This window comes from Eschscholzia californica, unplaced genomic scaffold (assembly GCF_041429995.1).
Source record: "Eschscholzia californica isolate CP2 unplaced genomic scaffold, dmEscCali1.0.p SCAF_3, whole genome shotgun sequence".
NCBI lineage: Eukaryota > Viridiplantae > Streptophyta > Magnoliopsida > Ranunculales > Papaveraceae > Eschscholzia > Eschscholzia californica.
In genome coordinates, this window is record NW_028238420.1 from 33,284,918 (window position 1) to 33,356,809 (window position 71,892).

The 71,892-nt window shown below is 36.6% G+C and overlaps 5 protein-coding genes and 2 pseudogenes across 9 annotated transcripts in view; 1 reads left to right on the forward strand and 6 right to left on the reverse strand.

Annotated features, from left to right (window-relative positions):
* Window positions 1–4,348: 4,348 nt before the first annotated feature.
* On the reverse strand, window positions 4,349–5,186 carry LOC147549680 (auxin-induced protein AUX22 pseudogene; annotated as a pseudogene). The gene has a single exon (XR_015237862.1). The product of XR_015237862.1 is annotated as an auxin-induced protein AUX22 pseudogene (transcript).
* A 1,277-nt stretch (window positions 5,187–6,463) lies between these two features.
* On the reverse strand, window positions 6,464–8,117 carry LOC147549681 (auxin-induced protein AUX22-like). Its single transcript, XM_086669423.1, has one exon. The coding sequence runs from the start codon at window positions 7,329–7,331 to the stop codon at window positions 6,789–6,791; it is 543 nt and encodes a 180-aa protein (XP_086525549.1). The 5' UTR covers window positions 7,332–8,117; the 3' UTR covers window positions 6,464–6,788.
* Window positions 8,118–23,872: 15,755 nt separating this feature from the next.
* On the reverse strand, window positions 23,873–24,846 carry LOC147549682 (auxin-induced protein AUX22 pseudogene; annotated as a pseudogene).
* A 6,030-nt stretch (window positions 24,847–30,876) lies between these two features.
* On the reverse strand, window positions 30,877–35,051 carry LOC147549683 (palmitoyl-acyl carrier protein thioesterase, chloroplastic-like). Of its 4 annotated transcripts, none has more exons than XM_086665940.1 (7): window positions 34,623–35,051; window positions 33,611–34,182; window positions 33,330–33,463; window positions 32,967–33,080; window positions 32,580–32,751; window positions 32,409–32,477; window positions 30,877–31,411 (listed from the first exon to the last, which is right to left on the reverse strand). In XM_086665940.1, exons 2-7 carry the CDS (start codon window positions 34,115–34,117, stop codon window positions 31,130–31,132), a joined length of 1,278 nt encoding a protein of 425 aa, XP_086522066.1. In that variant the 5' UTR covers window positions 34,118–34,182; window positions 34,623–35,051; the 3' UTR covers window positions 30,877–31,129. The 4 variants fall into 4 exon arrangements, with proteins under 4 accessions (XP_086522066.1, XP_086522068.1, XP_086522064.1 ...); XM_086665942.1 differs by having other exon boundaries at window positions 33,611–34,196; window positions 34,623–34,884; XM_086665938.1 differs by having other exon boundaries at window positions 32,409–32,751.
* A 17,943-nt stretch (window positions 35,052–52,994) lies between these two features.
* LOC147549684 (RING/U-box superfamily protein) lies at window positions 52,995–58,081 on the forward strand. Its single transcript, XM_086666983.1, has 5 exons — window positions 52,995–53,277; window positions 54,006–54,855; window positions 55,971–56,096; window positions 56,181–56,475; window positions 57,335–58,081. The coding sequence occupies exons 2-5, from the start codon at window positions 54,179–54,181 to the stop codon at window positions 57,587–57,589; spliced, it is 1,353 nt and encodes a 450-aa protein (XP_086523109.1). The 5' UTR covers window positions 52,995–53,277; window positions 54,006–54,178; the 3' UTR covers window positions 57,590–58,081.
* Window positions 58,082–58,998: 917 nt separating this feature from the next.
* Window positions 58,999–60,610, reverse strand: LOC147549685 (non-specific lipid transfer protein GPI-anchored 14-like). The gene is made up of 2 exons (XM_086670917.1): window positions 60,196–60,610; window positions 58,999–59,441 (listed from the first exon to the last, which is right to left on the reverse strand). The coding sequence occupies exons 1-2, from the start codon at window positions 60,530–60,532 to the stop codon at window positions 59,188–59,190; spliced, it is 591 nt and encodes a 196-aa protein (XP_086527043.1). The 5' UTR covers window positions 60,533–60,610; the 3' UTR covers window positions 58,999–59,187.
* Window positions 60,611–68,584: 7,974 nt separating this feature from the next.
* Window positions 68,585–71,892, reverse strand: part of EMB2753 (tetratricopeptide repeat (TPR)-containing protein) — a 14,801-nt gene continuing 11,493 nt past the window's right edge. Inside the window, exons 18-26 of the mRNA XM_086666875.1 lie at window positions 71,694–71,826; window positions 71,505–71,618; window positions 71,249–71,380; window positions 70,637–70,693; window positions 70,391–70,488; window positions 70,233–70,291; window positions 70,056–70,149; window positions 69,813–69,913; window positions 68,585–69,307 (exon numbers count right to left, since the gene is read on the reverse strand). Of these exons, the coding sequence (XP_086523001.1) occupies window positions 69,114–69,307; window positions 69,813–69,913; window positions 70,056–70,149; window positions 70,233–70,291; window positions 70,391–70,488; window positions 70,637–70,693; window positions 71,249–71,380; window positions 71,505–71,618; window positions 71,694–71,826 (982 nt within the window). The 3' untranslated portion in view covers window positions 68,585–69,113. The remainder of the gene's footprint in view (window positions 69,308–69,812; window positions 69,914–70,055; window positions 70,150–70,232; window positions 70,292–70,390; window positions 70,489–70,636; window positions 70,694–71,248; window positions 71,381–71,504; window positions 71,619–71,693; window positions 71,827–71,892) is intronic.

Genomic DNA, 71,892 nt, shown 5'->3' on the forward strand with positions numbered 1-71,892 from the left:
TGAGACACAATGAGAGGTAAATTAGGGTTCGGAAAGAAGAGGTAATGAAATGATTGAAACGGAAAGAGAAACTTAGGGTTTGAAATTTTTTTTTTTTAATTCCAGTTGATGGGTCGCCTGTGAGGTGTCCTCCCACCGTCGCCTGCGACCCTGCTCCGACCACTAAGAAAGAAAAGATAAATATGAAAGAATATTTGAAAGGAGGGTAAATAGGGAAAAACTTGTCAACTGTTAAAGTTGATTGATTTTGACTAACGGAGAAACTTAAAAAAGGGCTATATTGGAAGCTTTAGTGGGCTATTTTGGTGAGTTGATCATCTTTGGGGGGCCAAAATTGAATTAACCCTTTTTTTATTAATTTTGTAGTGGCAATTGGAATGATGTTAACTCCTATAATTCTTACTCTACCCTCTTTTGGCCATGAACTTCTTTTGAATTTTGGATTCGCTCAACGCTTCAGTTTTTAGAGGGGGTAAATGAAATAATAGTAACTTTCTTTGATTTATTACTATTTCGATTTCTAAATTAAAATGATTAAAATGGGCGAAAGACGGGAAATGAACCTGTGCATGGTGGATTTACAATCCAGTGCCTTGTGGCTACATCCGCCCATCTATTCCCTCCAAAACTAAACTATTAAAATGTTATTCTGAACATGAAGAAATAAAGAAGTCATTGCAAGTGCCGGAAATACTATGCCCACCAAAAATTGAGAGTTCTCATAGAATTGATACCTCGATTTAATATGTGTATCTTCTATAAGGATATCTTAACTGTTGTGCAAACATTTTCAAAAAGTTGACAAACTCGATGGATATGTTTATGATATTCTTTCTTTTCTGTCACTTTGGCATGTATAAAAATAATATTATGACATTTCATTTCGTACAACATTTCCAAATCGATCATTTCTCATATATCGCAATGGACGATTCCATGTTTATAGTCAGAAAGAAGAGTCACAAGAGGTTTTTCAAAGCAGAGAAGGTCGTTGAGCCCCCCCTTCTCCTCGGTCCACATAGAAAAAATGTAGGACTAGTGCCAACAGTTCATCACGAAAGAAATGACTCACCGAGTCGGATCATGTGAAAATTGTTGTGGATTAAATAATAAGAAATTTTTTAGGTTAAAACTAAATGTTTGTGAACAATGATGCCCTCATTTGAAAATTAGTAGTTCAAATAGAATGAAAACATGATTTCTGTGGACCCTCGTTTATTCAGTCCAGGCCCTCTATATCAGTCATATCAATTTTGCTAAGTTATTCAGTAAATCCTTTTGGATATCACCTTGTTCTAGTCGATCTTAGTATAGGTGTTTTTTCCTCACTACTTTAACTAGTCTCCGTGTTCCTCGAATGGATCCCTTAGTTGTTGAGAGGGTTGCCCAAAAGCGGTATATAAGGCGTACCTGGTAAAATTTACAAGTGAGCCAGATATAAAGATGGCGGTTGTTGTTTCCATAATTATATAATTTCAAGACCACAATGGATCTATGATAAGATCGTTTATTTACAACGGAATGGATACAAAGTCAACAACTACCACATGCAATAGTATATATGGCTACACAACCGTACTCTTCAGTTTTCTGTTGAGGTCTATCTTATAGAGGTACTCAACTTGGATAAGTGATCGGTTTCTAGGTTTTCGTCGTAAACCTAATTGGTTACTTCCAACTACGTAAAACGATGGTTCAAACGACACCCGAAAGTAGGGCATTTCCCATTGAGAGGATTGCCTAATGAGATCCTATAACTAATGATACAATGGGTCAGTTCCATTTGCTTTTTCTTTTGTTGATTTCTAATCTTTACCGTGGATTTGAATGGAACATGGAATAATGGAAATGTAGGAGGTATTTGTCGATTCATAACATAATTAGGGTTCAGGAGAAACTCGTTAAGTCAATTTGAAGATTCATTTTTAATTGCCTGATTTTAGTAGATCTGGATCTTATAAACAACGGTTTAATCAGACGATAATAAAGATAGAGCCTCATTCTACATGTCAATATCAATACCGACAAAAATGAAATTTATAGTAAGAGGAAAATTCCCCGAATTTAGAAATCTCTTTATGTATGGTTACCAAATGCCATGGAGGACCTACCCCTATTTTGGCTAGTAGCAGCGGACATTTTTCCTATACCTCAGCTTTTTCCTTTTTTCACAAGATCACTATAACTCTATCAGTGAATTCATTGAGTTCGTTGCCATAGAACTCAACAATTACACCGTCTTGTTCGACACTGTACTTTATTAAGCCCTTGTAAACAGAATCGGCGGAGAAAATGATAATGCCCATCTCACAAAAACCTTCTAAAAAGAAAAGTTAAACTTTTTATCTTGTGTTTAAGCACTTATTTTTTTTTTTATACAACATCATTTTTCGAATCCATCGAGTCTAGTAGACAAAAAACTTCTTACGATTTTAATACAATTACTTTAAATGCGTTTAGATAACATACTTTTTCGATTGGTAAGCATTCCTGGAGCCCGACTATTAGTTAACCATAGACATATTTTAGTTAATGGTCATATAGTAGATATACCAAGTTACCGCTGGAAACCAAGACATATTATTACAACGAGGGATGAACAAAAATGAAAAGCTCTGATTCAAAATTATCTTGATTCCTCTCTCCATGAGGAATTACCAAAACATTTAATTCTCCACTCATCCCAATATAAATGATTAGTCAATCAAATAATAGATAGCCAGTGGGTCGGTTTGCAAATAAATGAGTTTTGATTTGATCAAATAGCGTCTGTTAGATAGAAAAAGATTTGATAAATATTGATATATATCTGGATGGAGCATTAGAACGAAAGATCCGTTAGATAATGAACTATTGGTTCTAAGCCATCTCTGGTGATGAATCAACAATCAAACGTTTGAGGTTTAGGATGGTTTAATCTTCTTAGTTGCTACTTGAAAACGGATTTATGGGGTTCCCAGGTTGTTTTTCCTAAAGGAATCTAGAGACAGAAGTTCAAAATTCATGGTTTTGTTAAACGAATTTGCTGGGAGCTTCAGCTTGCTTCTTGTTTCTGTTAAAAATATTCTTGTTGCTGTTTGAAATTGACTTTTAGAGGTTACAACTTGTTTTTTGTCAATTTTTTTAAGAAGTAATTCTAGAGAGAGGAGCTTACAAGCCTTTGCAGACAGTTTGCAAATTTTGCACACAGTTTGCAAGCATTTGCAGGAAGTTTGAATCACTTTGCAAATAGTTTGCGAGGTTTTGCAAACGAATTTCAAAACTTTTGCAAATGCTTTCTGAGTCTCTGCAAGAGGTAGAAAAATATTTGCAAGCCTTTGAAAGAACTTGCAATAGCTTGCAAACGTTTGAAAGCAGGGAATCAAAAAATTGGTATTAAACATAGAAGAATCTTATATTTTCGCTCCCTATAGTGGCAAGATCAATTTCTTAGCAGAAATGACAGTGACAAAAATTGGTTTTAGGTTTAGAGAGAAAAACTGACATCCAATTTTCAAGCTTATTGCAAACTTATTGCAAATCTTTTGCAAACATATAACAACCTCTGCTACGAAGTATTGCGAACGGTTTGCAAGCCATTATAACCTTATTTACAAACCATTGTAACTCTGTCGCAAGGGACTGCAAATAGTTTCTGAAGCATTGCAAACAGTTGCAACTGCTGCTGCAAAGTATTGCAAAGGTTTACAGATCGTAAAAAAACCATCTGGAAAGCATTGCAAAGGGTTTGTGGACTATTATAATTGAAAGGATTAGGTCATCTCCCTTTTGGTTCTACCTTCAACATTAATGGATGAAAAAGTTTACTGTAAGGTTCTGAAACATTTTCAAACTCTTAAATGAAGAACAACAACCTAAAAGAGATTTTGAAGGTTTGAAGACCAAAATCTCACGTACATTAGTAAATCAAATGGAAGTGAGAATCAACAATCTCCTTAAGTATTTCTAGAGTTCGTTCAGTTTTAGAGAGAAAGAGTGAGGAAAATCGTGTTCGGTGGAAGGAAAGAGAAGGAGATTGACTCTCATGGTTAATTTTGTCATTTCACTATGTTAGATAATTTACAAAAATGCACTAGTAGTTGAAGATTAGAAAACATTAATTGATCCTTTTAACTAAGTAAAATTCTTACAGGGAAATTGGACCAAATTTCTGTATTCTTTTTCGTATTTTCATAATTAATTTGGTTATTGTTATGTTAATTTGGGTAAATCAACCAATTCAAACTCTATCGGAAATGATTATACACTCTCAGACTCTCTCATGCTTAAACTTGATGGTAACAACAGCAATCACGGTGTTGTGTGGCTTCCTAAAATTGTCCAAAAGAAAATTAAGAATTCACTGAAATGAGACTAAACTTGATTCACTTATGTACCTTAATTATATTTATGATATATGAAAGTAATCGAAGTATATCTTTTTTACTTACAAAAGTATTATATAAGAAGTTAAAGTATCAATTTTCAAATTAAAGGTAGGTAATTCTGGTTATGCTAATTGATTATAAGTTTCATGACGATCCCATCCCGTTCACGTCTAATCTTTTCATTATCCTTAACCTTTTGCAAGATTTAGTAAACATCGTCCATGGCACGTCTCCTACAAGCATCCAGTCTCCTTCTTTGTCTTCATAAATTGAAATAAATTCCGATTCACTTGAGGCCTCTGAGTCTTTCTTACTAATGCGGCCCGAACAACTAAAGAGCTTCTCCAAGGCTAAAACTAGATCAGAATACCTTTCATGAACATTAAGATCAATTTTTCTAAGGTAAGGTGCACCATCCATTGATACTTTTACATACAAGTTTTCTTGATTTAAGGTGTTCATCTTTTTTCTAAATGAGCAAATTGGTGGCCATCCAACAATTTGAGTATTATTATGATTTTTCTGATCATCCCCCATAGTTCTAGTTGATGTTGAGCTGTTTTCGTCGTCGTTAATTTCCGAAAATACCCTTTTCTTATCATTTTTCTTCATTGAAGGAGAAGCACTAGAAAGACCCAATCTCAATTCTGTGATTTCAAGATCCAAACCTCCTTCTTTTTCCATAACTTCTTTCCAAACTAGGTTTTGATTTTCAGAGGCTAATTTGGGTTTTGTGATGATAGATGTGTTTTGAATTCTAAGGATTGGAATGGGTAGTTTTTATACATAATGGAAAGGTGTTATGGGACAAGTTTGGGACATTTATGGATCAACTACTGGCTAATTGGTCTCTTTCTTAAGTGACAAAAGTGAGACACATCGAGTTACCCACTTAGTACTGTATTCAAAATTAGGTCAAATAAGTTGGCTATCAAACTTGATCCAACAGATGTAATTGAGTGTTGATTATTAGGTATGATATTAAAGATCTCGACCGTTGATTATGTTACTAAAATATAAAGGACATGTCCCAAATATAGATGGTTAGGGCGACAAGGGAGATAGGCGTTGTCTCTGGCACCTTCAGCGGATTACGTTGTCTATGTTGAAGGACTAAAGAATAAATAATTGGTGATATACAAATGATCGAATCTTAACTGTTAGATCCAAGAAAATCTTTTAGGTTTAACTCATTTCCAAAATTTCATGTGGATCAATTATTTATTTTATTTTATTAATGAGATTAATGAGGGTTGTTACCGATAAAAATTATGATTAAGATTTTGTTTGGCATCGTCTGATTAGACATAACCCATTTATAATACTCAAATATCTAATGTCGGTATTAGCATGTGATATATGCAAAAGTATTCTGGTTATTCACCGAAGCATTTTAATTTATTAAATAATGTTCAATAATTTCATATGGTTAAGTCGATAAGAACAAAAAGAGGGTAATCAAAGCTAGGTTGTGTTATATTATATAGATGACATTACTATAGAATCAATTGAGTTTCACACCCTGACACTTGATTTGATGCAAAGTGTGCATTAACTTGGCTGAATTTGTCCGACTACTTATTTGTGACGATTAGTATCTCTATATGTGTCTCAAATACTATTTGGGTATTACTGATATTCACATGAAAAGTTGTCCTAAATAAGAACTCCAATCATATTTCATGGTCTTTGACCATCCCTAATGAACCTTTTTTTGTCATGACATTTTGACATTGGGTAAGGTCTCCATTCATACATGAGAAATGTTAAGTGTAACGATTGAGATGTACTTTAGTCGCAAATAAGATGGATTCTAATCGCAAACGTTCAATCCAACTATTGATAAAAACTTGATAATTTTTGCTATGACTCAGAGAAAATCTTGTGTCCTTAAAAGACAAGATGCAATTTTTTTTTGGTATATAGAATTAAAACCAAGAATTGGTTTTGCCTTATTTAAATGAAACTCAAGAAAATCATGAACCAATTCCGTATAGATCCAACAAGAAAATTCGATATACTTAAATATTTGAACACATTTGATAGTATATATTGTAATTCGATCTGCTCATTTTGAGTTTCAATTTTTTCATAGATTTTGTATTGTTTGTATGATTACTTCTATACATCATTTTACAAAGGACTAGATCTAGATTTTGTAAGGAAATAACTAATTTCTTCACACCAATGAATGTGGAATTTCTTCACACCAATGAATGTGGTGATTGGTGGAGCTTCTTTGACTAATTTAGGACCTCATCTCACTTCCAATTAGACTATTACCAGTCTGAATCTCAGTGGATCGTAGCAGCAAGGTCACCGTGCCATCTGCCGCCTTTTGTAACGTTAATATCTTGTCATCATAAGTAAAGAGAGTTTTCTTGATTCCAGAATTCTCTTGTCCTCCATATATAAAAACTTTCACAACGACAATCCAAAACTTTTCGCTTCTGATCTTCTCATTATCCTTAACCTCTTGCAAGATTCAGTAAACATTGTCCATGGAACGTCACCGACAAGCATCCAATCTCCCTCTTTGTCTGCATAAATTGGAACGAACTCCGAGTAGTCGGCCGAGTCTTGCTGCCCAATACAGCTGCCACAACCGAAAAGTTTCTCCAAGGCAAATACAAGATCCGAATACCCTGTATGAGCGTTGAGATCGATTTTTCGTAGGTATGGTGCACCATCCATTGACACTTTTACAAACAATTTATCTTGAACAACATTTGTAGTATTCTTCTTCCTGTATGAACAAACTGGTGGCCATCCAACAATTTGATTCTTCTTATGACTTCTCCTGTCATCTTCAACTGTTATCGTCGATGTTGAGCTGTTTTCGTCGTCGTTAATTTCCGAAAAAACTCTTTTTCTATCATTTTTCTTCATTGAAGGACATGAACCAGGAAGACCCAAACTTAGCTCTGTCATGATCTCAAACCCTAGACTTGATTGTTTTGCCATTTGAGGTTCTTAAACTTAATAGAAATCTCTTTTTTTTTTCTTTTGGGGTTGTGTTTATGAGAGTTTTGGTTTGTGTAAGAGATGAGTGATATACATTTTAGGGATCCAAATGAGTAGTTTTATACACAAGAAAAGAAGGGGACAAAATGAGAACAAAACTAGGTCAAATAATATAAATTGGTCGGTTGTTCTTAAGTGTTAATTACTTAATAGTGTATTGAAATACATATATTAATTAAGTTGAATACCCGACAACTCCTATGGTTGTGGTGTCAAAATACTGTCGGTAGTAGAAATTAAACGACATAATTAATAGATCAAACGTGACTCATAAGTTTGTGTTTTTCACACGTATGGATGGCAATTTGAGTCGAAAAGAAAGATGACCAAAAATACTGTCTTTAATGAGACAGAAGCTTCTACGAATTGTTTTTCCATAGGCAAAAGGTGTATTTGGGTAGCCTAAGATGGGAAACAAAAGAAGTGGAAAGAGAAAAAGAAAAGAAGTGGAAAGAGAAAAAGGAAAACGATTATATATTTTTCACTATAAAACTCGTATTGAACATACTAACAAATATAACGAAATGCCGGAGTGACCCCATTCACACATTGGCGTCCAGCTAAACCGTGCTCAAGAGTAATCAATAAATCACAATGATGGTGTTAAGAGTAATCAATAAATCACAATAATGGTGTTCTTTTGACACGTAACAATCATAACTTGATTTTATGATACGATGAACCAGATGATTTTTTCTGTATTGTCAGCGTGCCTCGAACCCATGACGTAAAAAGTAGAAGACTAAACCTCCTATCGCTCAAACCAAGAATTGTTGAGGATGAACCAGATAATAAGAGCTAAACAAAGCTTTTATACCCTAATATATTAGATTTTGTCCTGGCACCATTTCTAAATATCAAGCTTCCACACATTTAACTTTTCTATTATAAGGAAAATTTAATGTTAGCAAAATTTCAAGTGTTGACTAACACTAAAGATCGAATTATGTTTTTATTCAGATAAATTCTACGGTGAAGAGCAACAGGCGAAAATGTGCCGCTTGAGTTAAAATTTCTTTAGATCTTGTGAGCTAGACATATCCAGCATTTTCGACCACTTCTTGCTACCTTCTAATATTAATATAATATAGTGGCTAGTCCCATCACACGAGGGGTATGAAGTTTTGTTGAGTATCACCATCAATTTTGGGGGACATAGCAGCACACTGACGGATGAGAAAATTAGGAAAGTGAAAGTGCCTGTCTTTTGGGCAATTTCACACTGGATTAGGTTGTCATTACTCATTTGATGACAATCAATTAAAAAAACACCATTAAACTATTAAAGATTTTAGATATAGGTAATATAGACATCATTGTTAGGGGTTTCATTATATAAATTAGTTATGACACTTTTGTGCCAGAGTTGCTCGTTTGCACTTTTTACTCGGTTAAGTATTCTTTTTTTATTTATTTTAAGAAGCATCCACCAAGAAAAAGGTAAGAAATACAATTTGTTATTATTTTAGAAAGAAAATATTATCCTAATTACATGTGTTGTTCGATCATGAGCTTATCGGTGGACTCTTCACTCAGTCCAATGGCTTATCTCCTACCCTCTCTCTCTCTCTCTCTCTCTCTCTCTCTCTCTCTCTCTCGTCTAGACTGATTTCTAATTACTGATTCATGGAAACTTAATGGTTCTTTCCTTCGACAGTAAGTGCTGACTAGATTGAGGTTTGATAAATCTCCTATCCTTCGTCAAGTAGTTCATCCGTATGGCTTAGACACCCATCCTTTTTTGAGAATCGATCGGTTGGCTGAAAGACGTCGATTTTATCCCATTGGTTGAATTATGGTGGCCTCCTTTTACTTCTAACAGTCGCCCGAGTTACAGCCTCTACGAGAACTTCAAGTATTGAAAGGTGTATTCAAAGAATGGAGTAGAGGTCTGACCGATGGTAAATATTTAGTAAAGATGGATATCTATAGGCAACTTTAAGAACTAAGTTTATGGGGTTGGTCCCAAATCCATCCTCTATGTTGTTTTAGAGGGTATTTTCAAGAAACATAACAGTTGGGTTCCAATGACTTTTTAGAAAATAGAAGTATATTTTTTTTTTAGAAAATAAACCATTTCTTAAACCGCCTTCAGATCTGTGTTTTGATTCCTCCGGCGAAGGGATGACCCTTCGCCGGATCCCCTTCTTCCTTTTCTGTTAGTTAGTTTTCCTCCATAAATAATTCTAGGATCATATATTTTTTTTTTTTTTAGATATCATCACCTGATATTATTAATAAATGAAAAAAAATTACAAATAGAAGGGGGGACTTAAAGCCTGACCCTGATAACGAGAGATCTCATAACGTACCTAAGAATCAAAGTCATCTAAACCTATACGAAGAAATACCATTTACATCTTTGTGGACATAAGATAGAATAAAATTAGGCGCAACACTCCACCAATTAGCAGTTGCCAATGAGCAACCTTCATTTGCTAGCCGGTCAGCAGCAGCATTTCCTTCTCTGTAAATATGTGAGACTCGGAACTCCATCTCTCTAATCCGATCTAAAGTATTTCTCCAATGGTTCTGCAGACACCAAGGAACTATGGAGGTGTTATTAAGTGCCTGCAGAACTAACATAGAATCACATTCCAGCCAAATCTTCTTCCAACTTCTTGTCCACGCCATATTTACAGCATGTACTACAGCCATCAACTCTGAGTAGACGGAGTTTTGAATACCCAAAGGTATTGCAAAACAACCTAATACAAAACCTCTGTTATTTCTAAATATCCCACCACAACCAGAAACCCCTGGATTACCTCTCGATGAACCATCTGTGTTGACTTTTACCCAGCTGGCTAGAGGCATGTGCCAATCAACTTGAATAATTTGAGGTGCTTTTCTTGGGCGACCTGTCACTTTAAAATAACGAAGAATAGTAATTTCTCTCATTGAATTTTGCATGGAACCGCTAACCAGTCGCCCAGACTCAAAAGTAAGACGACGAATGACCGAGATCGCTTTGGAGATATCCGGAATGGTATTGTCAAAGATGCAAGAGTTTCTGGTCTCCCAAATAGTCCAGAAAGCCGAGATTACTGTTGATAAATATAGGCCTTCAACCTGCTCTGAGAAGCCAGCTGTAAAGACTCCCTCAATTAATTCTGAGCCAGTTGAGTGTTTGATATTACGACCAAATACAGAACCGACCCAAGCCCAAAGCTTCGATGCAAATTTACATCCATAAAATAAATGAGATATACTCTCTCTCATCTGACCACAGAGGGAACATCGAGATGCTAAAGAGCAACCCATTTTCATAAGAATGTCTTCAGTCGGAAGGCGATTATGCATAACTCTCCATACTAAAAGCGATCGGCGAGGGGGTATATATTGTCGCCAGATTTTCTTACCCCACTCTACTGCTGAATGGCGAGGACGCATAAACTCATAAGCATCTTTAAAACTTAACTCACCTGAAGGTAACAAGTCCCAAACTAACTTGTCTTCATGTTGTGTTATAGGGATTACAATATCCTTAACTTGCCTCGCCAAGTCTGGAAAACGTAACTCCAACATATTCGGAATCGACCAATTACCGGACGTAATGAAAGACGAAACTGTAGCTTTAAGGCGACTATGAAGTGATTCAGGGATTCTTAACATTTCAACTATGGTGGAGTCGAGCCACCGGTCACACCAAAAATTGATTCATGTACCATTACCAATAATCCACCTTGAATGAAGAGAAATAATACCAATTTTATTCTTCAAACCTGGCCAAATTGAGGAACATTTATACGAAGTAAATCGCCCAGATGGACAAAATCGAGCTCTCATCCATTTGGCCCAATGAGCCGAAGTGGATGCCATTCGCCATGCTAATCTAAGCAAAGCCCCTTCATTCAACGTAAAAATGTTTCTAATACCAACACCCCCTTCTTCAATCGGAGCACAAAGTTTATGCCAAGCAACAGTTATTGACTTTGATTCTGAGATGTCACCGCTCCAAATAAAATTACGGATCCAAAGTTGTAGCTGAGATAGAATGCTGCGAGGCCAAGAATATACCGATAAAGAATATACCAACATGCTTAAAATAACGGAATTGACTAACTGGATCCGTCCCATCATCGATAGTGTTTTACCTTTCCAAGCACTAAGTTTGAGTTTCACTTTGTCTAGTAATGGTTGTAAATAAATTTTTCGAGGTTTCCCTTTGAATATGGGGATGCCCAAATAAGTGAAAGGAGAAGTGCCTTGTGGTATACCCAGAATAGAAGAGACAATGGGGATTCTGTGTCTAGCTGTAGACCCAATAAGGATAAAAGATTTTTCTTTACTAACCACTTGACCAGAGATCGCCGCATATTCCTCAAACAAAAGTATCAGGGCCTGTAGATTATATCGTATACCTCGACAAAAAACCATAAGATCATCAGCATAAACAATATGCGACGGAGCTGTACACCCTTTAGGTGAAGAAATTAGATTCAATTTACCATCATAAACTAGTTGAGTGATACCCCGAGATAAAACATCCTCTGCAATGCAAAACAAGAGAGGTGACAAAGGGTCCCCTTGGCGAACCCCTCTAGAACACTCAAAAAACCCTGCAGATGTCCCATTAATACTGACAGATAACTTTGCAGAATGCAGGATCGCTGATATCCAAGAAATGAAAATCTCTGCAAAACCAAACTGCCGAAGAACTGCAAGTATGAAAGACCATTCTAGCGTGTCAAAAGCTTTCTTATCAAACTTGATTGCCAGATTTCCACCATAGCTCCGCTGATTCAAAATATTAAAGCATTCAGATGTTAAGCAAGTGCAGTCTGATATTTGTCTTCCTTTCATAAAACCTCTTTGATTTTCTGAAACAATCTTAGGAGCGATTTGTCCCAATCGATCAGCTAATAATTTACATATAATCTTGTAATGAAAATTTGCTAGAGCAATAGGTCTGAAGAGTTCAATACGATCAACACAAGTAACCTTAGGAATCAAAATTAACAAATTAGAATTCATATTAGGAAGAATCCACCCTGTTTGAAAAAATTGGAGCACTGAGTGAAATACATCTGTTCCTACTATATCCCAGAAATGTTGAAAAAAGCAACCACCAAAACCATCTGGCCCCGGTGCACTCTGAGCATCCATACTAAACACTGTTTGACGAACTTCTTCTAGAGATGGTGGCATTGTCAGCATGTCATTATCTGAATCTTCTACCAAACGTGGTATAACTTTAGAGATCAAATCAGAAGTCCCTAGTGTAGCCTTTGTCGAATATAAATTTTGAAAGAATTTTACTGTATGATCATGAATATCAGACTCCGAAACTAAAATATTCTCACCATCTTTAAGCAAACTGATTTTATTGCGAGAACCTCTAATAATGGCTGATCTGTGAAAAAATGGAGTATTACGATCCCCTTCTGCTACCCACTTCACTCTCGATTTCTCCTTCCAAAATTTCATTGGAAGGTCTGAAAATTTCATTCCCACCCGGCATTCTTTATAAAAGTATCAACTTCAAGAGTAGCCAGACTCCATTAAGTTCTGTTGCTTCACATACTAAGAAGGCAGCCCAGGAGAATGCTTCTTTATATATTCAGATAGTTGTTGGTAGAACCAAGATCAATTCCATTGCTTTCTATGTATCAAACATTGGATGTGGGAGTGGTGGTTGGCGAATACTTGTAATGAAGAAGAAGGAATTGACTCGTTGAGACTTGCTGAGTTAATTATGTCTTCCGATGATGACGACGGTTTTTTCTATGGTGGTGGCAGTTTTCCGGTGTTGACGGCGGTTTATCGGCGACGGTTTCCGGAGACAATGGCGGTTTTCCGGCGAAAGCGACGGGGATTTAAATTATGTCGGTGATGGTGGCGGTCTTATCGGTGAAAAAAGGCGGTTTTCCGGCGGCATTGAAGGTTTACTGGCGATGGTTATTTTAGTTTTTTTCAGTTATTTTTGTCGGATCTTTAGGATCCTTTTGTCAGATCTTTAGGGTCTCTTTTCTCGGATCTTTAAGGATCCTTCGTGTCTGTGTCTAGTCCAATTTTTTTCCCTTTATGAGGTACTTTGCATTTAAAGGTATGTAACTCTCATGAAGTCTTCAGAGGAGAGAAATTACAAATTATCATCCATGTAACATCGTGATTTTATCACTTATTAATGGATATGTTTCCCTTGAATTCAAAAAAAAAGAACTAAGTTTATGAGAGTTAGAGCAAGTCCAATGGGGAGCGGTCCCGGACACCCCATCCTCCCCATTGGAGTGGAAGTGGTCCCGGGCGGAGGGCTGAGGGAAATAAGGGTCGGCCCCTTATTAGGGGCCGGTTGGGGCTCCCCAACGGTCACATTGGGGAGCAAATCCCACCGTTGGATCACATCCAACGGTGATCCAACGGTGGGATTATTTTATTTTATTTTCTTTTTTTTTTGTGAAAACAAAATAAAAATAACTCATTAATTTAAAAACTTAAAAAACTTAAAAATTCAAAATTCAAATTTAAGGGCCCGGGACCGCTCCCCATTGGAGCTGATTTTGAGGGTCTGAGCCCGGGCCCTTAAATTTGAATGAAAAGGTGAATTAAGAGCCCTCGGACCGGGACTCATTGGACTTGCTCTTAGGACCTTTATGGACTTGAGATCCGACAGAGAAAGGGGAGAAAAATACTAGTACATATTTTCATCAAACTGCAAATAAATCGGAGAGTTATTGATCGTCTCATAATTGAGAATAATGATGTCAAAAGTTAGGACGGTATTAAAGCGGCTATTAATGAATTTCTATAATGCTTGCTGGCATATCATCATAGACGTTTTTATGTACATCACATTCGAACTCACTTGGGCTGTATTTCTGGAATCTGGACTGAAGCCAGGAGGCATGCCTCGACATTTGTTACATTGATTCCTAAAATTGAGGCAGTCTAGTTGTAGTGTCTACAAAATCACTTCACGGACATTAGCAATGAGACTTAAAGAGGGTTATCCTCTAGTTTATTACTTTTCAGCAAGGCAAGTTTGTTCATGGTGGACAGATCTTAGATAATATCTTGATCGCCTCTGAAATTATTAATTCACACGATAGTTATAACACTCTGGGCCTGAGTCAGATGTAAAATATTTTAGGGTGCCTCTAAAGGCACCCCGTCATTTTGTTCTTAGGCCGACCTTCTCTTGGCATTCTCTGTGGGCCTCGGATTGGTACGAGTCTGTGTTATTCAAGTCCAACACAGACTAGACCTAATCTGCGTGTCCTCGGACTACCCCAATCCATAGGGGTGCTAAGAGTGAGGGCGGCCCATCTCTGTATTCCAGTAAATGGAGACGTCACTAGTTTATTTCAGCCTTCTTGTGGTGGAATACAACCGGGTAATAGTTTGTCTCTTTAGCTATTCGTTATGACAACTCAGGTTTGATCTTCTTTGGTATCAAGGTCTTGTGCCTCTCAGTTATTGAAGGGTCTGTGTTGGAAGGTCCACTCCACTCGGCCAAACCGAGTGGACTTGGTCCAAATAGGAATCCTACTACAACTAGGATTCCTTAGATATTAGGATTATAATTTAGATTAGTTTAGATAAGTTTTGATATCTTAAAACTCTATCATGTAAAACCTATATATACTCATACCAAGACATATTGTAATACAAGTTGTAGTGTTAATAAACAAGGTATTTACCTATCTCTCTCTCTCTCTCTCTCACACGATCAACAGCTCACCAATCTTCATCTCTCGGTTTCACCCGAGATCATCATCAATTATCCTCGGTTATAACCGAGAGCTCCATCCTTCTCTCTCGGTTATACCCGAGTATCCATATCATCACTCTCGGCTTCACCCGAGAGTTGTCACCTATCATCTCGGTTATAGCCGAGACCAACATCCATTCTCCCTCTCTCTCGGTTATCAACCGAGACGATCATCTTCTTCACCTCCACTCGGTTATACTCGAGTGTGTTCATCATTCAAAGATTTAACCTTTTCACATGGTATAAGAGCCTTCAATTTTTTTTTTCTCTTGAATCATGACTACTCCCGAAACTTCGGAAACTTCTCAAATCCACACTAATCTCAATAGTGGGCCGTTTGATGTTCACCATTCGGATTCTCCTACTACTATTCTTATTACACCACTTCTAACCGGTGATAATTACTCCTCATGGTCTCGAGGAATGTCAAAAGCTTTAAGAGCAAAAGGAAAACTAGGTTTCGTAGACGGAAGCATCGATAAACCCACCGATCCTAATGAATTAGAACAATGGGGACGATGCAACGATCTCGTTTCTAGTTGGCTTATTAATTCGGTAGACCCACCTCTTCGATCATCTATCTTATATGATGAGACGGCATCCGATATATGGAAGAATCTTTTTGATCGATTCCATCAAACCAATGCTCCTAAAATCTTTCAATTAAAGAGAGCTATTTCTTGTCTCAAACAAGAGAATTTAGACGTTTCTACGTATTTTACACATCTCAAGGCTCTTCAAGATGAACTCAATTCATTACTAATCACCGAGCCTTGTATATGTGGACATGGTCGCTCTTTGGTTGAAAGAACCAACCAAGATATAGCAAGAAGAGGTTCAACAAAATCTCGTTACTCCCATGAATGTTGACTCCAATACTGCTGCCCTTGCCGTTGGTTCCAACGATTACTCACATAACCGATTCAATGGTTCCGATAGACAACGTACTAAACGTCCTCGACCCTTTTGTGAAAATTGCAAAATTCATGGACATGATGTTTCCTCATGCTACAAATTACGTGGGTATCCACCCAATTATGGTCAACGTGGTAGGAACCGACCACGACAAGATGCCGTGACTGCCTCGGTTATGGACAGCAATGGTTCGGCCATGAACCATAACGGTTCGGGGGTGCCTACAGCGTCATCTTTCACTAATGAGCAATATCAAGGTATTTTAGCATTATTGGACCGAAATAGGCAATCAACCGACCACTCTAACGGCACCAACAAGGATCCCCTCATCAATCTCACAGGTAAGTACTCTTCTTCTTTTCATCCTCCATGGGTTATTGATTCGGGAGCCGCTAAACATATTTGTTCAAATCTTTCAAGATTTTCTTCTTATTCCCTTGCACCACCGGATTTATATGTCCGATTACCGGACGACTCCCGAGTCAAGGTTGATCATATTGGTACCATCTATTTTACGAATAGATTTTATTTACAGGATGTTCTTCACATCCCTTCTTTTCAATTTAATCTCGTATCTATATCTCAGATTTCTAAATCACTTCGTTGTACCGTGTTATTTGACCGTGATTTGTGTCTTTTTCAGGACCGAACAACGAGGACGGAGATTGGGCATGGTAGTCTTCATGACGACCTTTACTTCCTTCGCACGGAGCGTCCCATCCTTTCAGTTTCAAATTTAGTTCGAGATAATTCTAGTCATGAGTCTTTTGTTTTATGGCATTGCCGTCTTGGCCACCCATCTTTTTCACGTTTTCAATATTTTAATTCTAGACTTCCATGTATGAAATTTAATTTTTTATCAAATAAAGTACCGTGCGAATTATGTCCTCTTTCCAAACAAAGTCGCTTACCTTTTCCAAATAGTACTACTACTTCTTCAAGTATTTTTGACATAGTACATATGGATTTATGGGGTCCCTTTCCGGTTCCCTCCACCTCCGGGTGTCGTTATTTTTTAACCCTTGTTGACAATTTTTCACGTTGTACTTGGATATTTCTCATGAGTTCCAAATCGGACTCAAATACGTTAATTATGAATTTCTCTAATTACGTTCACACACAATTCAATTGCAACATTAAAACAATTCGATCGGATAACGGATCCGAATTTATGAACAATTCTCTACAACGTTGGTTCCTTGAAAAAGGAATTTCCCACCAACGTAGTTGTACCTATACACCTCAACAAAACGGAGTTGTTGAGCGCAAACTGATGAGACATGAAAATGTCCCATCTGAATCTCTTAACTTGGGTTAGTTAGTCTATTTCGAGCGGTTACTCTGATAATTTGTAAGTTTCTTTTGTTCAGGTGTTTTCTATGGAATTGAGCACAGAAAGTGGTTAAAAATGGGAGAGAGAGACACAAAAGGGTAGTTTGGTCATTTGCTGGTCCTGAAAATCTTAGCAAATATTGATACTCCAATGAGAAGTAGATTCGAAGACGAGCTCGTGGGCGAAAACGGAAGTAAATTCGGAGTCCGGGTGGACAAAGTAGGTCAAGTCAAAGATGGGGTTAAAGTCACTAGATCAAAGTAAGCGTAGGACACGTGTACAAAGCAGGCTACGTGCGGGTTCTCTTCTGTCACAAGTTCGGTGGATTTCGGGATTTCTAAGGTCTCTGCCTCCGTGTGACCTCACCCAATATAAAACAGTAAACCTGAGCGCATCAAGGGCAATCGAATGGATAGGAAACTTTGCACTCATGTGGCTATATCTAGAATCGCGTTGTAACATCTTATATTGCTTCGCAATGCAGGATATCATTCTAGTTTGACAGCTACACACGCTCACTGGGCGCCAGATTTGAGGAGTCCTATCTCCCTTCCTTTCTCTCTCTCGTCTCTATCATCATCATCTATTAAACAGGGCAATATTTTCTTTCCTCTGTCAACAGAGAGAGAAGGGATAGAAAATCAAAAACTGAATATGGAAATCAGAGGCAAATAAAGAAGAAATTTTTAGAGAAGGAAAGAGTTATATGGAAGGAAATAAATGTACAAAGAAGATAATGGAGAACAGAGAAGGAAAGCCGAGACAGAGAGATTGAGGAGATTTATAAATAGAAATACAGAGATGGAAAGAGTAGAAGGTTGGATTCGATGAATAAATTAAGAGAAGGAGATTTCTGAGTATATTTCAGAAATTTAATTTGATATTTAGAGAGAAACTAATTCTAGAGAGAGAAAATGATGAAGTGAGCTCTCGGTAATACTAAGATTCGGTTGAAGATTTTATTCGAACAGAGGAGTTGTGATTGTAATCTTCTTCTACTTCTATATACAAGTTCGAACTGAGAATGGAAAGAGAAGGATTCGGTTAGGTTGGTGATATATTTGATTGAGAAGGAGATATTGAAAGATTGGAAGAGATTGGATTGAGAGAGCTGGGTATTTCGAATTTGGAATGAAGATAGGAAAGATTTCAAGTAGAGATATCTAGAGAGGGAGAGAGATTGATTTGGTGGGCTTCATCTCTTATATAAGAAGACAGAAAACAGAGTGAAAGATCATCTCGGTTAGGGGGGTCAAATCATCCTCTCTTAAGCTCACTTAAATCAGAATTATTAGAGAGAGAGAAAGATTAGACAGAGAAACCACCATCACCTATCCGTCTTCTTCTTCTTTTTCTTCTGTTTGTAATCTTTTAGTGAGAGAAAGAGTATTAAGAGAGAAAGAATTGTAGAGAGAGAGAGGTGGTCCTGTCTGTATCTTCTTTTTCTTATATGTTCTTAGTAAGAGAGAGAGAGAGAGAGAGAGAGAGAGAGAGAGAGAGAGAGAGAGAGAGAGAGAATCAGAAAGAACAGAGAGTTTGTATGGAGAGAGTGAAAAAGAAATTCAGAGAACAAAGAGATTTATTCATCATCACTTTGTCATTCTTCTTTAAGTTTTTGACAGAGAAAGAGATTACATTTATCTCTTCATCTATGAGCCTTAATTGATATTTACAGAGAAGTGTGAAACCATCTTCATCATCAACAAATCTCCTATTTGGTTTACTCTATCCTATCTTTCTTGTTATTTTGATGATTTGAGATGAGACTGCATTTGATGATTATGAGTAGTTAGTCTTTTATCTAGGGTGTTTGATGGAATCCATTATGTTATCTACTTTCTAGGTGTGTTTAAATTCTGAGTCGAGTAATCTTTTGGTTGTTCATGTCCTATTTGCATTTTCTTTCTTGAAAATTGATTAGTTCTTCATTATTCATGCTTCTAGAGTTGATATTTCATGCTTAGACTAAATCTTTGATGGATTATACTTCTTGGTTGATGCATAATAGTTGGGCAATGAATACATAAGAAAGTTGTGCATACATTATTAGTTTTTCTCACTTTAACGAAGACATCTTCTAGACTTTAGACCATTCATGTTTTAAAGCCTGAGTAATAAAAGTACTCGTTGACTCATTAGTTCACCTTTAGAGTTGCTCCGTGGATAGATTCTGAATCCTTAGATCATTCCCCCATTTGAGTTCATTTTCATTTTCGTTTTTATTCGTTTTAATATTTTATATATTTTATTTTAAAACCAAAATCAAAACCATTTTCAAAATCTTATTATTTCCTAGTTTTAGAATAAATTTAACTAGTCTCTGAGGAACGAACCGGACTTACCGGAATTATCACTTGACGCCCGTATACTTGCGGGTGGTGACCTAGTTAGGAAACTTTTTAGGCCCATCACAAACACCGTCACATTCTTGAAGTGGCACGATCTTTACGTCTTCAAGCTCATCTCCCTCTTTCCTTTTGGGGAGAATGCGTTCTAACCGCCGTCTATCTCATTAACAAGTTACCTACACCTATCCTTCATGGAAAATCACCTCATGAAGTCCTCATGGGTTCTCCTCCGAATCTTTCACACTTACGTGTATTCGGATGTCTTTGTTATGCCCGAATCCCTTTGGTCAAAACTAAGATGGATGCTCGCTCCTCCGCCGGCATCTTCCTTGGTTATCCAAATGGACAAAAGGGTTATCAAATTTACGATATCTCCACACGACGTATTTATATTTCGTGTGATGTGACTTTCTTTGAAAATCGATTTCCGATGACATCTACACCGGCGGTAAAACCCTCTATCTCGCGTCCGCCACCCTTCATCTCCATCGACGACGACGAAACGTTTGTCTTTCCGGCAAACGACAACATTAAATCAATCTCACCGCTGGACAGCAGCGGATTCACTGATGAATCTGCTGTTCCTGTTCCCGCGGGTCTGGATCCAACGCAGGGGTGCCTTCAGACACCCCTGATGGACCGACTTCAGGCCCTACTCGCGATGGACCGTCTTCCCCATCAGGGGTGCCTTCAACAGACCGTGATGGACACCCCGGTTCTGGTGTGCCTCCAGAACCGTCTGTCTCACCACCGAGCAACGACTCCTCATTGTTGAATCCTTCACCCGACGACCGGAGCTCCGACTCTGTCGTCGCCGATTCCGGCCGACCAGTTCGGTGTCGCCGCCCACCTAGTCATCTAGATGACTATGTGTGTTCCAATACAAATACTATAAAATATCCTCTTGAAAACTATTTTTCCATAAATTCGTTTTCCAATTCTCATCAACAATTTCTCTCTTCGGTTTTATCAACTACCGAACCAACCTCTTTCACTCAAGCAATGAAGTCTCCTCATTGGAAAGAGGCCATGGCCAAGGAAATCTCAGCCTTGGAAGAAAACAAAACCTGGACAATCACCAGTTTACCACCCGGCAAAAAGCCCATCGGTTGCAAATGGGTGTATAAAATTAAATTCAAATCTGATGGATCTATAGTGCGATATAAAGCCCGCCATGTAGCCAAAGGCTACACCCAAATCGAGGGGTTGGACTATAATGACACTTTTGCTCCAGTTGCTAAATTAGTAACCGTTCGTGTCCTTCTTTCTCTTGCCGCCATTAAAGGGTGGAGTCTCCATCAATTGGATGTAAATAACGCCTTCCTTCAAGGCGACCTTAATGAAGAAGTTTACATGAAATTACCCCCCGGTTTTTCATCTCAGGGGGAGTCTAAAGTATGTCGTCTTCTTAAATCCCTTTATGGTCTCAAACAGGCCTCTCGTCAATGGTTTTCAAAATTTTCCTCCGTTCTTATCGAACGTGGTTTTTCTCAGTCTAAAAGTGACTATTCTCTTTTCACTTTTCGATCTCACTCCACTCAAATCTATGTCCTTGTCTACGTAGACGATATAATTATCACGGGAAATAATGATCATGCTATCTCCCAGTTAAAAATATTTCTAAATAAAGCCTTTTCACTAAAAGATCTGGGCCGTCTACAGTACTTCCTCGATATCGAAGTATCTCGCTCATCACAAGGCATTTTTCTATGTCAAAGGAAATATGCTCTTGATATTTTGAAAGATTCTGGACTCACCGCTTCACGTCCTTCTGAGTTTCCCATGGAACAGAAACTCCGTCTCAGTCCCACCGACGGTACACCTTTACCTGATCCGTCAGTTTACCGTCGTCTCATCGGCAGATTACTTTACTTAACGGTTACACGGCCGGACATCACCTTCGCCGTAAACAACCTCAGTCAATTCATGCAAACACCTAGCCAAGTACACTTAGACGCAGCTCATCGCGTACTACGATACTTGAAGGGTACTCTTGATAAAGGAGTCTTCTTATCCGCAGACAGCTCTCTCCATATTACAGGATACTGTGATTCAGATTGGGCTGGCTGCCCTTCAACCCGTAGATCCACTACTGGATACTTCACAATGTTAGGGTCCAGCCCTCTCTCCTGGAAATCAAAGAAGCAACCCACAGTTGCCAAATCTTTGGCAGAAGCAGAATATCGAGCTTTAGCCATCCTCACATGCGAATTACAATGGCTCAAGTATTTACTACTTGATTTTGGAATCGACCACTCTGACCCGATGACAGTTTACTGTGACAATCGGGCCGCTCTCCACATTGCTGATAATCCCGTCTTCCATGAACGTACAAAACACATTGAGATAGATTGCCACATCGTTCGTGAAAAGATTAAAGACAACGTCATTGCCACACGCTTCACCAGTACAGAAAATCAGTTAGCGGATATCTTCACTAAGCCACTTGGGGCAGAACCGTTCAAGAACATAATTGGCAAGTTAGGCGTTACTTCCATTCCCGCTCTAACTTGAGGGGGAGTGTTGGAAGGTCCACTCCACTCGGCCAAACCGAGTGGACTTGGTCCAAATAGGAATCCTACTACAACTAGGATTCCTTAGATATTAGGATTATAGTTTAGATTAGTTTAGATAAGTTTTGATATCTTAAAACTCTATCATGTAAAACCTATATATACTCATACCAAGACATATTGTAATACAAGTTGTAGTGTTAATAAACAAGGTATTTACCTATCTCTCTCTCTCTCTCACACGATCAACAGCTCACCAATCTTCATCTCTCGGTTTCACCCGAGATCATCATCAATTATCCTCGGTTATAACCGAGAGCTCCATCCTTCTCTCTCGGTTATACCCGAGCATCCATATCATCACTCTCGGCTTCACCCGAGAGTTGTCACCTATCCTCTCGGTTATAGCCGAGACCAACATCCATTCTCCCTCTCTCTCGGTTATCAACCGAGACGATCATCTTCTTCACCTCCACTCGGTTATACTCGAGTGTGTTCATCATTCAAAGGTTTAACCTTTTCACAGTCTGAGCTGATGGGTTTGAAGGTGAATTTCAATAAATCCTCCGTCATCTCTATAACCGAATTGGATACTGATACTGGATTTTTAATATGTTTGGTCAATGTCGGTATTGTTCTCTGCCTATCACCTATGTGGGCATGCCACTCCATTTGGACTGATAATAAAACTCTATGATAGCTTTCTCCAGCTCCATGGAAACTGTCTAGATCTAAGCAATCATCTGTTTCAGCAATGGTGACCACTGAAGGGGATGTTTGCAGTTGGAATTTCAATTTTTCTCGGCATTTCGGTAGCGCAGGTGCCAATACTCATAGAGGAATATCGGGGACCCACTGGTCTTGTACATAGAAACGGATTCACTTATTGGGCGCGTAAACACCAACGAGGGCTATTCAATTCAGTCGGTTCAACCTATAATTTGTTGCAAGGCATTGATGAAAGAGAAATTTGGTCAAAACTCCGTATAAATTTTTTGTTTATGTGAAAAATGATCAGTCAACTTTTTTTAGGCTTCAACTCCCTAAGTACATTTTTGATTTGCACTAACTTGCAACAATTTTGCAGCACCTTGCGACAACTTTGCAACACCTTCCAACAACTTTACAACATCTTACAATAGCTTTGCACAAGCTTTGCAGCATCTTGTGACAGTTTTTCAACACCTTGCGACACCTTTGCAAAAAATATATTTTTTTAACCACATGAAATACAAATATTTGAATTTTTAACTAAAAGAATATATTTTTTTGATTTTTAACTAAATCCAGTCGGTCAATAAATCTTTCAATTATAGGATAGAGGGGAAGTCGATTGGACACGTACATGCTCGCTCCTCGACAGTAAGGTCTCTTTGGAATTATTTTACGTTGTTTTTACAAGGGTTACGAATTAATAGTTGATGTTGCGATTCATTCGTGGTTGAAAAGCTGATAATTGGAGTATGATGTATGAATTTCAGTTTAGTGTTACCATTTACGATCTGATGGACTATATGGAAGGAGAGAAATAATTGAGCTTTTTGGGGCACATAGACAAACTTCCTTCAATGATTGCGAAGCGCAATTGATCAAATAAAGTAAAATAAAAGAGAAATAAAAATAAAAAGAATTGTTAATTAGTTTGACGCTCTCCGTTCTTGATAGATATATTTTTCCTTTTTACCCTTCAAATATTTTTCTATACATCAACAAAACAAACTTTTAACAAAGGTAACCGTATTTAGATTGAATAAAGAAATAAGTAAATAATAACAAAATAACTAATTAATTCCTAAGTTCCATCAATGTTATCATGGTGATAGGGTGTGGCTTCCTTGACTGATGGTGAAGCTCAAGTTTTCCCTCCCACATATCATTAGCATCTCAATTCATTAATTTTCCGACAGCTTGTTACATCTGCATCATTTATGACACCTTTTTTTTAGATCTGTAATTTACTGTGTTTTGTTAGAAATTTCAGTAGGCTAATCCAAATGATTTGGCCTCTGATCTTCTCATTATTCTTAACCTCTTGCACGATCCAGTAAACATAGTCCATGGCACATCACCAACAAGCATCCAATCCCCTTCCTTGTCTGCATAAATCGGAATAAAATCTGAGTCGTCGTTTGATGAGTCTTGCTTTCCGATGCGACCAGAACAATCAAAGAGCTTCTCCAAGGCAAGGACAAGATCCAAAAACGTATTATGAACATTAAGATCGATTTTTCGTAGGTATGCTGCACCATCCATGGAAACCTTTACGTACATATGGTCCATTTTATTTTGATGAACAACATTTGGGGCGTTCTTCCTTCTGTAAGAACAAACTGGTGGCCACCCAACAACTTGAGTCTTGTTACGATGTTTCGGCTCATCGTCTGTAGTCATTGTTGATGTCGAGCTGTTTTCGTTATCGTTTATTTGAGAAAATACCCTTTTCTTATCATTTTTCTTCATGGAAGGACAAGCACTAGGAAGACCCAACTTCAACTCTGTCATGATATCAATCCCTAGACCATGTTTTGCCATTTCTCTATTGAAACTAGGGGTTGAGAATTTGAGATAGAGAAATTTGAATTTCTTTTAGGGTTTGTGATGATGAATGTTATGAGGTTTGAAGATAAACAGCTAGGTTTTATATATATATATATAAAGGGAGGAAAGAAGGAACATGGTGGTGGGTGCCATTACAGGTGCTATAGTGATTATTGGTCTGTGGTTTGAGTGACAAAATGAGTGGTGTATTATGGAGAGGTTGGATACAAAGACAGATCCCATACGGCTGTTGGACGATTCGATTCTTGGCCTGGTTGGCCTTAGTCCGGACCACCTAATATTTGTATCCCAAACACTACATGTGGCTTTACATGGTCAATGGGCCCATTCATTAAATTTTCCTTTTGAATAACTAAACAACTTAGCATGAGAATTTTGGTGTTTAAAGTCCTAAAAGAGGGAAAATAATTAGCTATGTATTCACTCATAAACCAATATGTACCCTAAGTCTAAAGTCGAAAAAGAGGGGAAATAATTAGCTCTATATTCACTCATAAACCAATACGTACCCTAAGTGCGAAATTCACTCATAAACCAATACGTACCCTAAGTGCGAAATAAAACTTGAAATAAGAATTAAGTCTAAAAATATATTTTTGTACTTTAAGTCTGAAACCATTTTCTTCCTCCCAAACCCTTATAAATATACGGTAGCTCCTTAGAAACCTTAAGGGTCCGTTTGATACGTTAGAAAAGCTGAGTAAGAAAATCCTATTTTTTCTAATGGGTAAGAAAGTCAACTTTTGTAAGTAAGAAATAATGTTTGTAGCTGTTTGATAGAGTTGTGGGAAATTCGGAGTGCCTTTAGAAAGTAATTTAAAAAGCATTAGTTTTTTGGGTCATCCAACCCATAACAATATATACTCTTGTTTTATTAACCAAGTAACTAGAGGTGCCTTTAAAATTCGAGACCATCTTCTCTAAAAACCCTAATCATCCCTTATCTATCAAGAAGTCAGTACAAAAAACCATCTTCTCCAAGAACCCTAATCATCCCTTATCTATCAAGAAGTCAGTACTAAAAACCAATTTGTTCCCATGTTCTTCTCAAATCCTAATAGATAAAATTTCTAGTGAACTCAAACTGATCGATTGCAAATATAACAAGGTTTATAACATTAATTCTGCAGATAAATAGAAGAAATTAAGAAACATAAATACATGTAGAGAAGGTGGGAATTGAAGGGGAAAGATCTAACCATTCTTTCATGGTTCTGAAGTTTTCCTACTACTTTTTTAGCCACTATTCAGTACCAAAAGGTTTTAGAGTTTTGTGAAGATGAAATTTCTAGGTTTCTTTGGTTCTTATAGGAAGAGGTGAAAAAACCATCGGTTCTTCAACAAGATTGCTTTTTATTTCTGGTTCCTTCGTTTATTTTTTCTCCAACTCTTCACTGAATTTTAAGAATCAACCTTGGATTCAAACCCATCATCATCGTCAACATCCCAACCTTAATTCATCATCTTCAAGCTTGAATCACCATCATTATCCTTCTATCAACATGCGAGCTGTAGTGAGAGAGAAAAACGAAGAGAAGCGAGAGTTAGAGAGGAAGTTACGAAAGGCGAGAGAGAAGTCACGGGAGGAGGAAAGAGAGCGTGTTTATGTGAGTGGAAAATGGGTTTTCCCAACTATTTTGTGGGAAAAGAAATTAGCCCTTTTGCCAACTCTTTTTTCTAATGAGAAATCGATTTTCTTACTCACTTGGCTCTACCAAACAGAAAAAATTTCACTTTCTCGAGAAAACGACTTTCTCAGCCACCTTTTCTCACTATCAAACGGACCCTTAAGGTTTCTTAGAGATGTGTTTATGTTGAGTTAAGAAAACCAAATTCATTTTGTTCCACCCAAACCTCTTTCTTTTTCCATTTTCATATCAAAAGCACTGAGACTCAAATTCCATTTAAACCCGAACCACAAAAACCGAAAATCAGAGGACTCTTTCTCTTCATTAAGGTTCGTCTATGTCAATCTTTTCTTAAGTTTGTTCTTTAACAATGACTTATTCTTTAGTATTTTTTATTTATTTGAATGGTCAGCATGCTTCGAACCCTTTACCTCTAAGATGGATGATTATACCTCTTACCACTCCAACCAAGAGTTGTGGGCAATTTTCAGTATATTTTTTTTTTATTGAGCTTTGGTTCATTGTTCTTTGGATAATGGTTTAATTTTCAACACTGGTAATTGTTCTACTTCTTCTTTTGGTTTTCTTGTCATCTCCAATAATGCTTTTGATTTATCTTTTACTTTTCGATTCAACTAAACCTTCTATCAAAAGTTCAACATCAATCTTTTTCCTAAAAAAAAATTCACAAATACTCTTCAATCATTCCACTCCCTATAATCTGGTTTTCATGATTAGGAAAATTTGTTCGGAAAAGAATATATTTCTGCAAAAAATTTGTATATTTTCCTAGCATTTACTTGATTATAACATTATATTCACATTTTGTAGTTTTCAGGTTTACTCAGACTACGTTGCATAGAAAAAGTAATCATTTCTTTTTCTTTTTTTTTTTTTGTTGAGAAATGTAATCATTTCTTTGTATTGTCGTTTTCGTATAGTTCCATGAATTACAAACCCTTTTTTGAACACTAATGTATTTTACAATATTACACGTCAAATTGTGGGTCGTGTGTGATTTTGTACATGGACAAACTTGTGGTCGAATCCAACTCTAAACAGCTTACACGAGATGTTTGCCAAAGATTGAACAATACAAGCGTAAAGGGAGAGGGTTGACTTAAGTTGGTGGCTACTTAGATGAATCAAAAGATAAAGGGTTATTTCCCTAATGGCCCCCAACTTTGTGACCAGCTTCCCGCCTGGCCCCTACTTTACGAGAAATACCCATATGGCCCCCTATTTCCGTTAATTTTCCGTCACTCTCTCTCCTCCATCTCTTTTTCTCTCTCTGCCATGTCACGCCACATCATCTGTTACGCCACTTCATCACCTTCTCCGGCAAGGTCGCCGGCCGGCCAAATTTCCGGCCGGCGACCTTCAAACTAAAAAAAAAATAAATAGGGGGCCATATGGGTATTTCTCGTAAAGTAGGGGGCCAGGCGGGAAGCTGGTCACAAAGTTAGGGGCCATTAGGGAAATAACCCAAAGATAAATGAGAAAAAAAAAAACTACTTAGGTTATTGATTGTTTTAATAAATTATATTGTAACAAATACTACGTAAATTTAATTACTTAAGTTTTAGTATAGACTGAAACACATTTAAGACAATGAAAGTTAATGAAAAGTGCCAGAAGATATCAAGACAAAGTTTTGAACACCATAAATATGTGAACAAAACTTTTCTAACTCTAGTAGTATTTTTTGAATTTTCTACGAAAAATCCCCAAGATTAACTATTACCTAAAACCGTACACATAAACCCTACACCATATGTTACAAATATTAGGAGGATGCCTTTAAGGAGCTCCATATACACATCAGAGAGAAAAAATCAAGTTATTCTCTAGTGTTAATGTTTGACCAAAATGCTTGAAGCACCAAAACTGTGTAACATAACTTTTCGAACTTTAACAGCATGTTTGAGTATCTACAGAAAATTAGCAAGGTACACTGTAACCTAAAATGATATACATAAATCATAGACCCTAAGCCAAAAACATAGACCCTAAGCCACAAACTCTGAGGGAAATATCTTTAAGTACCTACGTGTATACAAAATATGTGGACAGAGTTTTTCGAACTTTAGCACCATTATTGAGTTCGAGAGAAAATCAACAAGAGGAAACTATGACCTACAACCGTTGAAAGTACCTTTTTTCTTGAATTGTTCAGCGTGTCTCGAACCCTTGACCTCGAGGGTGGAAGATTATACCTCTTACCACTCCAACCGTTGAAAGTACCTTGATACATAAAGAAGTGAGTAAAGTCGTTAAAAAACAAAAAAGTAGAATAAAAAAAACTAAAAAAATGCGTAGAGAAATATATAAAACTGAAATAGAAAAAGTTAATTTCATACAAATACAAATAGAGGAAATGCTAAAAATAATTAGCAAAATACTTCACAGTAGGTACAAAATGCTGCAAATATTTAACGAGTGCTCCAAACACATCCTTAACTCTAAATCGTGGACTACGTGGGTGAAATTAGGACCTGTGACTTTCTCTTGTTTATTTTTAGTTCAAGGTAAGAAGCAGTCGAACTTTTTTTTAAATTTCTTGAATTTATTTGGAGTGCATAAAATGTTGTCGTAGGTAGCTGTCAAATTTTACGCAAAACGCTTATAAGTTTTAAAGCCGCCTCCACCAAACACATTTGAGAGGAAGTTTGTGAGAGAGGGATGCTCCTTTAACAATTCCAGCGGCGCCTATAAAACTCCTCTCTCATGAATATTTCAGCCCCAGACCAAACTCCACGACTTTCAGTTGTGAAATCTGTCTATGTTAACTTCCCGACTTCCACGGAGAATCGGTACTAAAATAAAAACTCTGTCCAGCAAAAACTAGATTATGACAAAAATAAAACAATCAAAACATAAAGAAAGATATCAACCTTAAACAATAATACTTCAAAATGAAAGCGAAGCAAAAACATTTAGGGTTGGTCACCAAAAATATGAAGCTTAAAATCAATCCAACAAATGAGAAGACCGACCCAAAATTGGGAGTCCATCTTTCATCTTTGAACAAAACCCGTGAACAAAAACCGTAACGATAAAGATTCTAAGGCAATTAAGCAAGTACACATGGATTGCACTATAATAATGAACGTCAAGCAAACACCGGATGAAATCATAGAAGATTTCCGATTTCTCAGAGAAAAGGTAACCCCCAAGGATTGAGAGAGTGAGACATTCAAGATAGATAAAGAAGATGAACTTGGTCCGATTGGAGCTAAACTCCATTGATGAAGAAGAGGAGAGAGATTTCTACTTCACACATGGATTACAAAATCCAGCCACATTTTCTCCCCTCAAACTCAGTCAAACAAGTAAGAAAGAAAGCAGAAGGGAAAGGTTAAAGAGGAAAGCTCAAAAAACAAAATCCAACTCCCCTTGGAATCAAGGTGAACTGGATCCCCTCTAAATCCGATTTTAGACTTCATTTTTGGAGAATATTTTTAATGTCTCGCAATATTTTGAATATCTCAAAACCACAACCAAAATTAGGGGGTGCTTTGGCCTATCTAAAACTAGTGATGTGTTTTTCGAAAACACCCCTTAATTGACCCAATTTTCTTTATAACACTTTTGAGCAGGGTGTTATTTATAGAGCTATTAAGTATCACAACTAGGCGAATTTGGGCCGGTGCTATTTACTCATATTTCCCATTTGCTAAGGAAGAAACCAATGATTAGGGAAAAAAAATATCACAACTAGGCGAATTAGGGCCGGTGCTATTTATATAGCTTTAAGTGTTATTTAGAGGGTTGGCTATTTGTAAATACATTTTTTGCTATTTACAAAGAGTTTGACTTTATCACAACTTATTAAGTATTTAGAATGAGACCCCTATTTTACAGATAGGTCCTTCCCTCCATCTAAAACCCTTACTCTTCCCTCCGCAAATTCTTAAAGTCATTCTTTCAATTTTTATCTTAATGTGTTAGGATTTCAAGGCTTTTTAGGTAGTTTTTCAAGAAATCTTGTTATAGATTTCTCTTGATTCATATATACTCATGGAAGTAGATTTTTTTTTAACTCTTTAGGTAGTTTTCAAAGAAATCTTGTCATAGAAGAAATGAGATTTTGTTGTCATATTTATTGTTGGTTCTAGCCGAAAATTTCGATTTAAAATCGGTGGTTCCTATCGAAAATCCCTCTTCTTTTTGTTACCGTATTTTTCTTATAGTTTTTGTTGGTTCTGGCCGAAAATTTCGATTTTATATATATATTCTTTTCAGTTTGATCCTTGTTAAAATTTGATTTTAGTCCCTACGTGCTCTGTAATTAACAAAATCTTATTTACAGAGAAAGTGAAAAGATTCCATCTTATGTGCACTCTAAATAGCCAAAGTAGCTGTGTAAATAGTTTTGGCCGCGAATTTGAGTGGAACTATTGGACTGTTGACACAGATATCCTCTCTTCCGCTCTACTACTTCCTCTCTCGTTCATTTGACCGAAGGAAACGTGTAACCCCATAGAAAACATAAATACAGGAAAACACTAATTACACAGGCTTCCAAAAGGAAACTACAGTAGAAACATATAGGAAAAAAAAAAGAGAATGACATCTTTGAGGGACAGAAGATTTTTACACAAGATATTTGAGACACATAGAGGGAAGATGCTTGTTACTGCTGAAATGCCAGATTTGGTGACAGCAATATTTGTGGTACTGGTGGTGCTGATGGTGGTGGTGCCGGTGGTGGTGGTAGATTACTACCTACGAGCTCTCAGCCGGAATCCTACCCACATCCCAATTGTTGTTTGCGTTTCTAGGCCTCCACTCAGTTCTTCCTCTTACAATCTCACTCCCGTTTTCGAGTCGGAGCATGTGCTCACACTCAATCCCTCCAATGTCCGAGTACGAACCACCACCGCCACTGCTAGCATCACCCTTGACAGTGGTGAGCGACTTGAGAACACTGTCCTTCCTGCACTCTTTCCTATACTCAAGCGTCATTCTGAAAAGCTCGTGAGTTTCTAAAATCGCAGGAGGAGCGTTCTGCAACAAATTAGAAGCTGATAAGTTATTCTTATAAACATGGTTATTGATGATATAACAAACATAGCAATAAGTCTATCTCTTGCCACAAATATGGAAACAAGAAAGTATAACAACAAGAGTAAAAGATCAAGAGCACGTAAAATAGTTTTGGTTCTACATGTGATGGTTTGGGATTTTCATTTATTGCAACACGGCTGAAGCTTCAAGTGGCATAATCTGCAGTCTTTCGTAGTTGAGAAACTGTTGGATCCATCTATTAGAGAGTTTTCCAAATCTGGCACATTGAGCATGAAAAGGTTTATACGGTTACTATTATCTTTCTGCATCTAGAATCGATGTGGTTAGGCTCATGAATAACCCCGAGATTGAGTCGAGTTTGTGAATCAAGGAAATCGACAAGTACTCATGTATTGCCGCCACAAGGCCTGCTTGAGGCGCTCGCCTCACATTTTCGTTCATTAAATTATTACATCATTACACTATGGTCCTTACACTTTTATGTGCTAATATACCAAGATTTGATGGTCCTTACAGTTTTATGGTCCTTAGAGTTTAAAAAATATACCAACATGTAAAAAAAATAGCACATCACTGATACAACTATCCAAACATCCAAAGCTACAACATACTAAAATGTAGTTCGACACACATAATTAGATATCTCGAACTAATAAAAAAACTACACGATTTCGTCATTGAGCATTCAGAGTTGTCTGTCAATGCATTGAACATAGTAAAAAACTATAATGCAACATCTGTTTTGAGTTAAGCACCAAAATATCAGTTGTATTGGAAACTATGACTTTCATTATCTAATGAATTACTAGGTTACTCATTTAGGATGTTATGTTTTGTGGTGTTATAGATCCCCTTCCCTGCCAATTAATTGTAGCAGCCATCTAAAGCAATAAGCAAGCAATCATATTTGTAGCTAAATATTAATAGCAAATTTCGAGGAAAAGGAAAGGGAAAGTTACTTCACAAGCATATCTACCTCAATAATCCATCCAATGTATTTTACATTATTTACATGTTGATTGATATCCAAGTCAGTCCATTTTGGCTGCAATTCGGAGAATAGATCATTAACATACATAAATAAGAGGTTAAAGTAGTAGTAGTTGAAAATAAAATAAGCTATCATATTCCTCCAGATCATACTTACAGTTAAGCCAGTTTGGACAAAATCTGCTGTGTCGTCATCCAGCTTCGGCAGCTTCCTGCTATCCTCGTCCAGAATCGGAGCACAGTCCAGAAAATAAGGTTCTATTTCAGCTCTAACTTCATCTGGTATTTTAGACAATTTCCTCGTTTCCTTATTCATCATCACACACACACTGCATTTAGATCATGACATTCAGAAAATGCGAATGGATGTTTAAAGGGATACGGAGTTTGAAATAAAATAAAGATCCAGAGATGTGATCTAAGTGATGTATTGTTCATGCCTGCATTTATAAAATCTTGATTTATTTCAGAAATATAGTAAGAGATGTAATAAGAACCCACAGTCATTTCCTATTATTTTTGCAAGGTTTAACTACAAACCAACCTCGTAGCTCGTGTGAGTGTTTCACCAGTATTGGAGTCACGAATAAGCCAATCACGTCGCAAACCATTTTTTCCCGCCCCACTAACCCAAGTATCCACTTGAACGACATCTCCCCTAGCAAGACAAATATGATGTATGATCAGCTTTATCCACTGAACCTCAAACAAATAGCTTCAAAACGGTATACAGAGGTCCTCATAAGAAAAATGGATGAAAAGCTACATATAGCTCATAGTGTTATCAATAAAAATATTAAGGTTCCTTAAACAGAATTTAGAACCAGCTTAGAGGCTTATGGAAAGAACAAATACTTGGAGAAGGAAACGTCATATCGCCCTCGGTTAAGGTACACGGGTGGCTTACCAAGAGGGGTAACGATCCACAAGCACTTGCATCTTTGCGACCACCCAAATTAGATTTCTCTTCGCCATTTCTGGCGTCGAACCAAATCCATCATCTAGCAGTCCTGCACTCTTAGCATGATTAAGAGCTGTTTCCTGTATATAATAAACCAACAAAAAATGTTACAAGCATGTTTCATTTTTACCCTTTTTCTCTTCATTTAGAAAAGTTCTCCCCCAATCATGAAGAAAAAGTTGCTTATAGAAAGAAATATGGCAAGAAAGGTAAATATGTGTTCATGCCTGCAAATGATTCATTAACGTTCCTATAGATGTTGTTCGATCAGCACCTATCTCATATGACCTAATCGAGAAGTTTTGACTAAAAACAAACCCATCCTGAACTATCTGCCCCAGCCCAAACGGGTCTACAAGCATGTCCGGCCGTCTTGGCTTCCAATCAAGAAGTGTCCATTGCTTCTCAGCTGCCAAAAACATTGCCGTAATAGCAGTTAAAAGTACACTCCAATCAGGCAATTGATTGATGAATGTTCTTTGTTGAGGCGACGATCCATCCTCTTCTCTCTTCGAAATTCCTGAAGATGCCTTATAACTAACTGCAGAGCCATTGACCTTTGGAGGTGCATGAGCATTCACCTTAACCTTCAAACCTCCAGAGGAAGCGGGTTTTGAGGGGTTAAGTCCTCTAGTATCCAAACTTTCTGGTCCTCCTCCAAGCATCATTGAAGCCTTCATCGGAGGTTGCGAAGTGGTAGAAAAAAATGCCGAAGCGGCAGCAGTAGCAACCATGATGAGAAGAATTAGGGTACCAAATGATCAGTTAAAGAGTATCACCCAGGTTCACAAAACTGGCCCTGGTTTATCACCACTGAAAACATTAAGCTATAATAGTTGCAGAATAATTCTAATTCTAAAAATTATAAGACCAAATGAAAGAAATATTTTCATTATCATTAAGAAATTATGTTATAAAGAGAAATTCTCCCCAAAAACAATGTTCTCTAAATCAACTTTTTTCGAAAACAAATATATATATATGAATCAATCAATGCCCTATCAAATTAAAATTGATAATCAATCAAAAGGGTTAAAAAAAATCACAACTTTCATGAGGAAAAGTACTAGATCTATAACTTAAAGTCCATAACCTCAAACATACACATAATTCTCGATCTTTAAGAACAAATCAATTCAACAATCAATCATTACGAAAACGTAATGATAAAAAAAAACTTCTATAAACCCGACAAAAAAAAACAAACTTCGGATAAGAAAATGAGAGTAATGGCAATACCTCCTTAATGAAACAGATCGAGAAAGAAATTTGTATGTCCCTGTTTTTAGGGTTCCGAAATGTTTCGATTTTTCAGGTTGCTAGGGGTCTCAGGAGTGTTGCAGAGAAGAGAGAGAGAGAGAGAGAGAGAGAGAGAGAGAGAGAGAAAAAAAAAAAGAGAACTTTTTAGAGGGCGCCAGCTGTTTGTTGTGTGGATGGTTTAGAAGTATTTGGCTGGCAGTCCAGAACGTTCAATTTATAGTATCTGTCTGGACAGCCAGCCAGCCCTCTCCCGCTTCTACTACTCCTTTCATATGGTTTACACCAAAACTAACGGTTCTTTTAGATAACTGTCTTTTTCTTTCCAAACTACATGGACAATCATACATCTTATCCACCAATTAAAAATAGTTTTTCTAACCAATAACGGGTAGCCTTATAAGTGCATCTACTTCGTAATGTGGAGGTCTCAAATCCAATTATATGGAAGTGTATATCCAAGAATATTGAACTTCAGTATAAATAAAATAGTTTTTGTAAACTTTAGATCATTAAGTTTCGTCGGGATTTTAGGCTAGTAGTAATTCGGCAATTACCGTGTTTATCACATCGTATCGATGTATTTCATTTTTGCCTTTCTTTTTGTTATTTATATTTTGCGGTTTGATATTTTATGCTTATATTAAATCGTTTGATGGAATGTTTTCATTATATAGTTGATGAATAATAGTTAAGAAAATATCTATTATAATAAAACAGGTTAATCGGTTACATGAGGGATAAGTCTGGCAGTCCATTTTCATTGGGAGTTTCATAAAGATCACATCCAACGGAATTGGCTCAAAAGGAAAGGGTAATATTGTAAGATTTTACCAACATATAAAATACTACCAACATTGCTCTGTAAAACTCAAGGAGAAATTCTTTATTTGAATAAAGCGCAAATTTTTTTTTTTGAATCGAAATTATATGGATTTCAATTGCATAGTCTCTAATTCTCCAATTCCTGCAATTCTCTTAAGGCATTGTCCATTAAATTACATTCACATTCTAGTTGAATAGGAAGATTTGCATCTTTCTCCAATTGATCTTTATTCATGTGTGGTATTCTATAATTATTTGACCCAACCACTTTCGTTATCTCAATTATACATTGTTGCTGTTGGAAAATCACGATTAAGGAGCTTCACGGGTAATTTGTAAAAAGCATTTTGCACTGTTTGAAGTAGATCATCTATTGTATGTGGTGCTTCTTGATGTTGCAATGAATGAGTTCTTCTAAAAATCCAAGATCCAGAACGTTTAAATCTGGACTATTTGGTGGTTGGCAACACAATCAGATAACGAGTCCAATATTTGAGGATGCTTGAAGAAACTCAAAGTTTTGGCCATGGATCGAATATTTGTTCGACGTCGTAGAAGATTTTCCAAAACTTTGTTGCTATCAATGTGAATTCTTTTGCGACTAATGTTGCCGACAAATTTGTTGGATACATTAACAAATTCTCCATTAGCAAGACATTCTTGAAAACGTTTCCAAACTCAATGCACTGTTTTTCTATTACACAAAATAATTCGGCTATACGATGAATTGTACCTCTAACTAATTCTCCATTATCAGTTGCTTTCAAGAGGTGATTAAAAATTTCTTGACGTTCTTGGCACGACAACTTCTTTTTATAACCACAAAGTAATTGTTCTGAGCTCGTATATAATGTCAGGAGCCTAATTTGAAAACTCAAAATTAGTTAAAGTGAAAAGAGAAAATGCACCAAATTTCAGACTCAAAAATTAAACAATTTTAAATTTCAAGATTATCACATTTTATTGTGTCTTTAAATTGGTGCAACATTTTAAACATTTTTAAGACCGATGAATTGGTATTGGAATGATCTCTATCAACAATTACCCACTTATGGTAAGTGAATTGAGAGAAATACTACCCTAATATAAATATTTGAATTCCAAAAAGATGTTAAAAATGATTACGGGTAAAAATGAAAAACTAAAAACTGTGATAGAAAGTTATATTTTCAAAGTGAAACTCTTAATTTGGGACGAAGAGAGTACAAATTATGAGTTCAATTTAGCCCGTTATTTAAGTTACTTTAAATTCACATCAATTCTTTTTCTCTCATACGCACGATTTTCGTATTCGTATCTTTACATTACTTGAATTTGTACCATTAACATAGACTTTCTAACTCCAATTTTACCCACAAATTTTTGTTATGACACAAGACCTAAGTCATTACATTATTATGTGACATGAACACATTTCAAATATACAAAATGAAGATACGCCAGATTGGGTTGTCCTGATTTGACCATTTCCCCAAAACCTAGTTTAGGAATATACGATAAGAGAGGGAGAGATAGAGAGGAGCACGAGATAGAAATGGTGGTAGTAGTAGTGGCGGTCGGAGGTAAGGTTGAAGGTGGAGAGTACGAGGTAAAAGATAAACAAACTGATCACTGTGGGATTCAAAACAAGGGTTTCTCGTAAGTCAAATGTAATCGACCAAAGTCTTTATGCTTTGATAAATATTTAGATGCCCCAAAACCACGACTTGTCCATTAACATTGATTATTATGCCAATCATTACCCAAACTGTTAGAGCCATAAAAATTATACAACACTCATCAACCATGAAACATGATAAGAGTATAAATTACTTTAAGTTATGAAAATTAGATTATTTTTTAGTTGTCGATAACGACTAAATTCCTCTTAATAGGTTGAACTTTAAAGAGTCAAACAAAATAGGACGGAAGGAGTAACCGAGACACATGTAGTAAGAACAATTGTGGTCTGCTTGAATCCAATGCAAGCTCAATCCAAACACCTTGTGATAAACAGTATTCAAATAGTTGATCTTTTTCATTTCTTTTTGGGGGTCCAAGAATATATGAATCAATACGCCGATTGTAAAATTCTACTCATATCTTTCTGTTTCCCAAAAAAACTTTCAAAAGAAAAATGTGTGAAAAGAGAAAGAGTGTAGGTAGTCAAAATCTTAACTGTATCTCACCTTCCTTACTAAATGCCTTGAACTAAATTGGACCCAAAACACAGAAATCATTCAATTCATATCCTCTTCGGCAATCGCTTTTAAGTTGATATCAACCATTTACTTTATAGTTGATTCATCTGCTTACATAAATGCAGATGGTTGAGTGACAAAACCATTATAGTAATGGATTTAAATGAATCAATTGTATAATCTTGGTAACAAAATAAATAGGATCAACAACTTTGGTAGATGAATTAGTTAAGGAAACTTACTTGTTAATAATCAATTTATTAGCATGAAAATGTATAATATGTATCTCATCTATCATGTTTCAAGTAGCTACCCGGGCGGATACAGGATCTCGACGCAAGGGAGCAAATTTATATTCGCGAACGAAAAAAATGCAAACACAATAATTAACAAAAGAAAGTTAATTAACACAATAACATTTTATAGTATAGAGTATTATATATGGATGTATATTAAATCACTGGCGGAGCCGAAATTTTACGTCAGACGTGACTGAGCATAAATCAAAATTGTAGGAAAGAAAGTCAATTCATATGACTGACTATCTTTGAAGTAGACAATGTCTAGTGTGAATTCAGTTGCTTGACTATATGTTCAGTGTGGAACATATAGTCAAATAATTGAAAGATATATATTCAAAAAAAAATTGAAAGGTATGCGGGCTTGGACAGATATGGGAAAGCAATGGTCACAAAAATCCAAAGCCCAACTGGCCCAACCCGGTGAAAAAGTAAACTCGCGGTCACCCGACCTATCTTGCTTTACCCCCCCTATATGCAAGCTTTACTATAAGGTAGTGCCTTTAAATTTTCTCCTTGATTCGTATCTCTACCCTGTATGTTTTTGCCTTATGAAGAAACAATATAGGCACCAACATTTGTACGATACCCAACTCTAATTGCTACTTAAGTTTTTTTTGTACATGCACACATGACTTTTCTTTCGAAAAAGTTTAATCTATATTATCCTAATTGGTGATTGCTGATCAAAACTTTTTGAATTATGAAGAAAAGAAATGGGAAAAGGCCAATAAGAAAACTTATGGACACGAAGATGAAGCCTTAAACTGAAAAAGTGAAGGAGATTGAAAGAAAATAAGAATGAGAAAGAAGAAGAATATGGAAACAAAATATAATTTGAGAAATAATTATCTTTGTTTTTAGGTTCCCTCCCACCAGTATTGTCCTTGAAAACCCTATTTTTTGGAGCCAAAAGTCAAAATAAAATACATAAAAAACAAATACTACAGCAAAATGGATCTCGCTTTCAACTACATCCCTTGGGGGTGAAGAAAAACCACAAATACTACAAAAATAGTACACAGACCACCTAATATGGATTTTAGATCTCAACACCTTATGATTTCGATACTTATCTCACTAATGAAGAAATACATATAATACCCACCTAGCTAAAATTGTTTCACATATAAGGTTCATTGAATTATCATCAATTACACAAACATATAATTACCATGTTAATTAATGAAACTTCAAACTTGTGAGTATAAGAACACGCGTTTTTTTTTTTTAAAAAGCTACGAGTATTTTACTAAAAAAAACCAGTACTAGTAATAGTTCGAGTGGGTCATATACCAGTAAGCACAAATTATCCCGATTTATAATTTTTTACTACAAATGTGATTTTCTTTTTAAAATTGGCGTAAAGCGTGTCAAACTGATTGACAAAGAACATGTCACGAGTACAATTGAATGCGAGATTGTTATCTCATTCATAAAATTGACTTTTAGTTGTTAAAGTAGAGCATGAACAAAAATCCGTCCTGAAATGAGGTAGAGATTTTTTTTTTCTCGACGAAAAATAGGTGATAGGTCCACAAACTATAAATGACGTTTTTGCTTTCCACCCTTTTTATCTGACGAACCGGAAAAATGAAGTACTGAGAAATACTGTATTATAAAAAAATATTTAGGTAGCGTGATAGTCAGGGGCGGTCCTGGGCTAAAGTGACCAAAGCAGCCGCTTGGGGTCCAGGATTTTAAAGGGCCCCAAAGGCAAGAATAACTGGTATAACACGTTTTAGCCTAACAGTTTACATAGAATCCAAAGTGGTAGGACAACTAGACTCCTTGCTAAGGACCTAGATGACCTAGGATCGAGCACTAGCATCCAGAGACCCTCTATCTTTTATTTATTTTCTATTTTGCCTATTTTTCTTCTTATAGTCACATAGATAATAGTCCACCAGTCTTTGGTGCAGTGGTTGGCCACGCCTCTCAAGTCTATGAGGTCGTGAGATCGAGTCTCGGTGGAAGCAGTTTGGCATCAAGATTTATCTCATGTAATTTAGGCTATAAATAATTTAATAATTTGTCTGGCTTTAGGCCTCTTTGTTGTTAGGCTTTAGACTTCTTTCATTCTTGATTTAAAATAGGCAGTTATCGTGCTTATTTCATCTTCATGATGTATCAATGCCTTGTAACGACTAATGTAGATCGTAGTCGCAAAAAAAAATCACATATATAATATTTAAGTTTTCATTGTTTATCATTTTCTTTTTGTTGAGCTCAATCATTTCGATCATATAACGAAAGCATGATTCTAATCTCATTAATCTTATATTTATTTCGTATTTTTCCTGTTCTTATTTTTTTCATTTTGTCTTGTTTTTTTCTCTCTTATAAACACGTATACATTATTTAGGTTTTCATCTTGTTTATATAACGCAAGCATGATCCTAATCTCATTGATTCGATCTAAAATCAATTATTAATTACACTTGTGTGCAATATTTACTCTTTTAGTTCCATTTTGTGGACATTTACTTCTATCTTCTGCTTCTTTCTGATCATGGGAATCCAACCTTGGGATTGCTTCTAATTATGGGAATCCAATCTTAATGTGAAAACGGTAAAGATGGGTTGCCTCTGATCACGGGAATCCAATCTTATGTGAAAACGAGATTCAACGTTTAGTTTTTACCCATGGATTGCTTCTTTCTTCTGCTAATGATACCTATTGATGCCTTCATTACTAAAAGGTTCTTGGTCGACGAATTGATTTTGAGGTCATATCTTCTTATACCAATATTCACTGTATTTTTATAGGGAAGATGAAGTAGATGAACAAATTTTAGAACTGGGTTTTGTTTGGAAGTTCTAGAAATCCTCTTTGCTTCTTATAAAACTATGAAACCAACATTTCAAACTACAGAAATATGAACTATAAAACTTCAAACCCCTATTTTTTTTGTTCTTCAACTACATAAATCTGAGCTAAAAAATCTGAAATTTTCATCACAATCGAACATATGAAGGATTTCAAACAAGAAAAGGAAGATGTTTGTGTAACTTACATGTTAGATGAACTGAAGAACCCTAACAATGGAGAAGCTCGTCTGCCCTAGACGAACTGAACCAGAGAGTTTAGATTTTTCTTTTTGGGTTTAAAGAGAGGTGAGTTGAAATGTCCCAGATGTCTCTCGTTTTTTGGTGGACATATGTGGGTCAAAAGTCACCACAAATCCTTCACAAACTCCCTAAAATTCTGTGAGACAAAATGTCTCTAAATGTCTAGAAAAATTGTGTCCCAAATCAATAACATAGACTTTGACGGACATTTGAAATGTCTTTAAAGAATAACATAGACATTTCGGGACATTTGAAATGTCCCAAACGAATGTCTTTAAAGAATAACACAGACATTTAAGGACATTTCAAATGTCCCTATTCAATAACACAAACTTTGGTGGACATGTCCATGTATCTTTTGTACTATGCAAACGATGATCTTTCTATTCTTTTTCAAATAAAGTAAGACATGTCAATGACAAAACAAAGTGAGAATTATTCAACAGAATCACCAAATCCATCTTAAATACATTATAACTTACTAAAAAAATTATTCGCAAACAATACAGGTCGAGACAAAAATGGAAAAAGAAGACAAGTAAATGAGGAAACTGGAAGGGTTCTCTCAAAAATTTAAAACAGTTTATTGCTTGCAGATATATTTCAACTAAATGATGTGTTCTTGTTATAATTTGTTAATAACGATCTTACAATCGTAAAGAAAAATTCATTATTTTCTTAAACAAATGGGACCCCAACTCTATGGTCCGCTTTGGGCCTCCTATAAGCTAGGGTCGGCCCTAATGATAGTTCATACTAAATTATGAAGAATAGAGGATTTCTAAAGAGAGAGAAAACCCCCTAAAAAGGATATGATTGTTTCTTTTCATAATGTGTTATAAGTAACTATATTATATTGTGCTTGTTCATGATATATTATTTCTAGTCATAATGTACAATGTGAGAAATAAAAAATAATTTAGAAAGATTTTGTACTCGACTACTCGAGTTGAAGAACAAATAAGTTTGTCATAATGTTTTATGGACATTCATAGTGTTATTAAAAAGAAAGTCTGAAATAAGACGGTTCATAGTACATTATAAACATTCGTATTGCATGATAGGAATCCAAACGATCTCGTGATATTTCATAAAAAATGAGTATTTTGGTCTGCCAAAAAAATAGGTTTAGACCTATGGTAAATTATGGTTTTTTCCTCCTGTAATTTTTTGTTTAAAACTAAGACTGGTCTCTTAAACAAATTAAATTAAAAGCCTACTTTCATGGACTCAACACTAATTTCTCATTTTGTGGAACATACTAATAGATCTGAAGAACCCTCATTAAAACACAATAAGCATATTGTCAACAGTTGGTAGCTCAAGTGGTTCTAAGGTGTTGACATAAACTCCAGAAATCCCTGGAGGTCCCAAGTTCGAACCCCAAAGAAAGTGGAATCTACTAGTTTGAATGGATCGACTAATAATGAATGAGAAAAAGACAATTGCCTTGACTTTCATCCTTTCTAAAATCTAATAAATTTCACCCTTTGACTTTGTTTTTTTTCCGTTAATCACTAATTTGAGGAGAGAGAGTGTCTCGAGTGACGTAAGCTAGGGTTTTTCTCTCCCTCCTTTTCATCTTCCCCTTTCCTCTTCCCCGGCGGCGCATTTACTACCAGTCGAACACTCTAACCTCGTTACTGGTTGATTAAACCCTCGGGAATCATCAACCTTCCTTCCTCTTTCGTTTAGAACTATCCTCATTCATAGCACCGGTTGAGATACCCTATCGAAGCAGCTGAAGATCTTCCCGAAGATTCACTCTTCTTTAGTTCCCGAGGTCTACAGTAAAGGCGATTGGCTGTACCTCTTCTCGGAGTTAAGACAGATCGGCAGTTTCATTTGCCTCGAACACGCAACCGTCACATCTGTGCTTATCAATCAAGGTACTTATCACTCTCACTCTTTGTCTTTCCTTTCTCTCTTCCTGGTTCTCTCTTTCTCTCTCTAGCGTCTTCTCTTTTCCTACTTGTGTCGTCTTTCTCTCTCTAGAATGTGGGTAGTCGTCACCGGAGCTAGAGAGTAGGCTGCTCTGGTGGTGACATCCCCCCAATACCCTTGCATGCATTTGAATCATGCTTTCTTGGAGTTTCTTGGCTCTCGTCGTTTGTGGCTTGTCTCGCTCCCCATCTTCTCTTCTATTTAAACTCCACCGATCAAACCTCTGTTCAACTTGGTCCAACACCATACCCCTTTCCCTCTTTCCCTTCATCGTCAGTTCAATGGCTTCCCAATCCACCCTCTCCTCTAGAGGACGTCTATCCATCAGATTTGACAAACCTTCAACCAAACCGGAACTTCAACCTATATCCCAAGGTTTCGTTGCTCGGTGGTGTAACCCCTATGAAGCCTCCCTTAATTTCATCAAGAGTCTCCTGTACCCACAGTCTCGGTCTTCAGAGACTGTGACTATGCCTTAACCCAAGGACCGATCAATACTTTCCTCATCAAACCCAATAGTCTATTTGTCCTGAACGCACTTAACTATGGTAGACCCTGGGTTCTTCGAGGGTTATTGTTGGTTCTCAAACAGGTGGAGTTCCCTCTGGTTGAGGGTACAGACGATCTTTTTTATGAGCCTTTTTGGTGTTCTCTTTATCGCTTCCCACAATCAATCCAGAATAAAGTTGACCTGGAAGCCATTTTTGAGTGTATGGGGAAGATAATCCAGATCCGTCCACGCAACTTAGGCTGTGTTAACAACCTTGTGATCCGGATTCAATTTCTCTATGACGTTCGTTCACCTCTGCTTGTTGTCATCAACCCCATATTCAATGATACGGTTTCGGAAATCAAGATCAGTTAAAAAGAAGTTTCCAGGGGCGATCTGTCAACATTGTCGCATTATTGAGCACCCTCTGAACCGTTGTCCCCACCCTCTCCAATATTATTTCTCTGGTGATGATGAGCATACCGATTCCGACCCTATGGATGATACTTTTGATGAGACGATTATTATTTCCCCTGATCCTGTTGAACCTGTTTTGATAGCCCCACCACCATCTCCAGTGCACCACCCCACCCCTCCCCACCTCCTCTTTAACCCCTCTGGGAAACGTCATCGTGATCAAGTCAGTCACCATTCCATCAGTTCTTCAGAGTTCTCTGAGGAAAATAACCAGATTCAGGCCATGTTATCGGACAACCAGGAAACTCGGGCTCTCCTTGAAGAATCCATGATCTTGTCTCGTAGTCTCAACATCCTTGTGCAAGGGGATGAAGGGGATGATGTAATCCCACCGGTCCAGTCTACCTAGCTTTCTCCTGCTGTTCTTTTTCTTTTGTTGTTAGTGTTATTAAGTTAGTTCTTGTTTCTGTTTAGTTGTTCTGGTTCAGGTCTGGTTTTGTTTCTGGTTGTTTCTCCTTGCTGGTACTATCTGCAGTAGAGCTTGCCTTGGGTATCTGAGGCCTAGTTGATGTCTAAGCTCTGAGTCGACTCAGACTCTAGGGTGGTGGCATCCTTTTTGGCCCTTTGGCAGTTAGTACCGGTGTAGGTTGGGCCTCTTGTTCTAGTGGGGGTTGGGCTGTTTGTTGTTTTTTGTTGGACTGTTAATCTAGTTTTAATTTAGTATTTTTGTTTATGATATGTTAGTTTTGTTAGCTTAGTTTTATTGTTTTTGTTCTGTTTGTTCTGTTATCTTCTTTGCTTGTGGGGGCTCGGCCTGTTTGACCTGTTTTCTTTGATTGTGCTCTCTGTTTGATCTTTTGGCCTGATTCTACCTAGCTGGTCCTTGCCCTTTGACTGTCCATATCGATCAGGGAGTGCCTTTAGTGGTTGTTATGGACCCTCCTAAACCGGATTTATCCATCTTGGCCTGGAACATTCGTGGGTGTGGTCAATACTTGAACCGTAAACATCTCTTTGGCCTTATTAAGCAACACAGACCTGCCTTTATCTTCCTCTCAGAGACTAAAGGCACCACTAAGCACCTCACTCAGGTGCTCAAGTTTTATTCCAACTATAACTTTCATGTGGTGGATCCGAAAAATAAAGCCGGGGGTCTAGTGCTATACTGGACCCGGGAATATGATGTTGATATTTTGTATTCGGATGACCACATGATCCACACAAAATGCTCTCACATTGACAATGGTAATAGTTTTGTGATCACGGGCTTCTATGGGAGCCCGTATAGAAATACTAGAATGATACCCTGGAACACTCTTAGTTCACTCAACATTGACCCTAATGTCCCTTGGGTTGTCATTGGCGACCTCAACACCATCCTTCATCCGTCGGACAAGGAGGGAGGAAGTAAGGCGATTTCTAGCCAGGTCTCTAAGATTAATTTGAAGATTAATAGTTTGGGCCTTAAAGATGCGGGTTATAAGGGCACCACCTACACTTGGACTAATAGGCAATTTAAAGGGGCTTTCATTAAAGAGAGATTAGACCGGGCCCTCACTAACCACTCCTGGTTGATGGACTTCCCGGCTTCTCTGGTTACTCATCTTCCAGGAGTTGGTTCGGACCACATCCCCATCCTGCTCACTACCACTGCTTTAACCCATCTTGGCAAACGCCCGTTCAAGTTCATTAGGACCTGGATGTCTCATCCGGAGTGTAGTGATTTTATCAGATCTCATTGGCCTTCTAACCAGCAATCTATTCAACCCAAACTGAATCATTTAGCCATTAACCTAGCCAAGTGGAACAAACAGGTTTTTGGTCACATTGACACTAGAATTCGTGGTCTTACTGAGGCTCTCCAGCATGCTGATTGTGGTAATAGGGCTTACCAGTTATCTCTTCTCTTAGAAGAAGCCTATAATCAGCTGGAAAGCCTTTGGAAAGAGAAATCCAGGAATGACAATATTAAGTTGGGGGATCAAAACACCAAATTCTTCCATGCTAAGGCGATAAATCGGAACAGAAAGAATCGCATTACGGCTATCAAGGACAATAATGGAGCTTGGATTCAGGGAGCCTTGGATATTGCTAACTTATTCTCTTCCAATCTTGGTTGCATTTCCACCTCTTCGGGGTCGATCATCTCCGAGGACTTACTGGATCTCTTCCCTCATCAAATCTCCGACTCGTCTAACCTTGCTCTCTCTCGTATTCCTTCGGAGCAGGATATTCACGCTTCCATCTTGTCTCTCAAGGCTGACTCGGCCCCAGGACCGGATGGTTTTCCCCCTCTTTTTTATCAGACTAATTGGGATACGGTGAAAGGCGATATGATTCAGCTTGTCTCAGATTTTTTTACCCTTTCTACTCTTCCTGAGCAGGTCAATCATACTCGCATCTGTCTCATTCCCAAAACTAAAACTCCTCAGACGACAGCGGACTACCGACCCATCAGTCTTATGAATACTACCTACAAAACCATCACCAGGATCCTGGCTAACCGCCTTAAGATGGTGCTTCCTGATATCATTTCGCCCTTTCAGGCCGCGTATGTGCCTGGGAGGCAGATTACGGGTAACATCATCATCAGCCAAGAAGTGGTCCATTCTTTCAAACTCACCAAAGGTTCGAAGAGTTATTTCGCGCTTAAGCTGGACATGTCAAAGGCCTTCGATCGGATCGAATGGAACTTCTTAGAGACCATTATGGGTCGGATGGGCTTTAATTCCAAGTGGATTAGCCTGGTGCACACCTGCATTTCCACTTCGTCCATGGCTGTTCTTATTAATGGCCGTCCTGGTCCTAACTTTAATGTCAGTAGGGGTATCCGGCAAGGTGATCCCTTGTCTCCTTTTCTGTTCACTATTGCTATGGAAGGTCTTAGTCGCCTTTTAGAAACCAATAGTAATTCCACTCCCTTTCAGGGCTTCCCGATTCCTAAATCCGACATTACGATTAAGCATCTCCTCTTTGCTGATGATTGCATCATTTTTGGTCTGAACTCCCTGGACAATATCACCACCCTAAAAAAGATTCTGGACACCTTCTGCAATGCCTCGGGTCAAATGATCAACTTCACTAAGTCTTCCATATTCTTCTCTAAAAACACCCATCCGAAATTCAAACGTATGATCATTCGTGATTTCAAGGTCCGTCAATCTTCTAATCTGGATAAATACCTTGGCACCCACCTCTTCATTGGTGTGAATAAAAGGAAGTTGTTCTCTTCCCTCATAACTCAGATCCAATCGAAACTCTCCAAATGGCAGACTTCCCTCCTCTCTCCCGCTGGTCGCGCTATTGTAATCAATACGATAGCTGCGGCTGTTCCCCGATACCAAATGCAGTGCTTTGCCATTCCCAAGGGCATAAGTAGTCGCATTGAAGTTCTTCAACGAACTTTCTGGTGGGGAAAATCTAAAACGATTCATACCATTAACTGGTCCGCTATTTGTCTTCCTAAGAAATTGGGAGGTCTCGGCTTCCGGTTACCTGCTCTGGATAACCAGGCCTTCTTGAGTAAGTTATTGTGGCGTCTTCTCAAAGAGACTGGCTCTCCTTGGGCCAGGATTCTCAGAGCGAAGTATTTCAACAGTGATCATAAACCTATTCGCGCCAAGAACCATCACTCGTGGTTCTGGAAATCCATATCCAAGCAGCTGGATAACGTTTATAACTTAACATTCTAGGATATCAATAAAGGTACTAACATTAATATTTGGTCGGATTACTGGATTCCCAACCACCCGCCGCCTCTAGATAATACCAATAATAGTAACCTCACTAAAGTCTCCCAACTTATTATTAATAACCAGTGGAATACGAATATGATTACGCAGTGTTTTAACAGAGATATATCTAATTCCATTTTGAGTATAAATCTGCAGGCACACATGGATGACACGGCTCAATGGTCTCTTACGAAATCGGGTAAATTCACAATCAAATCCATGTACTATTATTTACGTACGAAATATAATGAGTATTCTATTAAAGATTGGCACTTCATTTGGTATATACCGGTCCAACCAAAAATCAAACTATTCCTGTGGAAATGTTGTACCAACAGTTTACCGGTGCGTAGTATTATTGGTCGGTTTACTGATCATAACTTCGAATGTACGTTCTGTCGAGAAACTGAAACGACTACTCATGTTCTTTTACATTGTGATTTTGCTTCAGTGGTTTGGTTTCACTTTAATATTATCTCTGGCAATATTACTAACCTAGTGGACTGGATTACTTCTTGGAAAGTTCTTGATGAGCAGATCAGCGGTCTTTTTGCTAATATTCTCTGGCAGATATGGAAAGCGAGGTGCGACAAATGCTTTTCGTCTAATAAGGTTTCGCCTATGATGATTATTGAACAGATTAAAAGCAATACAACGGTACTTAAGGATGCGGTAATAACTCCCCCTCAGGAGAGGAACTCCCACTGGTCCCCACCGACAGCGCCTTTCATCAAGATTAATGTCGATGCCTCATTCGTGGAGGGCAATGAATTTGCAGGAATTAGTAATGTGGTTTATGATGATCAAGCCTCTTTCTTAGCGGCGACGGCTTGTAACTTCAGAGGACAAAACACTGAAGAATGTGAAGGCTGGGCAATCGTCAAAGCGCTTCAATGGTCGGCTACAAAGAACATTGCGTACCTCCAGATTGAAAGCGATAATAGTAATATTGTTCAGATGCTCAATGGTAAACAGGCAGATATTGGGTGGCAAACATTCAAGCTCTTCGACCGAATCCGCCAACTGGAAGGAAACTTCATCAGAATTATTTACTCCCACGTCAATAGGGAAGGTAACACTAGAGCGGATCAGTTGGCTAAATGGAGTCGCCTGCATGGAGGAAATTGGACTTGGCTTGCTCGATCAGATCTTACTGTCGCCTTACAGTCCTCGTTTGTGTAGTTCTTGCGTTTGTTGCTTTCTCCTTAACAAAAAAAAAAAAAAAAAACTATGGTTAAATTTGTTTGAACATGTAAATTGAGAAATAAATTTTTTTTTTTGTGTGTTTTGCGTTCTAAGTTCAAACATCAATTGAATAATTAATTGTTTCAAAAAATGTACTAATCCAATTAATGGTTGAATTGGTGTATATTTTGAAGGCGTTTTGTTCAATCTTTATTTATTTTATACTGTTTTCATTTTTTGGTCTTTTAACCACTTTTCTTATTCTTTCCCACCAAACAGCCAATTATATTTTTTTTTCGTTACCCATTTTTTCCTTATGAGAGCATGCTAACTTCTTTTTCTTTTTTTCTTTATTATAATGATGAGTTCTCTGTAGCAAAGGTCTTGAAGAAAACCTATGGCTTTGTATCTTTCTTTGGAATTTATGAGAGCTATGGTGTTTGACCAAGAGAACAAACACTGAACTTTTTTCTCCATAATTTTGTCAATGTTGAGATTAAAGTTAGAGTGACTTATAAAGAAGAATACCAATATAAATATTTTCTAATTTCACTCCAGATGAATTGTTATGGTTGTAAACTTGTATTGGTATGTGAAAAATCTCTAATTTCTCTGTTTGGCCGTTTGGGTATAATACAGAATTGGGTAGTGATTAAAACTAAGATACACTGTGACTCGACAAATTGTTCAATCCATTTGTCAATTCATGACTTGGAGGTGAACAAGTAAAAGAATTTGAAGGGTGAAATTGTGGGTTTGTTCGTAAAATGAAATTTGATGACGAAAATCATCCGTAATGGGTGGTGGTCGTGCAAGTGATGGTAAATTTTCAAAAAGAACGTAAGTATCTTATAAAAAATGGAAATGATCAAAGATAATATGAAATCATTTTTGAATTTGAATGACAACTGTAAGTACCATAAGCAATAATGTGGTAATTGGATAGATAATTTGAAATAGTTGACACGATAATTTAACGTGATTCAGTCAAAATCTCCTCCATAATCTCGACCTACATTCATGGATAAACCACTTATACATTTATTCATAGTCGCCACAACTGTGGGTTTGATAAATCGTTACATTAGTCAGACATAACTGATGCTTCCTAGTTTTTTTTTGTTGAACTAGTTTCATTTATTAAACCACATATTTATTCCAGTATTTATTTACTAACATATATGGTACATTATTCCACTTTCTACTTGCGTTCTTCTTCCTCGACCATTTTGCTAATTTATCTGCGCTTGAATTTAGAGCTCTTTGAATGTATTTGAACTTCACCTCCTCAAATTCTTTGCTATTTGCTTGGATTTTATGCACGTGGATAAGAGATTGCCAGTGTAATGTGTGATGCTTATTCTGAAGATGCTTAATGAGATTGATGACGTCATTCTCCACGATTATTTTCTTATGGTGATTCACTTTTGTCCATTCGAGACCGAATAATATTGCCATTGCCTTTCCTTCTTCACTATTTCTGGCTCTTGTAGTTTTAGCCTGCGCTTCAATGAATTTTGATTCTGCATTATGAACAATAAATCTTATACCAACGTTAGAAGTTATATTAGTATAAGATGCGTCCACATTTAGCTTAATAAAATTTTGAGGCGGAGGTTGCCATTTCTCCGTTGAAGTTTGTTTGCTTGTCTTCTGTTATTTGCTAATTTTAGGGAAGTTTTCAATCATTCTGATGCTTCCTAGTTAATCTACGAAACAAGATAATATGTATCTAATAATAATATTAGATAATTACAAGAATCCATTTGGTCCCTCCTTCAACCCTCCGCCTGATGTGGCGACATATCATTTGAGGGATGTAGAATCTAATTTTGTTGTTATGATAAAAAGAATTTTAGGAAAAAAATTGAAATTTTTTCTTTGCTTAAGAAAACCTTGGGGATGATGGTGATAAAAGTGGGTTAAAGATGTTGAACATGAAAGAGAGAGAAAAAATACAACTAGAGTTGTGAGAGAAACTAAGAAGTTGATACTGAATTATTGATAAGACTTGACAATTGATGTGATCGAGAAATATAAATATTGAACAAGTAATGTCATAAGTTTAAAGTCCAAATGTGTAATAAGACCAGGAATACCTTGGGAGATCATCGTAGAAGCTCATAGCCCATTTTGGTGAGTTAGTTAGTCATCCTCCGGGAGCTATCTTAGTGAGTTATCATCTCTAAGAGACCAAAACAAAATTAACTCAAACCAAAATGTGAAATTAGTTCCTTTGTTATTTACTTGTCATTTAGTTTTTGGATAGGCCAAATGTTATTACGTTAAAGAAGGGGCTTAATCGTAGTAGTTAATACACAATACAGTTCAATCTGATGTCTCCATTTTCAAAATCATCTTTAATTCATGCATTTTGACGTTTGGAGTACCAAAGACTACACGATGAATTTTTCTGTTTCATTTAAATTCATTGTGTGTTAAGTTTGTGGTCATCCAACTCAAAACCAATTGGCAATGAGTGGAGAGGACCTATACTTTATATTCTTGGTTGCTAATTATCCATTCTCTCATGTGGGACTATTCTCACACGTCCCCTCACGTGTGTCGTTCTTTTGAACCTAACACGTGTGTTTTTTTTCTTTACGGGTGACGTGGAGCACGTGTGGCTTTTAAGCCTATCAAGTGTGGGCCTAGCTCTGATACCATATTAAGTTTGTGGTCATCCAACTCAAAATCAATTGGCGATGAGTGGAGAGGACCTATACTTTATATTATGGGAGTGCTACATGTACAAGATCCTTGACACAATTTGTGAATTAATGACTCTTTTTCACTAAACGACAAAAATTGATCAAAACTTTTCAAAGTTTGACTTTGATCGGGACCGTTCAAATGACATTTTGTCAAGAATCTTGTCAAAGATTCTTTGTACATTTAGCATTTCCCTTTTTGAGAAGAATTAGAAGAAAAGTGTCTTCCTGATTTAATTTTATAATTGATGAGTATGGTTAATGTAGACTCGGGTACAGTTAGGAGGAGACAACCCTTGGCTAAGGCGAGGGACGAAATTTAAGATATTTCTTTTTCAATCTATATATTTAGTGTGGTTTTAATTTGACGCATAATTTGTTGAGTAGTTTTTTTAGGCCCTCTGTCTTTTTTCTAATCTAATTTTGACATTTTTTGTTACTCTCCGTCTAAACCGTGTCAAAGTTACTTCTTAATCTGTCCCTAAATTACCTATCACAACAATGACTTATTTGTATTGAAGTAAACTGTAATAGTTATTTTTTCTTTGATTATTTAGTCTTTAATTAGTAATGGAAATTTTACTTTTATCTTATTTATTCGTATGAGAAGTGTTCAACATGGCTACTTATTGTTTATATATTTAGTTTCTCAAGAAATATCTTACTGTAATATTTCTTATTTATTTTTGAAAATCATTTATTTTAGATTGAGTTGAAAAGTTACCATGTGCAAAAATGATGGGAAAAATATATCATATTCACTACGAAGTTACTTATAAATTATATCTTACAAGAGCATATTTGTCGTGAGTAGAAAATTTGTTACCTAATACTTTTAAGCCAGTATTCCCCAATCTAAAATCCCGGCCTCCGCCCATTGATATAAATCCTCATATTTGCCTTGTATTAAAAGATTATGGATCTAAAATCACCAATCTAAACTATGGGCATGTAATCACATAGATTCAAACAAAAAGTAAATACATGAGTTTCTTTATGAGCAATGCTCAATTCCTTTTTTGTTGTAATAAAGATGATGAGAAAAAACTTCTGGATAGAGAGAATCTATTTAGATTTATATGAATCTATAAATATTTGCAAATCCATATTTTCCTATTAGTATATCTACATAAATAAATCTTAGCACTATATCGTCATCCCAATGAATACAATATCCAAAAGATTGCTACATGAGTACGTGAAGCTAGATGATGTGAAAATTGATATCAGAATACATGCACGTTTTAAAGTACGTTCGACTTTGACGTACATATCAGAACTCACTCGAAAACTGCATGTATATAGATAGAACTGCACCATATTGAAGTTCGTTATGCGTTCATCAATGCATTAGCTCGCCATCGTTGCTCGTCAAGGAGGTGTAATGGAAAGAAAACCCAAGTAGATATAACTTTATCACATCATGATTTAAGATCTAAGGGCTCAGAAAGGATTGACTTATGTGATTAAAATAGTACATGGGAGTACAAAATAATTGACTTTAAAACAAATTTAAAACACAATAAATAGAAGAAATAAAAAATCTTTTTTTCTATCTCCTCACCTTCTTTCTCTCTCTAAGATACACACATATTCTAAGACGACTAGTAGAAGCAAATGAAGGACAAGAGCTGACGCTATTTCTCAAGCAAACAAAAATAAAATAAAATAAAAGAGAGAGATAAAGAAAGAAAGAACGCGGAAAAAGATAAGAAAGTAGAAAGAGAAGCTTAAAAATCTTTCTTCTCCTTCAAAATTATCATCTCTTTGATGATGAATGGTTAGTGAAATATCTACCCTTTGTTATTTTATGTTTTTCTTTTAATTTTCTGTAATTTTCTCACATTTTCATCATTTTTTTGATTTCTCAATTGAGGAAATAGACTTATTGACTCTTTTGATCTTGTGATATTTCTTTTCATAGTTGGATGAATTGGGGGTTTTTAGAGTTTGATTAGTTGTTAAGTACTGAACTCTCATATGGTCCTTAAATAGTCAAAGTTTGGGAAATTAGGGTTTGTTTTATGCTGTATTTGAGAAACTAGCTGAAATTTGGATCAAGGGTATTCATCAATAGCTTGGATTGAGTTGGCTTTGGTATGGGTTGATTTTTTTTTTACTGATTTTTTAGGTGGATCATGTGTTTTTGGTCTCAGAATTGTTCTTGTTCTTTTTGGATGATCTGGATTTAGCTGAAATTGATGACCTAATTCTTTTGATTTCATTTCCAAATGTTCAATTGAGTAATCTTATTGGATATATTTGTTCTTGTTGAGTAATCTATATTAACTGTTAAGGGTATTGTCTCAGTAGTGATAATCAGGTGGGTAGGTGTGATTATTTTTAACTGTTGTTGATTGGAGTACTAGCATTTGATTGATTCAGGGACATTGTGAAATTCAGGACATCTGTTTACTTTCAATTTGTTAATTTCTCAACTAAATGACATTGTGTTATAGATATTGTTTTATTTTATTTTTTGCTGATACATTTCTTTTTCTTAAGCAGAATCCGTGTAAGTGAAGTCGTCTGAATCTAGGGTATTAATGTTGCAAGTCTTGTAGTGTCGTCATCTGTTTATATTTTTCTTAGTAACCTGGATAAAGTCACAATTCGCTTAAGGGTGGAGATTTCATCGGTACTGTTCTATGCTTTCCTGCCAAATTTTTCGGTGGACTTAGATGGCCATACCCCCACTGGAACCACATATTGAAGGACAAACTGACTTACACCCTTTGCTAATGGAGCGGCCGGAGAATCGTGACCCTGATCACATTATTGACATTCAAAGGAGTTGTACATCTTCATGGTCAAACTCATCTCCTGATGATCCTTCGCCTAGTCTAAACCACCAGCAAAATGAAGAAAGACCTTCAAGTAGCACGAGGGCCCCCGTTTCTCAGCCTTCGTTGGATTCATCTGATAGCCCAAACTCGAGAAACAGCTCGTTCACAAGGAGAAATGATGGATATGGCCGTCGTCGCAGAAGCCCGTTGAATTCCGGAATGTGGATTTCTATCGAACTACTTGTAACTCTAAGCCAGATTGTTGCAGCCATTGTTGTTTTATCTTTATCAAGACATGAAAACCCTCAAGCTCCATTGTTTGCGTGGATTGTTGGCTATGCATCTGGATGTGTTGCTACCCTCCCTCTCTTGTACTGGCGTTTTCTGCACCGAAACCAGGGGACTGAGGAAGATTCAACAAATCAACGTCAAGGTTCTTCCCATAGTAACCCACTGTCCGCACCTTCTCCTTTTGCTACTATTTCAGTTTTGCGTGCTTCAGATGAGGAGGATCACCAGCCTTCAGTTACCGCCGCGAGAAATGGTCAGGGCAGGAGAACACTAAGTGCAAGGTATGAGCAACTGATAGTTAAGGTATACCTATTTTAATTGATTGCACTCCAGTAATAGCTTCAAATGTCATTTACGTGCTTAGGGGGAAGCTTCTATGTAGGTAACCTTATCTTGACTTTCTTATTCCATATTAAGAATAAACAAGGAAACAAACTGTAGCTTTTGAATAACTAATACGAGAACAGAGAAAATAGAAAGCAATTCAAAGTATCGAGAATGCTAATTTCGGCTGAGTTGTACTATTTTGAACCAACAGAAACGAATATTACGCGTACGTTGCATGTGGAAAGTCAGGTTGGTAGACTATTTTTAACAAATATATAACCTATGTTATATTCATACCAAAGATGAAACTTATGGTTCTAGGTAACTTGATTGAAATGCCGGAGTTCTTTCCAACCTAATACTTAATTGTGTAGCTTACTGAAAGTATTATATCGAAAGAGTCATTCTTAAGTGCTTAAATTTCCAAAAAGTGCGATACTTGGTGTGGTGAAATATGCTGGAAACACTGACCAGGACCCTTTGTTATTTCCTTCACTGGCGTGTTTCTCAATGTAGCATCATAGAAATCTTAAAGATCCACCAGTCTATAGCCAGACTATCCACTTGATTATACTTGGAAAACATGCACATAAAGCAACAAAAGCATATAGAAAGGATAATCCACGATTTGGCTGTTTGATTGTTTAAGTTGAATATAACTACATGAAGACTGATCAAATATATCGACCTGCATTACGGGCTCTCATGGGCAACTCTAAATTAAGCTAATAAGGAGTTCTATAAACTCTATTTGATCAGTTACCCACTTGAACAAATAATAACTAACAAGTTAATAGCAACTGGACTCCATAACCTAAGATACACTCGCTAAAGGCGACTAGGCCAAGCCAGATAATCAAAGACAGGCAACACCTGTGGTGAGCTTTGATTCTTCTGCTCACTCTTTTCTAAATTCCAAATGTGAGATTTCTCATTTCTCTGGTTGATTCTAATATTAAGACGTTTTCTGTCAACCCCTCGCAAATTTCTCCTTATTCTTTTCTTTAATTTTGTTATTGTCATTTTTGGAAAGTTCTTCGGTTTAATAAAACTCGTGTTCTCTGAGCAGGGTCAGTGTGATGGTCGACCATTTCAAGATGGCCTTAGATTGCTTTTTCGCGGTATGGTTTGTTGTTGGCAATGTGTGGATTTTTGGAGGCCACTCTTCTTCTTCCGAGGCCCCGAACTTGTACAGGTAGTTTCCACTATCCTCCTATTTTTTCCTTTTGTAGTTTTGACATTGCATTAAAAGTACTAAACAAATTCTGGGCCCTCACAGGTTATGTATAGTGTTTCTTACCTTTAGCTGTATTGGGTATGCCATGCCTTTCATTCTCTGCGCAACAATCTGCTGCTGCTTGCCTTGTATAATTTCCATCCTAGGATTCCGAGAGGATCTGAATCATAACAGAGGAGCAACCGCAGAAACAATTAACGGTTTACCAACTTATAAGTTTAAGTTAAAGAAAAACAGTAATGGAGTTGCTCAAGAAACCAATTCAGAAGGTGTTGGTGAGGGTGGGGTCTTAGCCGCTGGAACTGAAAAGGAGCGCGTTATATCAGGAGAAGATGCAGTAAGTTAATATCAATGGTTTTAAATACCAACATAAGTGTTCTAGTTACCATCATAACTCAAAGGAAATGTGTTTGATACCCTCCACCGATTTACATTTTATTACCCCCTCGTGGCAACCTATTAAAGCATTAGGCCCCACTAGGGTGAGACAGTTTCATGCATAGGGTTAATTGTTTTCAGACATAAGTTGGTCAGCGACACGTTAACCAAAATACCAAACAGTTCAACGTCTCCTTATATATATACATGTGTGTGTGTGTGTACAGATATGTATATATATATATATATACAGTGAATGAAATTCCGGTTTTGGTGGAAATTTAGGTAGGCATGAAAATGGAAATATTTCGGTCATTTCAACCGAACTATTACAAAATTTATTTCCTTGACAAGACATTGTTTAGAGAAACTTAGTTAAATTTCGGTAGACATGAAAATGGAAATATTTCGGTCATTTCGACCGAAATATTTCGAAATTTAATTCCTTGTATATATATATTATTATTTTAAAACACAATCTCTCTATTTTATTGTTTTATACACTTGGGATGCATTTTTGTACATATGGATGTGTATATATGTAATATGTAATCGAATTGTCCTGATTTAATATCACCCAGAGTCTCTAGTCCCCAGTTGGCTGACTAGTTCCCTTTTTATTTCTAGTTTTAACAACGTCGGTTGCAGCAACATTTTGAGTTCACTTCTTGATCCTGACCGTGTAGTTCACAGTCAGCTCATTTCTTTGCCATATTTGAACATCCATACAAGGCTGAATTGCCTGCCCATTTGTGGAAGTGGATAGAGTATCCTGAGTCTTTGTTGAATTTTCCATCAGAACCTACTCTTTTATGCAGGTATGTTGCATTTGCTTAGCCAAATATGCGGATAACGAAGATCTGAGAGAGCTACCCTGCACCCATTTCTTCCATGTGGAGTGTGTGGACAAATGGCTGAAGATTAACGCATTATGCCCCCTTTGCAAGTCCGAGATTGTCGAAAGCAGTGAAAATTTGCAATCAACTGCGGCAAATTCTAGCCAACTTCATAGCGAGAGGAGGGTTGGAAATGGATCTACAGATGGAGATGCATATGGGACCACTGTGTTTTGAAAGGGTATTCCTAAAGCTCCAACTGTCTTCCTTTTTTCAGTGGTGCTGCATTAACTCCAATTGTCATCATACATTTATCAATCTCAGATCTTCTTGCATTCAAAACTAAAACATCGGGAATCAAGTAGGAAGTTGAAGGGAGTTTATCTAGCTCTATTGTTACTTTTTCTAGTTTTGTGGTAAATATTTCGGCAGACATCAGAAGCTCATCAAAACCCTAACCAATGCATTTTCGAATGGTTCATGTCAAAGAGGTGTTGCAGTTTAATAGAGGAAAACAGTTTAAGTTGCAGGATTAAGATATTCGAACTAGAAATATTTAATAAGCATGAAAGTGAAAATATCAGTACAGTTTGTTTGTTTGTTTTAGATTATCCAATTCTAGCCTTGGTGAAATTGCTGATTTCTTCAAGAATGACTTTCTCGGCTCGAAAAATCAAATATCAAGACATGTTAATTACCAGATTTCTATAAAATCTCATATTGTTGTCATGAACAGTTATATTTTCTTTCTTCTCTGTGTTTATGTCAGAGTTATACTTGAAGTATGAACTATACAAGGAGTGTGTAGTATTACTAGTATCTACTCAAGTGAATGCTCCAATATAACCAAGTGACATGGTCTGGGTTTTTAGGTTTTATACCATTTTCAGTTTGACATTACAATTTACAGAGCTCTAAACCTTCCCCATTTTTTTCTTTAAGGGGCTTTCCTGGCGTAAGGAGCCTTAATTTAATAAAGTATAAAGGGGCATCCGTTGCTTGTTGGGGCGGGGTTTTAAAGGCATTAGATGAGATCGATGGTTCAGCTTCATTCCTTTCGTTGGGTTGTTTATCCGCTGGAGTTGACGTTGGAATATCCGGTTTAGAGCCTGCATTGGCCTTCCGCGGGCTTTCCCTGGTCCCTGGCTGGCGGAAAGAGAGGAGTTGTCGGGGTTAGATTGCGTGCTTGTTCGTTTGGGCCCTATCCCACCCTCCAAGGGGATGGCTAACTGAGACTAGAAGACTTGGATGTGGAAACATGGCTTGGGGTTGCTCGGATTTGGCATAGAATCACTCGTACTTTTGATGGATGGTTGATTCTCATTTAGGTCTGGACTAGTTCTGCGTTTTCAGTCTTCCTGTCATGTTTGATACTAAATGTACTTATAGTCGTTCAACCTGGCACCAGTCATGTTTGATACTAAATGTACTTATAGTCGTTCAACCTGGCACCAGAACAAAGCCGTACATGATAGGCCTTAGTAGCTACACGTATTTCATGTCATCCAACAAAAGAAAAAAAACACGTTTGAAGTTGTAGTGTTACACGCGAGGAGCGTGTGAGAATAGTCCTATGCAAGCAATGAGTGTGTTCGTAACCAAAAAAAATATTCTCTACTTATTCTCTTCCCATTGCTAATTAATTTTGGGTTAGATGAGCACCAAGTGAAAATAGTGAGAAAAATCAAAGAAATACAGAATATTCTTATTAGTTTGAGATCAGGAAACAGGAAAAGAAACACCTACCACAACTCCACCTACAATCTCTCTGTCTCTCTAGAAGAAAAAAGAGAGAGTGCTACAACATACTAGTAATAATTGATGACAATACTTAATTAGACCAACACAATCCAAGCAATTGTTGCTATTAATCCAAATACACTTGCTTTCTCAAACAACTTCAACTTTCCTCCATTATTAGTGGCTGGTGCTGCTTTCGAACCTGAAGTCGAATCTGAAGTGGAACTGGAACTATCTGAATCTGAAGATGGAGTGGTGGTGCTTTTGGCCGGTGTCGCGGTGCTCGAACCTGCACTTGCATCTTTGAAGATTTTTGCATCTGGAGAGCCCGGAGCTAGCTTCAACAATGCTGAAAATAACATCATTAATTACCAACTTATTAGCACAAGTATCATATCGAAATGAACCACAAAAAGTTGTATCACTAGAAATCTGAATCCATACTAGGTTGGGTTGTAATTGGTTACCCACCCAGTCAGACAACCAACTAAGCTAACTGGCATATGTACCCGAGAACCCCGTTAGTAGGCTAATTTGGGTTGTTTCCTAAGTCAGTCTTCTAGTCGTTTCCTCCAAAAACATTTTTGACAGTGTCTATTACTTTTGGACCTGGAATGTTGTGTGTACAAAAAGTTTTGACTTAACTTGTGACTTGCTTGCAGTAAAAGACGAAGGGGTTGAAAGTTTGACTACGGTCTGGATCGTTTTTTTTATTGAAATTGAGTCAGCAAGTAACAAATTAAGTCGAAACATTTTGTACACTCGGCATTTCTGTTTCATAAACAACAGACTACACCAGCTAACAAAACTAATTAATGGCCCGACGAAACCTACATGGTGAACTGTCATTAGGCTAATTTGGACTATTTTCTAGGTTAGTCTATACTAATGGTTCCCTCTTTAAAAATCCTAGTTCCGTTTTTGATAACTTCTACTATTATCTTTCAAAATAAATACATAGAGATAATAACTGTGAAAAAACTTTTAAAAAAAATCATTACTATGAGTTATGATTATGCATGGTGCATGGATAGTTCATGCAACATGCATATATATAGCTTAAAAATGGAGGGTATTAATGGAATAAGAGATATAATAATTACTCGGGCAATCGGAAACCGACGCGTCGATGTTGCAAGCCGAGGGCATTTGTAGAGCCAAAGTGGTATTAACAGGAAGACCCATGGAAGGATCAGCACTCTCCTTGATGAGTACACATAAACACTTAGGTTTGTCAGCCTTAACCTTCTTAGTATCATCACAACATTGTTGTGTAGGTTTGGCTGCTGTACCACTCACATAGGGGATGCATGCAGCTAGGTTAGTAAGCTCATCTGCACAGTCTTTAGCATCATCTTCAATAGTTCCAATTGTCTGTACAGATAGTACACCCACTATTACAACAAACACCAATATCAAAACATTCAATCTTCTATCCATTTCTCCCTAATTAATCTCACTATCTTTCTTCTCTCTTGGTTGTTTGTGTGTGTCTATGTGAGTATCTTCAATGAGGAGGAAAGTCACTTACCTAGTATTGGGTTTTTATAGGTGGGTTTAGAGGAGTTTAGATAAGGTAGGGTATTTATGATTTCCACCCATTCCTGCCAATATTCATTTTTGACTTTCAGTAAATTTATTGAGCAATAAAGTTAAAATAGATTTCGACCAGATTTTATTTCAGGGGAGACAATTTTTCGGGTACCCTTTTTTTTATTTTAGTATGTTTAAAATATGTTATGCCTATCCCCAAACTTTTCCGCATAAATCATGTCAGTCACATTGGTAGCCACATGTGCACATGGCAGAAAGGGTAACTAGAAATCAAAAATATAATATCTAGGTCCTCTCAACTCATTGCCAATTAGTTTTGAGTTGGATGACCATAAACTTAACATGGTATCAGAGTTAGGCCCACACGTGATAGGTTAAAAAGGCACACGTGCTTCACGTTGTTCGAGACAAAAAAATACGTGTTAGGCTAACCACGCCACACGTGAGGGGGCGTGTGAGAATAGTCCCACATGAAGGTAACGAGCAACCAAAAATATAATGTCTAGGTCCTCTCCGCTCATTATCAATTGGTTTTGAGTTGGATGACCACAAACTTAATAGTTTCAACTGCATCTCTCGCCACTCTAACCATGTGTCTTTCCATATTCTTGTACTAATGAGTTTGTACCGAAAAATTTGAACCAGTCAACCCACTGAAAGTTGTTTGATTCTTTAATATCCCAATCTTTTCGTTTTTATTTCCTAATCACATTTTAGTGATAGTGTAAATACATTAAGTTTAAAATGCAATTCGAGAGGAACATTGGGCTTGATCCTGTTAAGTTTGTGGTCATCTAACTCAAAATCAATTGACAATGAGTGGAGAGTGCCTAGACATTATATTCTTGGTTGCTAGTTACCCGTTCCATCATGTGAGATTATTCTCACACGCCACCTCACATGTGGCGTGGTTAGCCTAACACGTGTTTTTTTTTTCGGTTGACGTGGAGCACGTGTGGTTGTTAAACCAATCACGTGTGGGCCTAACTCTGGTACTATGTTAAGTTTGTGGTCATCCAACTCAAAACCAATTGACAATAAGTGGAGAGGACTTGGACATTTTATTCTTAGTTGCTAGTTACCTGTTCTTCCACGTGAGACTATTCTCGTAGAAACAACTAGCATTAAATCTTCATAAATGATTTAGTTGTACAAATAAACTTTGTTATCAAATGTATAGAAGAAAGTGTAAGACATACAACTATACAAGAGGAAGTAAATATAAATGAGAAAAATGATAACCGATCTTCTTGATTGCCTCTTTTATTTTACACTTGTAAAGAAATTGAATGAAATGGAGAAAAGGGTAGCAGATGGATAGATTTCAAATTTATGAATGCTTTGAGAAATGTTCTAAAAGTTCATCTCCCAATGTAAATAGAACATTAAACCCTTCACAAGTACCAAAGAGAAGATAGTCTCTTTATTTCTCCACCTCATCTGCATGCCTTTGCATTTGGGGGTTCTCTTTTTGAGTGCCATGCCAGGAACTTGGGCAGATAGTGTATACTCCCTCCGTCTCACAATGAAAGTCCATTATCGAAACTCACCCGATTTATTTTCGTTTTGTGTGTTCCCATGTTGTCCTCATTAAATAAGAGTGCTAGCATTTATTGTAATACAATCTAGTGAATTTTATTGGACAAAACTAGTTCATGCACTATCTTTCCTAATAAATGCACTTGATGTTGATAGAATTAAAGAGGGGTATATTTGTCAAAATATTGGATATTATAGGTTATATATGGTATGGGACTTTCATTGTGAGACAACCCAAAAAGGAATAATGGACTATCATTGTGAGACGGAGGGAGTAATATTTTCTCAAGAGATTAGCAACCCATTTTTCCTCTGAAAGAGGGAATTTGGCTGAACACCTACTTTATTTTTTTCAAATGCCAGTTAAAATTGGTGTGGTGAAAAATCCAAATACCGTACTTCCTCTGCTCTGTTTTGTTTCATGTTTCGAAAATTTGATTTATTATGGAGAGTTTATTTAGGGCTGATTTCGTTTTGTGATCAACGAACCGTTTGGATCCCAATAATGGTTAAGCAGTTCGTTTTGACCCCCAGAATTTAGTTTTATTATTTTTCTCAAAAATACTTTTGTGGTATTGTAATTCAAATGGTTTTGAAATATATCTACCTCACCTCTTTTTTTCCCTGGCCATGATAGATGAAGTGGAAGGGTTGATGATGTAAATGAAAGAAATAGGTGAAGCGGATATAATTCATAAAATCTAAATTAAAATAATATCACAAGAGTATTGTTGGAAAGAAAAAAAATAAGTAAAGGGATTTAGGAGATAAAACAAAACAGCCAACACCGCCAAAATGACCAATTGTTTACAAATTGGGGTCGAAACAAAATCAACCTTTACTTATTGTTGACATAAAACTATTTTCTTAAACTAGGCATATTTAATGTAGAGTAGTTTATTAAATATAACATTTTTTTTTAGAACAAAGCATAATATAACATTATTAGAAATGTAGAATTAATTGAAATCTTTTATTGTTATTTAAAAATCAAAGGTACTTGTAAAAATATCTATTTTAACGAATGTGGTATAAAAAAATAGACCAATAATTTAGGGGTCCACGGGTTTTAGGCCCAAAATAAAAATCAATAAGGGATTAAGGTCCAATCTATATAATAAAACAGAAAGGAAAACGATGACTGGGACAAACATCCTTTTTTAATAAAGGATATTGTTTAGAAGTCCTTCTCAAAATTTAAAATATAGTCCTTCGTAGAAATAAAGTTACCTATTTAAAAACAATAATCGTTTCCTTCTTAGAAATAAAATAACGAATTTAAGAAAAAAAAGAAACAAAATAAATTTCAAGAGTTAAAAAAAGAAATTAAAATCTCTCTTTCTCTTTCAATAAAATAATAACTAATTTAAGAGAAAAGAAACAAAAAAAATAATACAAAAAAATAATAACTACTGTAATAAAAACTCTCTCTCAATAAAATATAACAATAAATTTCGTAACATTTGATTGATACAAATGTCCGTGCCATAGGGCACGGGATATACCCTAGTCTTCCAAGAAAATAGGATTTTAGTCATTTTCCTGTTTGGAAGAAACATTGTTGATACATAATGTGTTATGTATGACATATATAAAAAAAATGAAATAAAGTATGAAACTTTAACAATAAATAACACCTTATTTACGAAACAAAACAAGAAACAATAAACAGAGAAACACTATAACTTTGACATCTAGACATACTTTAACTATACTAAATGTGTTTTCCTGTAAAAATATTCGTAATTCATACTAAATAACGTGTATATTGCGAAACAGATAGTAAGTTTGAAATCAATCGAAAAAATCTGAGAAAAAAAAAAGAAAGAGAATTTTGAGGATTGGTTTCAAAAGTGGGTATTTTCTTAAATAAAAAGTTATAATGGGTATCATGATTAAATAGATCGATCGGTCACTTTGGACTAAATGTCCATTATAATTATTATTTTGACTTAAAATCCTATATTAATATTAGGGTGGACTAAATGTGTGTTTAGGTGTAGATTTTTGGACTAGGAACCCAAAAATTAATAATTTAATCCACACAAAAATATAAAACCAAACAAAATAAGAAAAAGGGTGTAACTTTTAACATGTTTTTTTAACCCTAAATAAAACCGCACCGGTACATTAGAAGTTAACATTTAGACTATTCAATAATTTTGTTATTAGTTTCTAATTGTCTTTCAGAATTACTAAATTAGTGTAGCTCAATTGGTTGAGTGTGTTAAAGAAGGACAAGATGGGGTAGATTTAATCCTAAATGAATGCATATTAGGGGGTAGTGGATTGGGACTTTCACAGACTTTCATAGACAAAATATCTAGTAGATATTTCAAGACATTTCAGATGACTTATTATAGACAACATGTCTTCATAGACATTTTCAAGACATTGAGTTTGTAGACTAAATGTCTTTATAACATTTCAAGACATTTGATTCATAGACAAAATGTTATGGGGACATTTCAAGATCTTGAGTCCATTGACAAAATGTGTAATGCATATTATATTTGTACTAATCAAAAATATATTTTTCGACTTTCATAGACATCTGTGAATATTTGTGGACATTGATGGACATTTGGTAGACATTTATTATTTTAATAATATTATTATTGTTTAATCACATGAAATAATATATTTACAACAACATTTCAAAAATAATTTTTTCCGACTTTCGTAAACATTTGTGAATATTTGTGGACATTGATGGGCAATTGGTAGACATTTATTATTTTAATAATATTATTATTGTTTAATCACATGGAATAATATATTTATACTAACTTCAAAAATATATTTTTCGACTTTCGTAGACATCTGTGAATATTTGTGGGCATTGATGGACATTTGGTAGACATTTATTATTTTAATAATATTATTATTGTTTAATCACATGGAATAATATATTTATACTAACATTTCAAAAATATATTTTTCGACGTTCGTAAACATCTGTGAATATTTGTGGACATTGATGGACATTTGGTAGACATTTATTATTTTAATAATATCATTATTGTTTAATCATATGAAATAATATATTTATACTAACATTTCAAAAATATATTTTTCGACTTTCGTAAACATCTGTGGATATTTGTGGACATTTGGTGGTCATTTATTATTTTAATATTATTATTGTTGTTTAATCACATGATGGACTCTAAATGTCTCTTGTTTTTTTAAAGACATTTTGGGCTCCAAATTTGTCCCAAATCCTCCACAAAATCCATCAAACTATGAAGTCTACCAAAGTCTAGGACATTTTGTCTATAATTGAATGCCTCAGACTTTCATAGACTCTCAAATGTCGGGATTTGAATGCCTCGTACTTTCGAGGATTTTGAAATGTCGGGATTTGAATGCCTCGGACTTTCGAGGATTTTCAAATGTTTGGATTTGAATGCCTCGGACTTTCATAGACTCTCAAATGCCCGGATTTGAATGCCTCGGACTTTCGCGGACACTCAAATTTCCACGAAAGTCCCAATCCATTACCCCCCCCCACCCACCCTAGTTTTTTCGCAACCAAGTGCAAGCCCAACAACAAATCCATTTGCGACCCAAATATGCAGCCCAAATACAAATTAATGTGTCGTTTGGCAACACTAAAATAAGTTAAGTAGAAAAGTTAAAAAGTTAATTTGGTACGCAAATATTACCGACTTCATTTAAGTTAAAAATTTGACTTTCTTTTAAGTTAAAATTTTTAGCTTTTGACTTAAGTAAAGTAATTTTTTTTTTAGACATACATGAATTTTACTTGACGAAATATTTGTTTTTGCTATCTCCGCTCCACTACCACAACTAAACTTCTACCATACCATTCTACCCCCACCACCACCACAACAAGCATTGCACCTCCCCCACCACCCTACTTCAATTACCACCGCCACACCTTAACCACCACCTTTGTACCACCACACCTCGACAACAACCACCTCGTAGCTCCACCACAACTACGGTACCTTCACCACCACCATATCTTCACCACCACCATATCTTCACCACCACGGTACCTTCAACACCACCACCACCATACCTCCATCATTACCACCTACATGTCTTATCCACCACCTTTACCACCACCACCACCATAACTCCGTCACTATCATTCACGTACCTTATCCACCACCACCGTATCCCAACCACTACCGTATTTCCACCAACACCACCACCGTACTTCCACCACCACCATACTTCCACCACCACCATCGCCTCCATCATACCCCACCACCACCCATACCTCCACCACAACCACCACCGCTGCCGCCATCATACCTCTATCACTACAACCATCAAACCTCAACCACTACCACACCCGATAACGATACCTTCATCGCACCACCAATATCACCACTACTTCGTATACGAGAGTAATCGTGGAAATCATAAACAAATTCGATTAAAATCAAGTATCTCTGTGAGAAAGAAAAATAAAATTATCAAAAGTAAATTAAGTTACCAAACCAACTTTTTGACTTTTTTTTACTTATAAGTAACACTTTTGTCAAATATATTTTTGAAACTTTTTTATTTTTTTAAAGTAAAAGAACTTCCACTACAAGCAAAAGTACTTCTACTTTTAGTTGCCAAACGACACCTAAGAATAAGGGATAGTTGTTGCACACATGCTACCCCATACCTTTTCCCCAGTTTTAATTGGCACTGACAGACGACCACCACAATCTCTCTTCTCTATAACAAACATCTCTATATCTTTCTAACAAATCTTTCTCCTCTCTTAACATATCCCTTTGGATCTTCTTCTCTCGAAGTGAACAAGAAAATTTGAGTTATAACTATGCTTACCAATCTGATAGGGGTAACCACATACCAGTGCCAACGGTAGCATACTACCAGTGGTTATACATAAGTACCGGTAGAGTTGTGCCAGTACTTAGGCATAACAACTGATAACTTCTCACACGGAGTACCATAACCTTAACTTTACGACGCTACCGTTGTACTGGTTGAAATAGGTTTCTTGAAGTTGTGAGAGAGTGAGAACGAGATTTAGCTAGAGAAACAGAAGAGTCAAAATTTAAGAGAAACATGAAAATTCTAATGTAAGCGATAGCCGATAGTACTTAACGGGACAAATAAATAAAGAGATCCGTTACAGAGAAGGCCGTTACAGGGCGGTAATTATGGTATAGAAATCGATAATAAAACAACTATGAAGAATTCCAAGTAAGGAGAGCTCGCTGAGGACAGATATAAATGTATGATGTATAGTAATATCTATTCTAAGTGGTTTATTTTTAAAAATATGAAATAGTTATAACTTTGTTAGAGGATCAAGTAATGAGATTTTTAGTTTAAATGTTAGCCCTGATTCCGCCACTAAATAATATCCATTGCAAACACACTTCAAACCACAAGCCCTGTTTCCAACCTACATATTTTGAAAATTAACTATTATATCTTCAACGTGATGCAACCTATTACAGACAATTGCAAACTACTACCAAGCGAGCCATTTGCAAATCCCAATCCAACGTACATGTTTAAAATTGACTATTATATCCCAAATAGTCTACAACCGACTACAACAAATCGAAAACTAATCGCGAAAAAAAAATCTCAGGGCTTTTGTTAGGCCTGGCATTTATAATAGTTATCTCAATAAAAAATATGCAAAAAAAAAATGTTTCAAATTTGAGAACCATCTTATCTTTTTGTTGCAATTAAAATTTCAGCTTCATATAAGAGATAATCTACTAGTTTAACAAAAAAAAAAAGAGATAATCTACTCAATCTGAAAAATGTTACAGGAAATCCAAAAATGCTAAAAATAAAAAATAATTAAATAAAGGAAAAAAAGTAGACACTCGTTCCTTTACATGATAGGAGGATGTCCATCAGTCTTAAGGTTTGAATAAAAAGAAGAAAGAGCCAGGGCAAAAAAATATTTGTGTCTGGAACGACCAATCCAATCTTCAACAAAGGGTAAGAAACCATCACCTGATAATAACTCATTTGCGTCGTATAGAATTTGAGCATTATTTATGTTTAAGCGGACACAGTAAAGAAACTAGAGACTTTATTGAGACACCAATCAATAGTAACTCAGGTCTTCCGTTGAGTTACAGATTAAGTGAAACGGGAGAGATCCATTGCTAAAAAAATAAAAATAAAAAGACGGGAGAGAGCAAGGAGATTGCCGAGAGAGACCCTTGCTCTCAACAACCACCTTACTGATTGGAGACCATTAGCGAAATCAACAAATCACCTCAAAGTCAAAACTGAGGCACAATACTTCACAAAAACCTAGCCATTTTGTTAGGTTTTTTTGGACTAGTAGTGCATACATGTACGTCATTTTTCCCTTCCTCACTCTAAGCATATATAAAAATATCATGGATCACAAAACTAAACCCAAGAATATCATGCCAAAAATTTCCATGTGTTTCTGACTTGTTACATTTAACTTGATAAATAATCTAATGGTCAAGAACAAGGATCAAAGATATTCGGTACAAGAAAACAGATCAAACATCTTCTCTCATGAGTAAATATCCTGAGGATATCAAGAACTGACCTTCAAATTGTGGGTAGAGGAGAAGGGATAATAGGTATCAACAACTCCTCAAACCGAAAATAAACTAATTATACACATCTCAAACCTGAGTTCATTTCAGAAACTGGTTGATGCCATGAAAACCAAATTAAATAAAGAACTGAGAAACAACTAAAAGTATATCGCTAACTTGGAAGTACTATGCTGACAAAAACCTCAGGAATTTGATCTCAAACTTGAACTGCCTCTCGTCTTCTTTCATTGTCTTTTTTAAATTACTTCTGGTACATTTCTGATGTTGCTCTCTACTTTTTCCATCTTTTGTCCCTTTTTATATGATTTCCTATACTTCTCTTGTGAAGGTGAAGGGTTAGATGAACAAGAAGAGACTAAAATAGATTAGATGGTAAGGTCCTTGAATTTTGGCTCTAGTTTTCCATTTACAGACTGAGAATTTGGGCTTTGATGATTCAAGCCTCCATTCTCAGGCATGTCAGGAATATTTGCATCAGTAGATTTGGACATGGCTGAGCTGCGGATGCCTTCGAAGTAACATGAGAACGGGAAGTATTCAGCACATCGTACTTTCCACCCTACAAGATAAATCAGATCAAATGTTCGTTAAAAGTGATTCAGTCGCACTCTGATTTCCAGAGAAAACCTCTCGACATGATTATAAATCTCCGTTGTCCTTCTAAGTTCATTGCAAACACACGAAATGGTCATCAGTGGTGCTTTGTCCAATTCAAATCTTAACTTCTTAAGTCTGAATTGGTCGAGTCGGATTTTAAAATGTTTGTTTTTCTGTTTTGGGGTTTCTAATGTGACGTCTGACTTGTCAAAATAGGTTCAGGCTGATTTTGGGTCCATCGTAGTCAGACTTCGAGCATAGTTAATAATTAAGTCTGAGTTCAGGCATAGTTATTAAAATACACCTGAAGTGAATGTTCTGACTTTGAGCAACACAGATCAGACTCAAGCAAATCAGATTCAGACAACTCAGACTCAGCTATAAGGGATAAATGCACCCTTAATCTGAAACCATCCAATAAAACAAAGAAAAATACGGAGCAGCAGAAATGACCAAGCAGCACTTACTAGATGCTGCATCTGTATCACCAAGAACTGTTCCAAGAAGTTTATGGACCGCAATACAATCCTTGAGCTTCCATTCCTTCACAGATCCCGGTGCTTCATTTCTGATCAATACATGAACCCTGAGTTAAACCTCATGTTTGCTTAACCATAAGGGTTGCCCTTGCCATCAATCAGGATTAATGATTTATGACTAAAGCTCTGTAAAATAATAATAACAATAACAATAAAAGAACAGATTGTTACGTTGTTTCTTCAATTAATTTGATGAGCTCAGGCTTCTTGTTAGGCTCCAAAACGTGTAACATTTCTGCAGCGGCTGTCCTATGCATCAAGGAATCTTCACAAGAGCAAATAAAAAGAATCAGTATAATAGATCTGACGATGTTTACTTGTTTAATGTAGCAAGATGTCGATGAAAACCTCTGTGCTTCTCCAAGAAAGATTGGTTAGCTTCAATCAAGGATTTCCCATTTAATTGACTGCCAGAAGAGAGAAGAGAGAAAAGTTCGTAGGGTTTTCCAAATTGTGTATTATAAGAATACATAGAATGATAGAAAAGAGAACTTCAGGGATAAAACCTCAAAGTAGCACGCTCAGCTTCTAATACACTCCAAACAAGTTTTTCCGAGTCAGTCGCTGGAGCAGACATACTATCCACCTTGTGGAAAAATCTTATCTGTTTTCAATGAAGTAATAGCATTAACAAGCGGCGGATCAAGCATGTTATTGAGGACTCAAGGACATTGGGAAAATGAGAAGTTCTTTTGCTACTAGATTTCACTTAAGCAGGAGGCAAAACATCAAATTAGGTCGAAATAGCTTACCAAACAGCGATGAGTATCGGGGCTATCCGCGTCCAATCTAAGCAGCTGCTTCAGAGCCTGAAAAAAGAACGATAGTTCTTAAGGACAACTGAAAAATATAAAAACGTCTATATAGGAGACATGTTGGTCTCTTCTCTGAACCAGCTACAAGATATATTTAGTAAAGACTAAGAGTAAGAACATTAAAGAATCAAATACCTAAACAACACAAAAGCAGCTTGACTGTCTCAAAATGAATGTATATTATGTATGGTATGTGTCAGTAATTTGCGAGATCACAGGATAGAAGACAACTACAAACAGACACAATAGAACCAGCTAGAAATTGTTACTTTGCAACTAGCAAGGGAACATTGTTGGACTTCTAAGATACAAACAACAAAACAAAGACAATAAGAAAGTATGAAGTTCAATAATGAAATAAACTACCCGGAAGGCAAGTAGAACTTTTTGTCTAGAAAGTATTAAGTTCAATAATGAAATAAACTACCCGGAAGGCAAGTAGAACTTTTTGTCTAGAAAGTATTAAGTTCAATGATGAAATAAACTACCTGGAAGGCAAGTAGAACTTTTCGTCTAGAAAGTATTAAGCTCAATAATGAAATAAACTACCTGGAAGGCAAGTAGAATTTTTTGTCTTCTCATGTTTACTTCGAAAGAGAGCAAGTGTGTCTCCAATTTATCTGGTGAACTCTTTTGGAGCAGCTTCAAGTACTTTGTGCTTTCCAATAATGGGTCTTCAACCTGATCAACAAAAGCAACTCAATGAGCCAATGAGGATATTATAAATCTCAATGCCCAAAAGTCTACTTCCTTTGGAAACAAGACATGAAGCTTCGAAGACATGCAAAAGACATCAGTGAAGCACCTCCAACAACTTGACCCCATGAGGATCTAGATCAACTGGCTTCGCAGGTTGGCGTTTTCCAGATTTTGAGTTTGCAGTTGCTGTTGCTTCCTCTTCATTTTTGTCTTCAGCCTCCTACAAAAAATAAAACATGTTACAGGATAATGAATAGAAGGGCTGGAAAGAATTTAAGAGAAAACTAGAATGTACCTTCTTAGCGCGAGCTTCAGCCTTCCTCTGTTTTTGTCTCAGTTTCTTTTTCTGAGCAGGAGGCAATTTGGACATTTCATCATCTTCTTCATTAGATGACTTTGAAGGAGAATCATACAACTTTATGTAGCATCTGGACATACAGAACACATTCAGTACAGCTGCATCCGTGTAGGAATTTACGATAATACAAGCATAT

Coding starts and splice junctions, on each gene's coding strand:
- LOC147549685 (XM_086670917.1), bottom strand. CDS start 60,532: ATGGATAGAAGATTGAATGTTTTGATATTGGTGTTTGTTGTAATAGTG. Junction 59,442..60,195: donor GTCGGTTTCCGATTGCCCGA/GTAATTATTATA, acceptor TGTTATTTTCAG/CATTGTTGAAGCTAGCTCCG.
- LOC147549683 (XM_086665938.1), bottom strand. CDS start 34,117: ATGGTTGCTACTGCTGCCGCTTCGGCATTTTTTTCTACCACTTCGCAA. Junction 33,464..33,610: donor CGTTAATGAATCATTTGCAG/GCATGAACACAT, acceptor TATTATATACAG/GAAACAGCTCTTAATCATGC. Junction 33,081..33,329: donor GTGGATCGTTACCCCTCTTG/GTAAGCCACCCG, acceptor TTGTCTTGCTAG/GGGAGATGTCGTTCAAGTGG.
- LOC147549684 (XM_086666983.1), top strand. CDS start 54,179: ATGGCCATACCCCCACTGGAACCACATATTGAAGGACAAACTGACTTA. Junction 54,856..55,970: donor AGGAGAACACTAAGTGCAAG/GTATGAGCAACT, acceptor TTCTCTGAGCAG/GGTCAGTGTGATGGTCGACC. Junction 56,476..57,334: donor TTATATCAGGAGAAGATGCA/GTAAGTTAATAT, acceptor TCTTTTATGCAG/GTATGTTGCATTTGCTTAGC.
- LOC147549681 (XM_086669423.1), bottom strand. CDS start 7,331: ATGGCAAAACAATCAAGTCTAGGGTTTGAGATCATGACAGAGCTAAGT.